This window comes from Phyllostomus hastatus, unplaced genomic scaffold (genome assembly GCF_019186645.2).
Source record: "Phyllostomus hastatus isolate PE091 unplaced genomic scaffold, TTU_PhHast_1.1 phas_scaffold_55, whole genome shotgun sequence".
Taxonomy (NCBI): domain Eukaryota; kingdom Metazoa; phylum Chordata; class Mammalia; order Chiroptera; family Phyllostomidae; genus Phyllostomus; species Phyllostomus hastatus.
Window position 1 is genome coordinate 1,223,384 of NW_025334035.1, and position 70,940 is coordinate 1,294,323.

At 45.0% G+C, this 70,940-nt stretch overlaps 3 protein-coding genes across 5 annotated transcripts in view; 1 reads left to right on the top strand and 2 right to left on the bottom strand.

The window, feature by feature from the left end:
* The window catches only part of TEKT1 (tektin 1), a 19,513-nt gene extending 4,335 nt beyond the window's left edge, over positions 1–15,178 (top strand). Inside the window, exons 3-8 of the mRNA XM_045824540.1 lie at positions 3,004–3,169; positions 5,257–5,385; positions 5,923–6,066; positions 8,020–8,242; positions 14,288–14,484; positions 14,946–15,178. Coding sequence (XP_045680496.1) covers positions 3,004–3,169; positions 5,257–5,385; positions 5,923–6,066; positions 8,020–8,242; positions 14,288–14,484; positions 14,946–15,153 — 1,067 coding nt within the window. The 3' untranslated portion in view covers positions 15,154–15,178. The remainder of the gene's footprint in view (positions 1–3,003; positions 3,170–5,256; positions 5,386–5,922; positions 6,067–8,019; positions 8,243–14,287; positions 14,485–14,945) is intronic.
* A 9,467-nt stretch (positions 15,179–24,645) lies between these two features.
* FBXO39 (F-box protein 39) lies at positions 24,646–27,214 on the bottom strand. Its single transcript, XM_045824000.1, has 3 exons — positions 26,189–27,214; positions 25,091–25,267; positions 24,646–24,774 (listed from the first exon to the last, which is right to left on the bottom strand). The coding sequence occupies exons 1-3, from the start codon at positions 27,212–27,214 to the stop codon at positions 24,646–24,648; spliced, it is 1,332 nt and encodes a 443-aa protein (XP_045679956.1).
* A 4,149-nt stretch (positions 27,215–31,363) lies between these two features.
* Positions 31,364–46,234, bottom strand: XAF1 (XIAP associated factor 1). 3 transcript variants are annotated; one of them, XR_006783987.1, is made up of 8 exons: positions 45,965–46,234; positions 44,257–44,392; positions 43,597–43,653; positions 42,868–43,063; positions 41,212–41,297; positions 36,161–36,466; positions 31,921–32,064; positions 31,364–31,845 (listed from the first exon to the last, which is right to left on the bottom strand). XR_006783987.1 is itself a non-coding variant. In XM_045824387.1 (8 exons), exons 1-7 carry the CDS (start codon positions 46,102–46,104, stop codon positions 32,008–32,010), a joined length of 978 nt encoding a protein of 325 aa, XP_045680343.1. In that variant the 5' UTR covers positions 46,105–46,232; the 3' UTR covers positions 31,364–31,845; positions 31,992–32,007. The 3 variants fall into 3 exon arrangements, 2 of the variants coding, with proteins under 2 accessions (XP_045680343.1, XP_045680345.1); XM_045824387.1 differs by having other exon boundaries at positions 31,992–32,064; positions 45,965–46,232; XM_045824389.1 differs by lacking the exon at positions 45,965–46,234 and adding an exon at positions 43,941–44,066 and having other exon boundaries at positions 31,992–32,064; positions 44,257–44,396.
* Between the last annotated feature and the right edge of the window lie 24,706 nt (positions 46,235–70,940).

Here is a 70,940-nt window from a genome sequence, read left to right on the forward strand (position 1 = left end):
GAAACTAACTGGTTGAAAAGAAAGATCTACAGATAATAAAATTTGGTGATTCTCTGACGGGATGCCTGGGCCCTGTCTGATTTCTGTAGACAATAAAGCATTCTGGCCGACAAGCCCTGTCCCTGTAGACGGAGCTCCCAGTTAGCGTTTTACCATTTTATTTTTAAAGGTAATCAGATAAAAACCACCAGACGTTTGAGGAAAGCCTGTAACATGACAGACACCAAAACAGGTAAACCATCAAACACACAGAAATTCAAGAAACAGTATGTGCAGAGCAAAAGAAAAATTATATATATACCACAAGGTCTTCAGAAAACTTAGAGTAGACATCACATCCATGGAGTAATAAAAGGGGTCTTAAAAAAGAGAAGACTCAGAAAACAAGCAAGTGTTCTTAGAAATTAAAAACACACGAGCGCAGGACATCTTTAAAAATCAAAGGAAAAGCTGAGAGGTAAAGGTGAAGAGTCTCCAGGACGTAGAGTGAAAAGGGACAGGGACAGGTCACAGGGAGGCTGAATACCTAATAGGACTCCTAGACAGGAGCACAGAGAAAATGGGGCAGCAGAAGTCGTCCATGACAGAATGCAGCAAACCTTTCTAGAACTGAGGGATCTAGGTGTTCAGATCAAAGGGGCCTGCCTTGTGTCTGGCGTAGTAACTGAATAAGGTTGATACCAGTGTGAACTTTTAGGATACTTAGAAAATAGGGAAGAAAGGCCTAAAAACTTTTCAGGTCACATAGAAGAAATCTAGAATCAGAATGACATTAGACTTCTCAACAGAAACTTTGGAAACCAGAAGGAAATGAAGCAATGCCATCAAAATTCTAAGTGAAAATTATTTACAACCTATAAATCTACACACAGCCAACTATAATCAAATGATGGATAAGATAAATAAAGGCATTCCAGACTTCCAAGTTTTCAAAAATCTTACCTCACATCCACCCATTGGCTAGGAAGCTGCTGAAGGTTGTGTTTCAGCACATTGAAGAAGGAAACCAAGAAACAGGAGTAAATGAAATCCAGGAGAGAGGACTCCAATGGATGGGAAAGTGAAGGGAATTCCTAGAATGGTGATGAAGCAAAGTCACAGGATGATAGCCACACATCCAGCTGGAGACTGGGCAGCAGGAGGAAGCGCTGCGGGAGAGAGGTGTCCAGCAAAGGAACAGAATCAGTTGGTTACTCGATGGGTTGGAATATACTGAGAGGACACTCATACAGTAGCCCACTCCCGCCCACGAGGGACATGTTCTCAGGTCCCCAGTGGAGGCCTAAAAGTGTGCATAGTACCCAATCCTCTACAAGGGAGACCCCAAAAATGGAATTTATTTATGAAAATTGTGTATTTATTCACATGTTTAAACTTCAGTCACCTTCAAAGTACTCTCCATTTGATGCAGTGCACCTATCGAAATGTTTTTTTCCACTGAGCAAAACAGTTTTGAACTCATTGATTTTGATGCCTTTTAGTGCTTCTGTCATTTCTTTGCTTCACCTCTTCCATAGCGGCAAAAAGTTTCCCTTTGAGGACGTTTTCCATCTGGGTAAACAAAAAAAGTCACTCTAGGTGAGACCGGGTGAATAGGGAGAGTGGGGCATGGGGGTCATGCCATTTTTGGTCAAAAATTACTGACCACTCAGCGCACTGCGGGCAGATGTGCTCATAAATCACCCATCTTGAAATGGGCAAACATATTGAGTCTTCAAACAAAATTCACTGAAGCTGAATACAGCCTCTCACAACAACGCCAGCTGGTACACTGACATGGATGGATTCCTGGAACACTCACCTGGCAGGGGAAGCCTGTACTACAAGGGGCCCGCCCTCCAGAAGATAATTCCATTGTTTTTTGGGTTCCCCCGTGTATATACTATGTTTTTTCCCCGTATGTACATACCTTTTCACTGAAAGGAAGCACTTTACAGCGTCTCTCTGGCACATCCCAATTGCCAGAGTCTCTACTACTCTTGTGTGTTGGGGCCATTTTAAGTAAAATAAGGGTGACCTGAACATAAGCACTGCGATCCTGCAACCGTCAATCTGATAATCGAGACACTGCTAAGCAAGTGACCGAGCGCAGTGTTGTGTTTGCAGAGTGGATGCGGTGGACGAAGGGATGGTTCATGTCCCCGGCAGGACAGGGTGAAGAAGTGCGAGAGTTCAGAATGGTGCACAATTTAAAACTTACAAATTATTTTTTTTCTGGAATTTCCTATATATTTTTAGACCTCAGTTGACTACAGGTAACTAAAACTGTAGATAGCAAAGCTGCAGATAAGGAAGCCTGCTGTGGTTCTATTAGAAAGTTTGAAGAAAAATTAGTAATAAATATATGGAAAATAAAGCAACAATACAATTATTAACCCTTCCAAAAAAACCAAAAAGCTGTGGTAAGGACAGACATTTATCCTAGTATACTACATAGTTTAGGTGTATGTAACATTTACATATTTATAATAATACCAATGATCATTGAGTCATTACTTAACAAAATGGTGAGACAACTACTGGGAAGATGGAAGGAGCAGAGTGTGTTGTGAAAGTTGTGTGAGAATGAATAAACCCGTTCTTCCCTTTGCTCATAGGAAGTCGATAGATAATGCTCAAGCTGAAAATGAACACACAGCAGTGTAAGCGCTTAGTGGCTGTTCCCAGGAAGTGGGAATGGGTGGGGTCCGTCAGAGAATTCTGACACTTGTAACACTATTTGACTTTTCAAGCAATGTACATTTATATCTTTGATAAAATTAAAACTTATTTAAAACAGTGGACATTGAAGAATTAGAATCAATGAGTGTAGAATGGTCCTTGGATTAATTTGTTGTTGAATATAAGGAGATATATTTTCCTTCCCTCCTTCCCTCCCTAAGAAACTCTAAGAAGAAAAGAACAGGTCTCAGGTCATTTTGCAATAGCCTTCAAGTCTCTAATCCCAAAGCTGGCCGCATTGGGAATAGACTGACCGTGCGGTAACTTCTCTGTGTGCTTCAGAACAGAGACTCGAGGAAGTCAGGTTCTGGAAGAAGGAGCTAGATGACAAACTTGAGCAGCTTGTGTATGTGACTGAAGATCTGCTTGCCTACAAGACCAGACTGGAGAAAGCCCTGGAGAGCCTGAAGGAGCCCATGCGCATCACTCAGATGTGCCTGGAATACAGGTAGGAGGGACAGTTCCCGCAGTGAGTCACCCGCTGTGAGAAATGAAGTGCTGGGCAGTGGAAGCTGACTGTGTGAGCTGGTGGGTTCGAATGAGGCAAATGAGCATGTGTTCTTCTAGAGCCTGAAATTATCTCGGCATGCCCGTGGTGCTGGGCAGTGGAAGGAGCACTAGACTGGGTTCATGTCTAAACTCTGCTCTTGACCAACTTAAATATAAGTTAGGCCTAGGTTTGGCTGTGGGTAATCAGAAAACCACAAAATAACACTGAACTTAAATAAGGTAGTTTCTTTTGCTCTCACATTCCCGGAGTCTGGAGACGGTTCAGGGTGGCATGGTGTGCCACAGTGTCAGGGCCCCGGGCTTTTTCCGTCTTGCCGCCCCACTGCACGTGGCTTTCACTCCCGCGGTTACCTGGAGATTCGGGGTGGCAGCTGGAGCTCCAGCCACTGTGTCTACATTCCAGCAAGTAGGAATAACTGGGGTTTGGCATTCGCCATCTCTACTTGTATCCTGTTGCCCAGAACTTAGTCGCATGGCCACACCACTAGAAACCAGGAAATGGCAGTCTTTATTTTGGGCAGGCAGAGCAGATGCTACAGTTACTAGTGGACAAAAAGTCTGCTCCTACACACAGAGGCACACAGAAGCACTTTGTCCAGAGACCACTGTGCAAACAAACCTCTTTGTTATAATTCCTTTCCTGTGAGTCCCGTGAGTAGGATAATTGCTCTGGGCTAACAGTGACTCCCTGTTGCAGTGCTAGATGGCGCTCCCTAACAGGCCTTCTTGCTAGCAGCTTGGCCCCCTCCGAGCCAGTGCGTCCTCCATGCTGGCTTTGGAGTGAACTTTTCTGAGTGTAGATTTTTGCATATTACCCCATGCTTTAAATTTTTTTTTTTAAATTGCAACCCTACACCCTAATACCTTCCAGATAAACTTCAAACTTCTTAGCCTAGCCAACAGGGTTCCTCATGACCCGGGCCCTCTGTGACCTCTCGAGGCCCAGACGTCACCTCCAACGGTGGGGTGTGCTTAATGCTGAGCTACTTGCAATTTCCCAAACACACCCTGGCTCTGTCCACACTGTTTGCCCTTGCTGGAAAGCCCTCAGTGAGCTTAGCCAGGACCCTCTGCAGAAACTGGGCTGCGGTCTCCCCAGCCACATGTAGAGTTTGTGAAGCAAAGGTAAAATCACCATTGAAGAGGCCAGCATTCCAATCAGCTGAAGTCTACATCTAAGTGTGATTAGAATGTAGACGTTGCTAAGCTGATTGTGTGCTACTGTATGTCTGGGACTGTGATTTCTGCTTTTATAGCTCATCAGTTCCTTGCCACCACCTTAATGAAGTTCTAATTATTATCCCCATTTCACAGAAGAGGAAACCAAGGCACAGATGAAATTATACAGTGTTCCCAAGGCCACACAGCTGGAGAGGGGGGGAGCCTTGATCCCAAGTGCTGTCAGGCAGTGACTGGTCACTTTTGGGAGTAACATAATAGAGTGGTTAAAAGCACGTATGATGCCCGCTTCTGTGACATTGGGCTTATTAACCTCACTGAAATTCAGGTTCCTCACCTGTACTTGAATGGGCTAATTAAGTGAGAACACCCATATCAAAAGCTTAGCACAACGCCTGTTGCATAGCGAGTGCTCAGTTGTGGGGTCATGTTAATGTTGGTATTATTATCCTTAAAGCATCTTTCTGGATTCCAGTCCTTGTCAGAAAATGGAACTAGGATCAAGGAAGGCAGCATATGGCTTTGAAATGTTAAGCCAAAAGAAGTGTTTCCACTAAATAGGTAAGAAGGAAAAGACTTCAGAGCTGACGTCCAGACTGAAGGGGAAATGTCCGTCTGGCATTTTCCAGACCAGGTGACCAGTCATCGATCAAACTTTCTTCATGGCACTTTGGACTTTTCTTTTCAAGGCTCAGAGAGACTAACTAGGGCACCTCCCTGACCACTGTCACCCAGGCAGGTGCAGTGCTACTCCGACCAGTTGTCCAGATGAAATGTCCAGGTGTTAGTGAATGCTGAGATGCCTTCCTCCACCTGTTGGATGACCTGCCGCCTTTCTCTGGTCAGGGAGAAGCGAGTTGGCATTGACCTGGTGCATGATGAAGTGGAGCAGGAGCTCATAAAGGAGGCCGAGATCCTCCAGGGGGTGATGGCCTTGCTGACCCGCACCCTGGAGGAGACAACTGAGCAGATCAGGTACGGCCATTCAGGGCCACCTGCACATCCCCACTGGGCATATCGAGAAAAGAGAGCACCCACACATGCTGGGCTCCAGGTCACAGAGAGGATGGGGTTTAATGCTCCTACGAGCACTTCCCATGACCTGAGGTGGCTTGGCAACACTCAGGATGAGGCCTGGACAACCCTCCGGTGGCGGGTGGGGATGGGACCAGGTCTCAGCCCTGACTATAAACTAGAGGACACTGGAAGTGGTTTTGTCCTAGGGCTGGTCTCTCTCATAGAGTATGCCACAGTGGTGGCATCAGAAAATGTCACGGTTGGAGGAAGGATGTTGAAGTCCAGGCTCGGTTACATTAGCTTGTCACCAAGCATCTAATGGTGTATATATGTGTGTGTGGCGGGGGGCAGGTTGGGTGATGGTGGGCGGGGGAGGAAGTGCCACCATCCCACACCAGAGCTACTTTGGCTGCATTTTCCAGGGCCTCCCAAGAAACAACAGGTGCTAGCTACCTGGGCACTCCAGAGGGAGAAACCTTGACCTTCTCTTTTCAGGCTGAACCGCGCTGCAAAGTACAATCTGGAAAAGGATTTGAAAGACAAGTTTGTGGCCTTGACCATTGACGATACCTGCTTCTCCCTCACCAATAACTCGCCAAACATCAGATATTCTGAGGACGTCGTGAGGGTGGAACCAAAGTGAGTGAGTCCTGGCTGCTGGCCTGGCCACGCTGTCTTCCTCCCCGCTCTGTGGTGTCCCCGCACCCCTCAGACAGGCCGGAGGCCCTGGCACATTGTCGTGACAGCCAGCTGGGAGCTAGGGAGAGGCAGTCCTGGGGCAGAGTCGGGCTGCGCGGTGACTTCCCAGAGGACAGGGCTGGAGGGTCCTTGCTCCTCCAGGTTGGGCCCCACTTCAAGAAAGTCTGATGTAAAACCTTTAAACATTTGAAGTATTCTTTTTCCTATTTAGTGTTTTTAACAAGTAAAAGAATCTAAAAATGTATAAAGAACAAGTTAATACTTTTCCTCTGTCCCTGTATGATGTTACCCCAGAGATGACTACTGCTATCTGTATGTTCATACCAATGTATGTATATACTCACACACACTTTTAAGAATCCGTCTTTTGCTATAAGAGAGAGAGGGGGAAGTATCGATTTGTCCTTCCACTTACTGATGCATTCACTGATTGACTGCATGTGCCCTGACCAGGGATCAAACCCACAACCTTGGTGTATCTGGATGATGCTCCAACCCACTGAGCTACCTGGCCAGGACAAATTTGATTTTGTTTACAAAAATGGGATAATACTATGTACCTTTTCTGTAGCATCTACCTTACATTTTTCAATTAATATTTCATCACAGGCCTAACTCATTATAGTTTTTAAACTATAGTTTCATGTTGAGGTCAAACATACATGCAGAAAAATACATAAATAATAATAAACACACAGTTTAATAAATTATCATTGTGTTACCCCAACACTTAGCCGCTGAAAACAACAAACATGTAAAATATCTCTGTTTCAGTGGCTCGGGGACCCAAGCATTGCTCAGTCGGTGCCTCTGGCTCCTGTCCCACGTGGCTGTAGTTACGCTGTCTTCTGGGCTGCGGTCTTACATGGGGTCTTGACTGGTTGGGGTGGGGACCCGCTTCCAGGTGGCTCCTGTGCTTGTGGCATGCCTTGCCACGTGAGCCTCCCTCCCCCACCACTAGCTCTCTCAGCCCTTGGTGGCTGGCTCCCCCCTCCCCCCCAGTGAATGATCCAAGAGGAAACAAGGGAGAGAGCGCACTCAAGACAAAAGCCTGGTCCGCTTTTAGCCCAGTCCCAGGACTGACCTCTTATCGCTGCTGTTTGTGAGGAATGGGTCCCTGAGTCCACCGCACAGCTCATGGGAGATGGCACACACAAGGGTGCAAATGCCAGGAGGAGGGTCACTGGCGTCTGCCGTCTCAGAGGCTGTTGCTAGTCACAGCCACGTGGACCCACCGGCCAGGTCAGGGTGTGGAACATGACCACCACCAGAGAAACCCACATGCTGTCCCCTCTCAGTCAGTAGCCCCTCCCTTCTCCCCAAAGGCAACCACGTTCCTGACTCCAATAGCTGTGTCTGCTTTTATGCTTATCAAAGGGCATCATATGCTATCTGTTTTATGTGTCAGTTTTCTTCCAATCAGCGTCATTTTGAGATTCATCAGTGTTGTTATGTAAAGCAGTTGCTTATCAAAGCAGCACTTTATTTATATCAGTATGGACTCATGGTTTCCTGTTTTATTCAGTATGTTGTAATCTGTCACTATTATTATTTATTTTGATGCTCAAATTGTCTCTACCTGTGTGATCCTGACCAAGTTACTTCCTCTCTCTGAGCCTCAGTTTTCCTCATCTGTAAAAAGGGGGTTATGAAAGTTAGCTCACTAGGCCTTCATGATAACTAAATGCGATCATGTCTTTAAAGAGCCGTCCTGGTGCCTGGCACAGAGTAGGTAGGTTTCCCCAAAGGGACAGCTATTGCCACCGACAGACCACTGTTCACTCTGCCCGGTGGTAAAGGCAGGGCTCGCTTCCAGGGCATTTCCAGGAGCTTGCCCCGCCACCCCTCCCCAGCCCCAGTGTTCTGTGAACAAATGTGTGGGTTCTGTTCCAGCTCTGTGAGTCTGGAGGACTGGTTGGACTTCTCCAACGCCAACCTGGAGAAGGCCGACAAGCAGAGGAACAACTCCCTGACGCTGAAGGCCCTGGTGGACCGAGTCCTGTCCCAGACGGCCAGAGACATGCGCAAGCAATGTGACGTGGTGGACACGGCCTTCAAGAATGGGCTGAAGGAGACCAAGGATGCCAGGGACAAGCTGGCCACTCATTTGGCCAAGGTGAGCTCCCTGCAGGGAACACGGGAGAGCACCCTGTGAAGGTTTCACTGTGGAAACTGGGATGTCCTCTGGGCCAGGCGCTGGCTGTCTGCGCTTGTGAATCTGGGCTCACTGAGGAGTAAGGGTTAGGCACTTTGCTCTGTCGTGGCAGCAGGCTTTGGGGTTGGGGGCCTGGAGTGATAATCGGGCCTCCTCTGGGCCTCCCCTGTCACTCGTTGCTGCAAAGAACAGGCTGTGTCCTCACTCCAGGCCTCAGTTTCCCCTTATGTGAAATATGGAGATGGATGATACGGTCTCAGACCTTGTTTATGACTCGGAAGTTCCACGAGTTGAAAGCAACCAATGTCTCCGAACTCAGCCGCAACTTGGGGTTCTGGCTGGTTGTCCCTCTCATTTATCTATCCAGTGGTGTGCTGGTCAGCTGGCTCTCAGGAAAATGAGTCAGTCCATAGAAGTCCCTGATGGGTAGAATGTGCAGGTTTCCATGGTGTAAGTACATTCATTATGGTTGATTTCAAGCTACCCATTTAACAATGGTCTGGCAAAGTCCCTGAGTATTTAACCATCAGAGCCCATGTGAGCCCGCCCCAGTATCCCTCCCTCACCCGCAAGGACCCCTGGGTCCTGAGCATATATGACCATTCCACAGGCTAACTCAGGGACATTGAGAGGTTGAGTCCAGGGGAACAAGTGCTCAGTTTGGACTGAAGACACGTGAGTCCAAACCTGGTCCCGCAACAGACCAGCTAAGTAACTCCTGCAGATCGATCCCTCGCGCTCTCTGAGCCTCGTGCCTCACCTGTGACATGTGACAGCGACCCAACTCTTGCATTTTACTGATGGCGAAAGCGGGGCATAGGGAGTGGAAGGGACCCTGGGTGGCAGGGTGCACTGCTGGCAGCTTGGGACTAGAGCCTGGGCCTGCTCCACTCCCAAGGCCTTGCCCCCTGATGCATCCATGCCTGCCCTGCTGCGACCCCGAGTCTAGCTGTCAGACGAGACTGGTTTCTGCAGTGCGCAGGGTGGGCTGGAGTTTAACGGAAGGTTGTACTGCGATAGCACTTCCTATCATAATCTGTTGCAAATGTTCATTTGTGCGTGCTGATCTGTAATGAGATTTTATGTATTTCATCTTGGATAATGTCTTTTCATTCAAATAGGTACTGCCAAGTACTATCTGTGAGCACATGATTTTAATTGGACATACTCATTGCTTGGAAGGCATTTATAGAAGTCTGTTTAGATTCTTCTCCTGATACTGGCCTTTTAGCATGTCATTACAACAGTTCATATTAATCACTTGCTGTTGAAGCGTAGGTAGAAGCTCTTCAATTGCACAATTAAGTGGATTTTGAAATACGGAAACTTCCTTTGTACTTGCTTTGAGGTTCTCTCCTCACCCCCCAAAAAACACTGCTGGCACTTGGAAAATGTATCTGCTGCACATCTGTGCAGGAGTGGAGGCCTTGCTGCTTGTTTTAACTTTCGACAGCACGGGCAGTATGCGCAGCAGCCTGACATTGCTTGTGATTCAACCCACATTAGTTGTTGAAATGACTTCACTGCCGTGTATGCTTTGCATGCTCGTGCTCTCTTGCCTTGTGATTTTAGGTTGAATTTATTAAGATATCTTACTGTTATGTCTGCAGCAAAAATTAATTTGCAAAGCTATTCAGTGTTTTATAGTAGTAGTTGTGGGGGATGGTTCTTGTTCAGGAGAATTTCATTCTTGGTCCTGAGCTAAAAATAAATCACAAGAACATTTTGCCACTGACAAGCCATTGAATTGCTGAATAATAGGGCAAGTCAAAATATTCAGCTTCTATTTCAGACAAAAACTCACAGGACCAATGATGGTCACATCCATGAGGACTGATGAAGTTCGCTGTCAACGATGCCGGTTCAGTGACACACGATGGACTCGAGCGTGTCCTGTGAAGTGCTTCCTGATGAACACTACTACACAGGGGACAACCAGAGGCTTTACGCAGCTTACATTTTCTCAGCTTTTGTAAATATGCTCGACTGAGCCATTTCCTGTTCCACACGTATATGCACCATCATCAGCCATAACATCTCGTAGAGGTTCTACTTTAGGTTGTATTGAATTAGTGTTTTCTCAACTTTTTGAAAATATTCTTGCCTGTAGTTATTTCATGAGACCATTCACAGAGGCCAATTCTTCAGTCACTTCAAAATCAGCCCCGTTCCTTGAATGAACAACTAAGCAGCATCAGAACACCTGCCAACTCATGAAGAGCAAAGGAAAACCATCCAAAATCATGTGCCTTGTTTCTAAACTGACCATCGATCTCGTTCCCAGTGTCCTCAACTCTTCCAGCAGCTATTCCTGCAGACCGGCTAATCCTTTTAAACAGTTTCCTGTTCTCTGGACGCCCTTCCTCAGCTGCTGCAGTCAAACGTGTTTTAATTAACTCACTCTCGGGAAATGGCTTTGCTTGCTGGGCTAACAAATAAGACACTTAGAACCTTACTTTGTGGCCTCATTTTCATTTTTGTTAAGAAATTCTGCAGTGATGAGATACAGTGTTTTTCCGATCTTCGCTCTTCTCTGAGTCAAGACCGTTACAATATGCCGTCTGATAATGACGAATGCCTCGTCCCTTCGGCATGGCTGAGGGTCGTTACTTAATAAACACAGCGCTTTGCTATTGAACGAACAAATCCACACTTCGCTCTGCCCTAAAAGCGCAACACACGAAACCAGCTTCTCTTGTTTTGACATGATGGACACATACTCGTGGTGAACAGTAAAATAGGACATCGCTGTGTGGGGATACACGTTCCACTTGGAAAGCTGGCAAGTTATCGCTGTGTCACCGGATGTGGGTCTAGCACACACAGTCTGTTGTAGCTTCTTAACCCTGACCTTGTAGTTTAAAAACAGCCATATGTAAATGAACGAGCATAGCTGTGTTTCCATAAAACTTTATTATGGACACTAAAGTCTGAATTTTATATAATTTTCAGATGGCATGAAATATTATTCTTTTGATTATTTCAGCTATTTAAAAATGTAAAAACCTTTCATTTCAAAGAGAAGAAAAAAACAAGCCACAGAGAAAGCACAGTTATCCAAAGTATACAAAGAACTCTTAAAACTCGACAGTAAGAAAACAAATAGCCCTGGCTGGTGTGGCTCAGTGGACTGAATGCCAGCGTGTGAACCAAAGTGTCATGGGTTCGATTCCCAGTCAGGGCACATGCCTGGGTTTCAGGCCAGGTCCCCAGTAGGGAGTGTGTGAGAGGCAACCACACATTAATGTTTCTCTTCCTCTCTTTCTCCGTCCCCCTTTCTCTAAAAATAAATACAATTAAATCTTTTAAAAGAGAAAAATAGCCCAATGGAAAAATAGGCAAAAGATCTAAAAAGATACCTCACCAAAGAAGCATACAGATGGTGATTAAGCATATGTAAAGATGCTCACCATCATGTGTCATTAAGGATTGCAAGTTAAAACGAGACACTGCTACACACCTATAGAAAACCTCAAACATGGACCACGCCAAACACTGACAAGGATATAGAGCAACAGGAATTCTCATGCATTGTTGGTTGGCATGCAAAATGCCACAGCTACTTTGGAAGACAGTTTGGCAGTTTCTTCCAAAACTAAACATATGTGTATGATTCAGCAAACTCACTCCTTGGTGTTTACCCAGAAGTGTTGAAAGCTTATGTCCAAACAAAAATCTGCATGTGAATGTTTAGCAGCTTTATTCATAATTGCCAAACTTGGGAGCAACCAAGATACCCTTCAATAGATGAGTGGATCAACAAGCTGTGCTTCATCGTACAGTGGACTATTATTCAGGGGTAAAAAGAAATGAGCTATCAGCCTGCAAAAAGACGTAGAGAAACCTTACATGCATATCACTGAGTGAAGGAAGCCAATCTGAAATTCATGCTGTATGAATCATACTGTGTGATTCCAGCTACGTGATGTGTGGAAACAGTAAAATGGTCAGTGGTTGTCAGGGCTTCAGATGCGGGCTGGGTGGAGAGGAGGGATGAAAAGGAGCTCAGGGGTTAAAGGGCAGTGAAACTATTTTGTATGATATGATAACAGTAGATACATGTTACATACCTGTCAAAATCTCTAGAATGTACAACACAAAGATTGAACCATGATGTAAACTGTCAACTTTAGTTAAACATAATGCATGCAATATTGGTCCATTGGTTATAACAAAGGCACCACATTAATAGAAGACGTTCATAACAGGGGAAGCTGCGTGTTGGGGAAGAGAAGGTATGTGGGAGCTCTAGACTTCTGCTCAATTTTGCTATAAATCTAAAACTGTCCTCAAAACTAAAGTCCATTAATTTACAAAGGATCGCTGGTTCGATTCCCAGTCAGGGCACATGCCTGAGTTGCAGGCCTAGTCCCCAGTAAGGGGTGCATGAGAGGCAACCACACACTGATGTTTCTCTCCTTCTCTTTCTCCCTTCCTCTCTCTAAAAATAAATAAAATACTTAAAAAAAACCCTAAAGTTCATTAATTTCAAAAACAATCTTATTTCAGCTTGTACAAAACCAGTCTGTATAAAAACAGACTGCATTTGGCCCATAGGTCATGGTTTGCCAATTCCTGATTTAACCCATAGTATTTGTGGTTTTAAGAAGTCTGTATGTTTAAGATATTTTAAATGTTTGTAAAACTTAAGGAAATCAGCCTGTTTTTTTAAAAATTATAACAAAATATGTAAGTAAATACTTTAGCCTTGTGATTTCAGTTGAAATTTTAAGTTTGAAGACAAAGTTAAAATATTTGAGAATTTGAGATTAATCATTTTTACTAGTTTACTAGATTGATGAGATCTTTTAAGAACTTCAGAAAGTCTTGTTTGATAAAACAACTCAAGTAGTTTTTAAAAGTTTTATATGAAATTAATAAATACTATATGTTATATATCAAATTTATAAATGCTGCTTTAAATAAACATTCAAAGAATTTTAACCAAGCTTGAAGTGTGAGCAACTATTAACCAAAATCAGTTTAAAGTGATTGTTAAATTTGCTGAATTTGAGAACAGTATAGTATCTGTGAACTGACATAAGGAAAGCTGATGAAATGTTATGAAAAGCCTTAAGAAAACCAAATGCAATGTGTGGACCTCATTTGTATTCTAATTTGAACACTTAGGGAAATTTGGAAGCCAGATATTAGATAATATTAAAGAATCATTCATGTATGTGTGTGTGTGTGAGAGAGACTAAGGTGCCATAGTTATGTTAAAAGACAATAAAAGAGTCCTTATGTCTTAGAAATACATACTCCAGTATTTGAGACTGAACTGAGGTCTGGGATTTGCTTTAAAATAAGCTAATGGGCAGGGGTGGAGAGAGGGGGTTGTAGATGAGACAAGATTGACCACGTATTGATCATTGCGTAAACTGACAATGAGTACCTATGGGTCATCATACTAACTACTTTTGTGTATATTTGGAAATTTCCATGATATAAAGGATTTAAAAAAAACTTAAGGAAGAAATAAAAATGTTAGTTAAATATTAATCTAAAAACCCAAGTAACTTCTAAGTAATCTTTTCTGTGCACGAAGCCACCTTCAAAGAAACCGACACACCTAGGGTTGAACTGCGCACACCCTTTCTTCAGCTTCTGGGGAGCAGAGTGAGTGCTGGTGGCTGGACTGCCAAGGAAGTGGGCACCTTTCTGCTCCTGATACGAAGGTGCTCAGTCCTGAGGCAGATGGGCAGCCTCCAGCCTTTGCTGAGGGCATTCTCCAGGGAGCTCCCAGTATTTGGGAAGGAGATGAGGAAATATTGGCCCGTCGAGTCCATTCCGTCTGTGAGGTTCTGAGGTTGAGGGAGTTGCCTTGCCTGCCAGTGGCCACTGTTGTAGGGAAGAGAGATCAGACTCATTCTGGGGCCCTGCTTGGGTAGAAATCTGAGGTCCCCCCTTCCTAGTTTATATGACCCCAAGAGACCCCCCAAGAGAGCCTGCAGTTGAGTTTTCAGGAACACAGTCTGGCCTCACCTACTCTAATCCTTTTTTAAGGTCATGGAAGAGATTGCTTCCCAAGAGAAAAATGTTACAGCCCTTGAAAAAGCCATCCTTGACCAAGAAGGGCCTGCCAAGTTGGCTCATACACGCCTGGAGACCAGGACACATCGGCCTAACGTGGAGCTGTGTCGCGATGTGGCCCAGTATCGGCTGATCCAGGAGGTTCACGAGATCAACCACAATGTTGCCAGGTAGGCTGGCAGCCGCGAGGTGGAGGGCCACTGGGGCTCCGTTCAAACCCTGATTGCGAACAGGTCCAGGCTGTGCCATCGTGGGTGAGGCCTGCCTGGCATGAGCACTCTGGTCTATGACGTTTGAGGGGCTCCTTTCTAGAGGACAGTCAAGGGGTTCCTTGTTAACTCCAGCCAGTTGCTGCCATACAGAAAGTGGATACCAGTGTTTAAATCTTTCTGTAGAAGCACAACTCCAGATGTTTAGGTAAAATGCACAGTTTTAAATGTTGGCAGTTCATGGAATCGTCTGTCTTGTGAATCTGGCCTGTGGCCACCCGTCTAAAATCTCTGTTTTAAGGAGGAGATGGGGAGAACGAGTCAATTTGGCTTCTTGCACCGAGCACACAAATGCACTCTTCCCGCTGAAAAAGGGATGTGGAGTGATAAACGATTCCCTTGTGTTCTTCCTCTTCTCCTAGGTTAAAGGAGACATTAGCCCAAGCACAGGTGGAGCTGAAAGGGCTGAATCACAGACAGCTCGCCCTGCAGGAGGAGATCCAGGTCAAAGAAAACACCATCTACATTGACGAAGTGCTGTGCATGCACATGAGGAAGTCCATCCCGCCGCGGGATGGGGACGACCACGGGGAGTGGGCCGGGGGCCTCCGCCCCGACGCTGTCTGCTAAAAGCTGGGGCAGTTCAGATGCTCATTAAATCAACGTCATGAAACAGTAGTACTGAACTCTCATTTCAACCAGGCGGCACTTGCAGTCAGCCCGGGTTCCAGCCTGCTCGGAGCTGAGATTGGGCTGCAAGGGCGTGTGGTGCTGGTGCTGCGGGTGTGGTGGTTGGTGAACCCTTAAAGTCCACGTGGTAGCTAGCGCAGGCCGTTCTGATACTATCACAGGACTTGGGGCCTAGGGAGAGGGGTCCAAGACGTTTTAGCTCAGGTTCACTTCAATTCAGTAGCTGGGCTGGACCCCTTATTCAGACCGTGCCCATCCTACTCAGGAGTGGGGATGTAAACCCGTCTCTTGGCTCTCAAGATTCCTTTTTCCCTGAAAACAATATGACTGCTGACTTAGACCCTGGCTGGTCCCCAGGAAGCCACCTCAAGTCTTACAGGAAGGACACAGATGAGAGAGGAGCAGTCTTGGGCGGGGAGTCTCCACTAGCCTTCCAAAACCTGTAGGGGGCTCTCCCCTCTTCCTTCTGGCTGAAATGAAGAGGACAGGACCGGCAACAACAGGCGGCTGCAGCTCTCAAAAAGTCAGTGTTTTTGTGGGGCTTGAGGAGCGGCGGGCCAGGTTGCTTGCTGTCGTCTGGGGTCCTGTGGGGTCCTAGTGGGAGGATGATTCTGGTCCACAGGTTCGAGAGGGCTAAAGGGCACCAGTGGGCCCGCATGTCGGCTTTGGGGTGGGTGGCTCTGGCAGGCAGCCCTCCAAGTGACACTCTGAGGAGGCTGGAGGCGTGGGGACTGACAGGGCTGGGGCGGCCTATGCAGGGTGTCCAGCATATGTTCAGATCCCAGTGACTGTGGTCACAGGAGAGGCAGCCTGGGGAGGAGGGAGGCCGGGTTCCTGGGCTCCACAGGCAGGTCTTCCCAGCGGCTGGGGAGAGGTGTCCTATAGCACCACCCTGCCGAAGGGCTTCTGGGTTTTGTTTCCTTTCCTGAGTGTAAACAGACTGAGTTTGGTGCTGGTTTCCAGAGCAGTTAATAATCATTTGGAGTACTTTTTTTAAAATACTCAAACAACAGTGAAGGAAAAGAAAAGACACCACTCCCTTTCTCGCCACAGACTCAAGTCGGTGGCCAAAAGTGTGTTCTAGAGTCAGACATTCTTGAGTGCGTGTCCTCCAGCGGTCCCTCCCTCACAGACGGAGCGAGACACCGTGTGTGAAGGGCTTCGTATGGAGGCTGACCCTCCAGTAAATATGAGCCATTTGTAATAGTCCTCTCCACACCCGCATAATCTGCTGTTGTACTTATGGCATAGGCTCAATGTCATATAATTGTTTTCTTCCTTAATTGTACACTACAAGTAGTTTTCCATGTTGCTATTTCACCTCTGTAATTATCTTAATGGTTATATAACCTCTTTAAAATTTTTCACCAAGACCATTTCCATATACCTATACCTACTATTTTTTTTCCCAAAGAGAATTCTGCTTGTTGCTGGCTGCCTTCTGCTGAGTCACAGCCGCTCAAGGATGCACCTGGGTGACTGTCCAAGGAAGACCTCTGCCGTGGGAAACTGCTCATTCTTTCGTTCATTCATTCATTCTAGCATTCAAAGAGCACCTCCTAAGCCTGGGGCTTGCCGTCTCAGCGCCTTCTACGTGTGGAGCTGCTGCCACGCTCTGCACTAACATCCAGTTCCCAATGCTTATTGGGCATCCATTTGGTGTTGGGCAGAGCTCTGGTGGCCTTGGGTCAGGAGACCTGACTTCTAGCTCTGACTCTGCCAGGAAAGTCCCTCCCCCTCTTAAGGCTACCTGTAAAGTGAGAGGATTGGCTTAAATGGCCCAGACCCCTTCCCATCTTTGATGTTCCCTGTCTTGGGACACAAAGTCAATATAGGACGTGGGCCTGACTCCCAGGAGGTTTGCAGTTCCAGTGTTCCATGGTCCAGAGATTCGACGCTGTCAGCAAGGGCTGTTTCTAACTAGGGATGTAGAAACCCTCTTGGAGGCCAAGGGCATCAGCTCCATGCTGATCTGTGCAGTGACCTGGCCGCCCAAGTCCCTCTCAAGAGCTGAGCAAATAGGCAGCCCTCCCCATGCTCTCTCTTGAGAAGCCTCTGGGTACTCTTCTGCTCTGACTTGGAAGGGTCCAAGCTTAGAGGACAGACCTCAGAGTATGTGCTAACCTCATAGGACTATGAGGCCTCTGCCAAAGGATGTGGTGAGCAGGAGTGAAGAGTGTGGGGGAACCCTTCCTTGTTACTACGGCTTTGAGAGGCGAGCAGGCTCAGTGGTGAATTAAGGCCACGGGCTCTGCCGTTAGACTTGGCTCAGACCAGCTCCCTCGTCCACCTGGGGTGACATCTAGGAAGAGTTACTCATCTTCCATGAACTTCAGTTGCCCCCATTTCAGGAGAAATCAGAACAACCTAGTCAGGCTTAAAGCATCTTCAGAATACATCTGAAAATACTACCATTTAAAAAGTTTCAGGCAACAAACATTCACTGAGAACTCACTAGACATTCAATATTGTGTTCAGCACTAAAGACGGAGATTAGGACCAGCGTCTGGGGGACCTGCAGTCTAATGAAGGCAACTAGAAATTATATGGATAATTACAGCAACATGAATTGGTGCAACTATCTTGGGAAACAACTTGATAATACTTCAGGATCACGTACCAGGTGTCCAGCCCTCGAGATACTTTGATGTGCTCGATTTTCACAAACACCCCGAAATGCAGGCAGTAACCCCATTTTAAGATTAGAACATTAAGATTAGTGGAGTTTAAGCCAAAGCCATCCAGCAGTAGTGGTGGAGTGTCCAGATTGGGGTCCGAATCTATTCGAGGATTAATATGGGTTTTCTTAACCTAATCAACTAAGTCTAGCAGATAAGATAAAGATATAAGATTTATCAACTGTTAGCATCTCATCCAAGGCGAGTTTATCGTGTCCTTCCAGAAGCACTGATCCACTGGGAGTTAGACAGTGAGAAATAAAGTTAGCAGGCTTCACTAAAGGGCCTCCTCACTAAGGGGCTGGTGGGGTGGGTGGGGGCAGGAGCATCTTGGTATTGATTCAGGATCGTCTGGCTGGAAGGAAGGGCCAAACAGTTGCCAAAAACCAGAGAGAAAAGACAATTTAAATGCCATTTCATTTAATCGTCTTTAAATAGAACCAGAGTTGAATTTGTTTGAAATCAACGTAATTAAAAGGAGCAGGGGACCAAAGCTCTCCATCCTCAGGGGCTTTGTTAGCAGCGCTCAGTGGGAATCCTCCCAAGGCACACAGCATTCAGCTCATCCGGACCGTCTCAGGAAGGCTGCCCCCCACCCAGGATTCTGTCGGGGTCCTTCTCTGTACCCTGGATTCTGTTGGCCGCACCTGCCCCTACCCAGAGTGCTCATGTCCCATCATCTTCCCCTGCTGCCACCGCTCGGGTCTCATCTGGAGGTGCCAGGGTTGGGCTCACTAAGGCCAGAGCCGTTCTCCCAAGGGACCAGGATCATATCTGGGTAACCATAGGACTGGAGTTCTTACATCCTACTGACGACATGTACAGGTACCCAAAGCTACAAAACCTACAAGAAATAGGAATTCTGAGATGGCAGCCTGAGCTCCCTGTCATACAAAACAAAGTACCTGGTCATGAGTCAAGCTCACAGAGAGTGAGGACCCTGTGGTGGGAAAAAAGGTCTGTCTGTATCCTGAAAGCTGGGAGAGCCCAGGGAGGCTGTGGTAGAGCCATGGGACGTATGAGATTTTAAAGTGCATGCAGGCTTGAGCCCTGGGAAAGGCCAGTCCTTCCAGGCTGAGCACAGGAGAGTCCCACCAGCAGAGTCAGAAGGAACGCCCGAGGGGCTGGAGGAGAGAGAATGATGTCACGGGTGCCAAAATAGAAAGTTTCAAGGCACTGGGGTCCATGGATCAAATGCTCCAGAGCATCGGCTAGGAAAGGAAAAGCATCCTCTAGACTTAACAATTAGGCAGTCACCAGGGACACTTTGCCAAAAGGAATTTTTCCCGTTTTATTTTTTTAATGTATTTTATTGATTATGCTATTACAGTTGTTCCATTTTCCCCCCTTCACTCCCCTCCACCCTGCACACCCCCTCCCACCCACATTCCCCACCTTTAGTTCATGTCCATGTGTCCAAAAGGAATTTTTAAAAAATTTATGTATGTATGTTTGTTTACAGTCTACCTTCAACATTATTTTGTATCGGTACAGTAGCCAGACAATCATATGCTTTACAAAGTGTTTCCTCCGACACCTGAATGCACCCCATCTCATCTGGTTTCAGAAGCTAAGCAAGGCCTGGCCTGGTGAGTCCTTGGAGGGGAGGCCAAAGCAATTTCAGCCGAGTATTGGAGGAAGACGACAAGCACCTGGACTAGGAGATTTCAGCTCCACCCAGCGGCTCCCTTGAAGAGAACAGACGTGGGCTCTGGAGTGCGCAGCAGCTGCTGTCTGTTGCGTGTGTGGGAAGCAGGAGGCCAGTTTGCCTCGGGAGAGAAAGTAGAAGCTGGAGCAGCAGGAGAAAAAAGAAAGAACTCCCTACAGTTCTCCCTTCCTCGGCCCCGGGTGGTTTGTGGGGCCCCAGGTGGTTTGTGGGGCCCCAGGTTCTGTGGGGCACTCAGCATCCTCATACACATTCCCCTTTCTGCTCACTGACTCCCAGTGGGTTTTCTGTGGCTGCCACCCAAGGGAGTTGTAACTCATCGGCCATGTCACTGGACGGGACAAGTTGGCTACATGAGAGGGGGCTGGGGTGGTGGTTATCCCTGAGAGGGAACTTGATGGAGACATGGATGTTTGCTGGGTAGAAAGGGGGATGTTCCAGAGAGTGGCATGGCGTACACAAAGGCAGGGGGCTCAAAGAGCAGAATCTGTTTCTAGGGGAACTGGGTGTGGGTCCCGATAAAGAGTGTTAGAACCTTAAGTCGAAACCAAGCAGGACCTGTTATATAGCCATTGGTAATCCCAACACTTAGCGGCAAACCGTGAACATGCTGAGTACTATTATCTCCAATTTCCGGGGGTGGGAATTGAGGATGGGGGTGGTCACATGGGTAGGATTCAGGACTGACTTACAGAGGTCTCTTGGCTAATGAGTTTCTGATGCTTAATTGGATCTCAGATCCTGAAACTAGGATCTGTTGCTTCAAAGAATTTTTACCTGAAAATTCATGCATGGATTTTGGCAAACCTTTTTAAAAGTGTAAAAGTTGGGAAGACTCTATTCTCTAGAAGCAGGCAGGATTTGCTTGTTCTGTAACTGGATTACGTTCTTTGTAGGGAAGCTGATACAGACGCCAGTGCCTCCAGCAATGCCCCTGCACAGAGAAGCCCTTTGCTTCTCCAGCCAGTCAGCAATGGCACACTCCCATCTGTTGCACATCAGGCCTGCGGCATTGCAGGGTATGTGTATATGGGGGTGGGGGTGGGCCCATTCATTTACTAACTCGTATGCCAAGTACTTGCTGGGCCACAACGTGCAGCGCTTCAGGGACTGTGCTGGGCACTAGAGTAGCGGTGAATCAGACAGAGCTCTTGGTCCCTGTGGAGCTCAGTCCTGGGGCGGGTGGCACACACGCATAGCATAGCTGTTTCAGACAGAGGGAAGTGCCATGATAGCAATAGACCGGCTGGTCTGAGATGCCTGGTCTGATAGGCTGCCACTTCAGACTGGGTGGAGGGAGACCTTTCTGATGAGATGACATTTGAGCTGAGATGAAGGTGGACAAGAAGGCGGCTGTCATGTGAGTATCTGGGGAAAACACTCCTACTTGTCCTTTGTAGTGAACAGAGAAAAGGCCAGGTGACCAGAGGAAAGAAGGTGGTACAAGCTGAGTGCAGTGAGGTGGACAGGGGTCAAATCTTGTAAGACCTTGTAGACCATGGTCACGTTCAAACAGGTTTCTGGAGGGCAGGGGCAACACAAGGGGTTTCCAGGAGGCGGTGGGAGAGCTGGCCCTAGAGCCCATTTGCTGAAATACACTAGGGATGAGGGGCGGGGCCCCAGGCTTTTGCTTCAGAGACTGGGGGTGGGGCGAGGGGGACAGGCGATGGTCAGCAACCTCTCCAATCCACCTGTTCCCTCATCAATCACATATGTGAGTGACAAGGTTAGGCTGTGACTTAGAAGGCTTCCCTGGGGACAGATTGGAGGGAAAGAGATTGGATAGATTCTCGAGGAATGACTTGGACACAAAGCATGAAGTCTTTGGGGTTAGACATGCCTTTGGTCCCAGTTTTGCTAGTAAGTCATCTAGGAATGGTACAGGAGTCCCCTCCCCTCCCCGGGCCCCTCCTCCCTGAGGAGATGTGGAAGGTTTCTTCCTGCTGAAAAGACCTTACATTGCCAGCTGTGGTCTACAAGTACATGATAGAGTTGCCTACGTTAATTCAGTTTTATTAATGTCATAGATGTGCCAATAGATCGGACTGCCTAAAAAGAAGACATTTGTCTACAGCAGTAAGATGGGTCAAAACAAATAAAACATTACTTTGACACAACTGTTCACTGTAAATGGGTGGAATTACGCCTCAGCAAGGTCTCATTTTAGATTATTTGACGAAGATGGAGCGCCGCCTCTGTGCCAGGCCCAGTCCTAGGCACGGAGACACAGTAAACAGTAGAAGCAGGTGCTCTCAAGGGTCTTACATTCTACTTGAGGATTTAAGATTTTCTGTGTGAGTGTGTATGTGTCTAGATGGTGCTTTCTTAAATATGCAATTTTGCAAATGTAGACGAGTAAGAATTAGGTTAATTTTCTAAGTGCCACCCAAGGAAGCCATGCAAATTTCTCACCATGTGTGATATTTAACCAATGGACCCATAAGATCCTGTGGCTTCAAATTGCAAAGAAGAATTTCCATCGGTCACTCTCTGAAATAGCCGGCTGGGCAACGTGCACAAAGGGGTAAACATGCACCTGTGGGCAATGGTTTATGCTTCAATTCGACCACAGCCCTGCTTTCCTTATGCACTTGGAAGTGCACGTCGCCGTGGCTTCATCAGTTCCGTCACTAGCTGAGAGGAGGCGCCGGGGAGTCAGACTGCACTTCCAGCTCATAAATACGGATAGGGACACGCTGCAGTTCTCCCATGCCATGTTCCTCCCAGCAACCAGGAGGAACCTCAGCAGGCATGTGGGAGACAGCCGTCCCATCCTCCCGCTCTGTGCTGGAGGAGGGGGGCAGGCAAGGATAAGAAGCTGCCACACAGGTCACAGGCTGGAGCTGTCTCCCTCTACCACAGGGCCTCTGAATGGCATAATTTAAAAAATGGTCACTTGTTGAAAAATCTGTGGGTTCGGAAAACTCATGTGCCCTGTGTTTTCCCAAGGTCTTGGTCCTGTTTCGTTTCCCCTGGGGATCCATGGGGGTCAAAGCTATTTTAACACTAATACCAAGACACTATGCCTTTCCCTCGCATTCCCTATGAAGTCTTCCAGGGGCCACCTGGTCTGTGATACTGAACAGATTGCCGAAGCCACGGTGAGAACATAGCTGTCTACTGTTAAGCCAGACATGAAAGAGATCTGCAAAACTGAAACAAATCAACTCTCTTATGGAAATGTGTTAACATAAATAACATTTTAATGAACATGTTTTCCATAAAAGATCTTCCATCCTTGATTCTGGGCTTGAGGGTGAAAGGAAGCTAACCAGAACAGGTCCACGCTACGAATCATTACACCCATCGATCAATCCATCTCCCAGGGCCTCTGGATTCCAGCGGAGGCTCCCCCTCACTCACATCAAGCCAGCTCCCTCCTCCAAGGTCCACAAGGAGCCAGATGGCTCCCAGGGCCCCTGCGGGTTTTGGCTGTGGTGCTGCAGAGTGTCTTCCCCCATCAGACCTGGGAGCTCATCACCCTATTTCCCTCTCCAGTGTCCACCCTTCCTGAACGTTTGTGGGACAGGAGCCACGTCTGCCCAGAAGCACTGCAGGGACATTCAGACGAGACAGCGAACATGGAAGCGATGGGAAAGTTGAAATCTGTGTAAACTTTAACAGAGGCCTAAAACGTTGAGCATAAATATGGATACAGCATACTAAAGAGGCCACAAAATCTGAAACGAGACACTTGCCAAAGTATTCTGAGGTTTATTAATTTATATCTATTGGAAAAAACCCTATATGCAACTATCTGCACAAAAATCTTAAAAGACCAGAAGCAATACACCCCTATGGCCCGGGCTCAGGAATTTATAATTACTCCCTACTTGAAACACACTGGATTGTTTCCTGATTATAAAAAAATAACAGCTGGTTATAGTAGAAAATTTGAAAACTGTGGGAAAGCATATAAAGGAAAATTAAAACTACCCACAATTCCAACACTCAGATATAGCTATAAACATTTTTGGTGTATTTCTTCTATGCTTTCAAAGGGGAAAAAACCCCTTATGTGTTTTCTATGATTTATATTACACTAAATATAGTTTTGAGTCCTGCCTTTTTTCACTTAGCTTCACTTTGGGGACATTTCCCCATGACATTACAAATTCTTTGTAAATGTGAACGTAATGACCACCTCCAGTTCTGCCCCACACCTGAGGACTGGGCACCGTGCTGCCTGAGTAAGGGAGACAGAAGATGAGGAAGCACTACCCCCGGCAGGGTGTCTCAGTTGGCTGGAGTGTCATCTGCACACCAAAAGGTTGTGAGTTTGGCTCCCAGGCAGGGCACACGCCTAGGTTGCGGGTTTGATCTCCAATGGGGGCACGTGTGTGGGGCAACCAATCAATGTTTCTCTCTCACATCAATGTTTCTCTTTTTCTCTTTTTCCCTTCCTCTCTCTCTAAAAAAATCAATAAACATATCATTGAGTAAAGATTAAAAGAGAAAGAAAAGGAGGTGCTGGAGATATCAGCCCACAACACTGATAAATTTGGGGCTGAGTTCCCTCTGTAGGAGGGAGTTCCAGCTCTCAGTGGGCCTCTTCTGAAAGTGGGGATTTCCCTGCTTTGTTGGAGGACGTGCTGGTGGGTTTCCATTCTTCTGAGACCAGACTCGGCCAAGGTCAGTTTCAGGAGGCTCTGACCTGAGGGCTGGCCAGGACAGAAAGCATTTCTGAACTGATAATGGCAGTGACTGGAAAACATGATCCTGCTTGCTCCCTGGCTCGTCACACTTTCTCAGGTGCATGGGTTAGTGGGAGTCAGGGGAGGAAACCACTTTGAGAGGCTTTGAGCTTTTAGCTCTGTGGCTGAGTGAGGGTGTCAAAAATCAAAATCAAATGACAAAATGAGAAATTACCCCTGGATAGTTGATAAATATAGCACTTTAAAGTCACCCGGGGCCTTCCCATCCCTAGCAGTCCCAGCCTTTGCTGGGGTGTTCATGTTGGTGTGGACCTGGCCGAATGGAGAGAGTGAGGGAAGGGGGTGGGGGAGGGGATGCCCCAAGTGTCCTTCTATATGAGCCAGGCTTTCAGCTTCAAAGTGCTCCTTACTTTCTTTCTCTGGAGAGCGCTCACTACATCATGGGGTAGGCGATGACAAAATAATTAAGCTCTGAATCGATCAGCTTTCTGTACTTTCGGTAAATTTCCCGCAGTGTCCTGTCCTCTTCATTTGTCTCATATCTGTTCGTGTAAATTCTCACCTGTGTCAACAGAGAAACACAGCCGTGCACACACACCGTGACTGTGTCATTCAGGCTCTGGAAACAACATGAGTGAGGCCCATGCACCACGGTTGGCAAAGTCGGGAAAAGCCCAGATCCAACCACTGAGGCAGAATCCAGGCTCCCTTTGGTGAAACTGTCAATTTCCAACAGACAGACTCAGGCAATAAGATTGCCCCCAGTCCTGCCTCATCTCCGACTTCCATCCCAGCACCGCCAACAGCATGGCTGGATGCCTGCGCCGTGGGGTCTGGTGCCCCTTGTATTGCGAGCAACCGCCCCAGGGGGCTCTTACCTTGAGAGTGCGCAGGGCACACTGCCCTTCTTCCTGACTCTTCAGGATCCGCTCCACAAACTTAACATCAAGGAAAGCCCAGATTTTGAAGTAAAACAACTTTCTGCAGGATAAGATGAGGAGGTGCAGCTCCTTGTCAAGCGACTCATGGTTGTTGTTGAACTCAAAAGTTAATTTCTGGAAAAGCGCCAAAGGGGAAGACTTATGTGGGCAAAGATGGAGGGACTGGCTGGATGGTTCATAACATTTCCATGACCTGCCTTTGGGCCTGAGAGCCATCATGGTTCGAGGCCTTTAGCTAATCCCCTGGACACGAAGGTCACAGAAGGGATTGGAGATGAAGGTGGGCTCATCCAAATTTGCAAAACTTGGAGTTTGGAGGCAATGCATTTAGAGTCCAGACCAACCAAGGTCCTGGTCCCAGGTGACTGTGGGCAGGCCATCAAACCCCAAGTTCTTCTGTAGCACAAAGAACAATAATGCTGCCTGCCTGCCCACTAGAGGGCTGTGCGAGTACCAGGTGAGCCATCAGCACTCTGTAGTAGTCCCTGTTAGTAGTATTTATTGATCCCTATCAATGTCAATCATCACAACCTTCTGTGAGTGAGGTCCTTAGGAGGGACAAAATCATCCTGTTTTTATAAGGGGTGCTGCCAGATCACGGAACAGCCACACTACTAAGCCCCTCAGTGACTTGGCTCAAATCTGGCTTTTGGTTTGAAGTCACACTGTTTCCCGCCTGCTGTGGCCCTGTGGGAAGGTAGGAAGGGGCCTGCAGACCTGCCACTGGCCTGTAGATGCACCTTCGTGATCAGGCCTTGTATCTCTGAGCTGGGGATATAGGAGCTTTCCTTGGCTGCGTCAACCAGAAAATTCCGTGTTGCACGTGTAGGAAGTGAGTGGCCCGCTCTGTTGTCTGCTGTGGTTTTATGGGGCCAGGGAGGCCTAGTTTGGTCAGAATCTCTATTTAAGGTTGAGTGAGTGTGTGTGAGCCCAGCAAAGGGTGGTGTGGGCTCAGCAGTGGCCTTTCCTTTGGGGAAACCAGGAAGCTGGCACGGTCCGTCCTTGAAAGCCTCCCCACCCTCAGCTTATACCTACCTGCAGAGTGTGCCGGAAGGTGGGCAGGAGATCCAGCAGGGTGGGCCTCATGGACCAGTCGGGGTCACTGAAATAACAGCTTCTCAGACTGATGCTCCTGACCGGGATCTCCTGCAAGAGGATCCGGGCCAAGCGCTCATACTTCATGACCCGCTCGAAGAAGAAGTTCACTTTCAGATTGGTGGCGTACCTGGCCAATTTGGCCCAGGACATGCCCCAGATGACCTGCCCGTGGGGGTCATGAATGTGGCACTTGATGTTTATGGTCCAGAGGGTGCTGGCATTGTTCTCACACAAGTTCTCCAGCAGCTCGTCGGAGATGCAGTTGTAGTTCAGGGTCAGGGACACCAGGTTGCGGAACGTGGCCATGGTCTTGTTGAATTGGGGGCTGCTGTAGATAGCGAGGTGGTGGCTGAAGAAGTCCTCGATGTTGAGCTCCGACGCCATACTCTCATTCCTTAAGTAGCTCAGGGAGTTGAGAACGTGGCAGCCTTGCTCCACAGTCAGCCGGGTGCCTTTCAGGTTGAGATAGTCCAGGTGTTTGCCCATCTTCTTTAAGAAGAAGCTTAGACTTTTAATGAACGAGCTCCTGATGCTGTTCCTCCAGACCAGGCGGTCCAGCTCCAGGTGCTGAATGGAAAGGGATTTCAGGCGGTTGTTACTCTTGCCCAGACTCGAGAGAAGGCCTCGCATGGTGACCTGGAACTTCTTGGTCAAGACAGCATTGTAAGGATTCAGGAATTTGATCTCTAGGTGCTCCAGGTAACGACCAAATTTCTTAACATACCAAAGAGCTGACTCAAATTCAGATGCATGTACCCTGGAAGGTCTCCCACTGAACGTGATGGTCCTGTATCGCCAGAGGTCAGCCGAATACATCATCTGGTTCCACTTTCTGCAGACAAGGGCTGCCCTGGACCTGTCCCTATCTCCCAGCCACCAGAAAACACGTTGTAGGCACACATCGGGCAGAGTGGCCCAGCAGCTCTGGTCTTGGGGCTGCATCAGTTGGCTTTCTTCGTCCATCAAAGAACTGGGATGTCCAGTACAACTGTGTGAGAGGCAGGGCTTCCAAAAGTGAGGAAAGAAAAGCAATCACTTGTTTTCTGTGGGGAGTAAAAAGGAAGAGCCATTACCTGCCAAACAGAAATTAAACCCAATTGAATGAATTTGCACCATGGACCGACATGCACTAGGCGCTGTGCTGATGCAGGTGGTGAAATAATAAATTCACCATGTAGGCCATACCTGCAAAGAACCACAGTCCTTTAGGGGTCTATCAGGGATGCAGACCACCACTTGATGACAGCAGGGTGAGAGAAGTGAGAAGTTCAGGCATATTCGTGGTGCAGGGTAGCACAAACAGGGGGGCGATTAATTCTGTCCAGGTGCGGAGGAAGTAGAGAGGGCTGCTCAGAGGAGGTGATGCCTGAGCTGGGTTTTGCAGGGTGAGTAGGATTCGCAAGGCAGACTGGGTTGGCCCAGTGGTAGTGGTGGAAGAACTGGGGTTTTCCAGGCAGAGGGAACAGTATGTGTAAAGCCACAGAACTGTGAATGTGCACGGTGTGTTCACATGCAGAAAACTACAAATTGTACAGGGCTTCACTTGTTAAGGGGAGGGGAGCGATGGAACTGGAGCCGGAGCAGTGGGAGGTGCTGGACAAAGGGGCCCTGAATGATGTGATACAGGCTGTGTCCCAGTGGCCAGGGGGTCCCATTGTCTTCTTTCCCCAGCGCTTTGGAACCCTGACATGGCCCCCTTTTCAGGATGAGAATCACTGTGTTGAGCTACATTGCTGATGTCTGTGTTGACATTCAACAGGTGTAGCAGCAGAACAAGGGTGGAGAGCCTCCACTGAGGTCACATGGGGCCAGGGTAGGTCAAAGGGTCACATGTCCAGAAGTGATGTGGTCAGTGTTGAGGTTTAGGAAGGACCCTCGGGGAATGGGGCAAGGATGGTTTAGAGGAGGGTTCAGGCTCTAACCTGGGACTAGGGTGGCACCATAGCGGGAATGAGGTGGGTTGTGAGTTCTTTGGCGGACATTATGTGGTAACTGGGAAACACAGAAGTGGGTAGGACAGGAAGTCCCTGACGGAGCTGTAGGATGGCAGGCGGTGCCCCAGCTAGGCTGGGGAGCCCCAGGGGAGAGCTGGGCTACGGCCTGCCTGACACATCCACCGAGCCCTCAGACTTTTTAGTCATGTGCTGAGATCCTCACGGCTTTTTGCTTTCAATGTTTCTCCTGCCTGAAAACAGCCCTTGTTTTCCTTAACTCTCCAAAATCCCGTATTCTTCAAGCTTTAAACCCTACTACTCCATAAAGCTTTTATTGGTTAAACTACCAAGTGGCCCAAGAAAACTGATAGTGGCTCATAAAAACTCAGAGCTGAAAGAGATCTGATCGTTGATTTCTTTACAGAGGGAAACGGAGACTCAGAGAGGTGAGGGGCTTGCCTGAGGTCAGTGAGTTAGTAACCGGCACAGTTTGGAGGCTGGCCTTTCTGACCCTATGTCCTGTACTTCTTCCCTACTGCCACAAGTGGTAAGCCTCAGGTGCTGAAGGACAAACTAATTATATTTCTCAATTCAGTACAGACATTTGTCTGCCCAAGACCCCTCTTTGGGTTTATTTATTCACACTTTCCCTTTTAGCTATATCCCACTCCACTGCCCCCCCCCCGAGGCAACTTCACCAATGTGTTTGACATGTGGCGTCTTTTCATTTGCACGTGCAGTTGCCAAATGTATATTTAACGTTTGTAAGCGTCATCCATATCACTTGGCATGCCCCTCGTCCACTGCATCGTCATCTGAACAGAAACCATCTGTGGTGGTGTCTGTCCATCTTCTGCCCACGCCCCCACCAGCACCACAGCGGCAATGAGCAGCATCAGTGAGCGCCTGAGGAGGGCCTGATTTGGGGTCTTCACCTGCGCCTTTGTCCTCAGCACCCACCATCACCTACGGAACAAGTGGGGTCCTGCCCCCGGGGGTCCTCCCCAGTCCGGATCCAGACAGACTTCCACATGGGAGCCGGCAGCAGTTTGCCCCCACCTGGGACACAGGGCCCCAGCAGGTTCCGAGAGTGGTTGCCTCTGTGCTCAGCCTGCCCGCTCTCTTTCCCCTCGCGCCACTGTCCATCCCTGGTGCTATCTGCACCCAAGCCTTCCTCTCCCACGGGGCCCACTCAGTCCTTGCGACCAGGGGCAGACTCATTCTTTTTTTGAGTAGGTGCTTCAACATGGAACGAGTGAAGGAACAGGGCTGCCCCTTCCATCACATACAGACTGCCCGAGGCTGGGAGCCTCCACAGCCCTTAGCCCAAGTCAGGCACCTGGAAGGGGCTCCAGGGAAGCTACACCCAGTTCGAAGGCTGAATGAAACCCTTTGCCCCAGCAAGTCGCTTGTCGGAAGAATTACCAGGCGCTGTGGAGGAACATGAGTGGTGGGCGGGGGAAGTTGTTGCCAGGGGTTCAAAAGCCATGTGTAATTTCTGGGTCCACCTTCTCCTCCCCTAAGTCTCTGCACCAGTGGGGGGCAGTGTAGCTTGCTGGGTTGGGCCCTGGTTCTGTCAGTTGCTATGTGTGACCTTAGGCGCATTGGTTTCTTTGTGCCCCAGTCTCCACATACGTGAACAGCAGTAATAACAATCCTTTTCTCCTAGTGTGGAAAAGATTAAATAAGCTGGTATACAGAAAACACCAGAACAGCGCCTGGCACAACGTAAATGCTGTACAAGTGTAACTCGGCGCCAAGGTACTTGGACGACATCCCTGAATGGAAGGTGTGAACATGTCCATTTTACAAATGGGGAAACAGGTGCCAGAAGGCTAAGAAAGGCTCCCAGTGCGATGGAACAGTAAGTGGGGAGGTGGGATTAGAACCCGCCCTAAGGACTCTCAAACCTAGGCTGGCTCCACCTTAGCACAGAGCTGCACACCCGGAAAGGAAACCTAAGGATGTCCAATCACCCCTGGAGAGGGGCGGGGACGGGGCAGCTTCCAGGCCGAGGAGGGTAGCCCACCCCTCCCCGCGCGAGCCGGGGTGTCCCCTGTAATCCCCACCTTCACCGGCCCGGCACCAGGGCCCACCTTTCACAGGCTCACCGAGCGGGCTGCGCCCCGCTGGGGCTGCAGGAACCGCGCACACGCCTGCCTGGTCGCCAGATGCCAACTCGGCGACCTCCCGGGCCGCGCCCTGACCTCGCGGACGCCAGATGCCTAGTTGCCGGCCGCCTTTGTGACGCTCAGCCAGCGCCTGCGGGGCTCCGCTCGCCGGTACCAGTCGCAGCCGCCCAGACCTGAGGTTGCCGGGTCACCGGCGCGTGCGCGCAGAAAGCTAGACGGGTCCTGGCGCAGAAGGCCCAGGAAGGGACCAGGCTGGGGGCGCTGGTGATGATGGGCATGGCCCCTGCCCTCCCCTCTCCTGGCATGAAATAGGTTCTGCCCCGAATGTGGAGCTCAGTCTGCCGCCTTCCCTGTCCCGACCCAGCCCCTGGGTACTGGCGGTCCCGAGTGATCCAGCTTAGACATTTTTTTTTCCCCAGAATCCATGGCCATGTTCTCTTGGTTCTTGACCTCATTGTATACACTTTCCTCAGATAGGGCCCCCAAAGGAAAGTCTGAAGCAAACCTGACCCACCTAACGTGACAAAGCTTGAGAACTGCCCCACCTTTGCTGGGGGTGGGGGGTGGGGTGGGGGGAGGATAGGGAGCATCCACCCCGCCCACTTTCCTTGGCTCTTCCGCTCCAGACAGGGGCTGGTGCTGTAGCAGGTCACCCCACAGACCAGGCAGAAATGCAGGGGTATAATGTTTGCTGGTTGCATCTCTAGGCTTCCCCCAACCACTCTCTCCACCAACAGCCTCCAAAGGCACTCCACTGCTTTGGGCTTCACCGGTAAGCCAGGAAGGGACAAGGGGAGCCTGGGATAATGTTTAATAGACACAGGTCATCATCAGAGGTGCAGACGGACTGGTTAGAGAACACCCACATGAGGCAGGGACTCTCAGGCAGCCTTGGCCTACCACCCAGCCTCCTTTCCCTCCTTCCTTCCCTTTCTTCCTTTCTGGCCTGCCGCTCCCCTGGGCACTGCCTGGCCCTGCTGCCCTGGAGGCCACCACCCCGTGCCCTGCAAAACCAGTGCAGAACAAAAGAAAGGTGACCAGGAAGCTTTCAGGGAGTGTTTTTATTCTTAGGAAATTATATCTACATCTCTATCTGTATCTCTATATATCTACCTCTACCTCTCTCTCTATATATAATCTAAAAACTCAACAGTAAACAGTCCACTTAGAAAATGGGCAGGAGACCTGAATAGTCATCTCAGATGACAAATAAGCAAATGAAAAGATGGTCAACATCATTAGACATTAGGGAACTGCAGTTGGAAACGACAGTAAGATATGCCCGCATACCCGTTAGAATAGCTAAAGCTAGAGAAAATGTTAATGACAACGACAACTGCTGGCCGGGGAGTGTGGGGAAGTTTCAGCTCTCGTACACTGCTGTATGAGATGGCAATGTGAGATGGACATGGGTCCTCCAGGGCGTCCAGGCTGTGGGGTCCTGATGTGTGATCATAGTTCTCAGGCAGAAGATCTGGAGGCTTTTTTTCTCCTGGTTTATCTGTAGCTCTTGAGTAGACCAACATCTCTGTTCAAAAGGAAGAAAGTAGTTAAAATCCAAACATTTTCTTCCACAGGAAAAAACCCAAGAAATAAAACCCACCTCCTTTTGCAAGTAAAGGCCACCACACAAAGTAAGCAGGGAGATCAGTAAACCTTCCAAATCTGTAGTACCTTTTCTTCTCCAAATCTAGCTGAAGTTTCTCACTTGTTTTCCATTCAATGACGCTAACCACCAGCATTTCTCCTAAAGAAATGGACATAAAGAAGTTTGATGTGTTTAAAGTGGGAAATGTTACTTCCTGGGGTATCTGGATATGGCCAGCCCTGGTTTGTGGAGCCAAACCCTGAGCTACAGTGGCGGAGAAAAGACATGGGACCCAGGGACCCAGGAGGGGCCTGTGGGTGGCTTGGGACAAAGTTTACTTGAGGCCTGTCATCAGTGGGGTGGAGAGACAGATTAGAAAACAACCACACCACGGACTGTTAGTCATTTTTTTTAAAAGAGCCACATTATTGACTTGGAGGGAGGGATGTCCTTGGGTGTTGCTACATCATAACATTAAGATGCAAGGAAACATATATAAGGGGATTCTAAATGTGTATGTTTGTAAGTGGTTATATAATAGGGTTGCCAGATAAAATACAGGATGTCCATTTAAATGTTAATTTCAGAGGAACAACTTTTCTATGACCCATGTTGTTACTTTGTAATTATTTTTGTCCCAAGTAATATATTTTTATTTGCTAAATTCGGCAGTCTTATTATATAAGGATGAAGGAACGTATGGAAAGAAACAACAAAGTGTGGGAGGTAGGAGAATATGGCATGATCTCAGCATAATGAAGGCCATATATGACAAACATATAGCTAACATACTCAACCAGGAAAAACTAAAAGTATTTCCCTTAAGATCAGGGATAAGACAGGGATGTCCACTTTTACCACTCTTATTCAACATAGTTCTGGAAGTCCTAGCCATAGAAATCAGACAAGAAGAAATAAAAGGCATCCAAATTAAAAAGGAAGAAGTAAAATTGTCATTATTTGCAGATGACAGGAACTGGTTATAGACAACCTTAAGGATTCTTGCAAGAAACTACTATAGCTGATAAATGAATTCAGTAAAGCAGCAAGATACAAAATAAATATATAAAATAAATAAATGGATAAATACCCATTATACACCAATAATGAACTATCAGAAAGGGAAACTAAGAAAATAATCCCACTTACAATTGCATCAAAAAAAATACCTAGGAATAAACTTAACCAAGGAGATAAAAGACTTACACTCAGAAAATTATAAGACACTGAAGGAAGAAATTAAAGAAGATACAAATATGTGAAAACATATACTAAGCTCATAGATAAGAGGAATTAATACCATTAAAATATCCACACTACCCAAAGCAATCTATAGTTTCAGCACAATTCTGTCAAAATACCAATGGTTGTTTTCACAGAACTAGGATAAATAATCCAAAATTTACATGGAACCACAAAAGACCCTGAATAGCCATAGCAATGGTATGGCTATGGGAAAGAGGGGCAAAGTTGAAGGAATCATGCTACCTGATGTCAAAGTATACTATAAGCCTATGGTAATCAAAACAACATAGTACTAGCATAAAAACAGACACATAAATCAATGGAACAAAATAGAGAGCCCAGAAATGAACCCACTCCTGTATGGTCAACTAATCTATGACGAGACAAGAACATACAAGGGGGTAAAGACAGTCTATTCAATAACTATTACTGGGAAAATTAGATAAATGCAGAGAGAGAGAGAGAGAGAGAGAGAGAGAGAGAGAGGAGAGGGAGAGGGAGAGATAGGAAATAAACCACCTTCTTATGCCACATAAAAAAACCCTCAAACTCAAAATGAATTAAATACTTAAATGTAAATGTAAGACTCGAAACCATGAAACTCCTAGAAGAAAACACAAGCAGTAAAATCTCTGACATTTCTCTTAGCAATATTTTTTTTGTGTTACATCTCCTTGGGCAAGGGAAACAAAAGAAAGAAATAAACAAATGGGACTACAAAAAACTAAAAAGTTTTTGTGCAGCAAAGGAAACCAGCAACAAAACAAAAAGACAGTTTACTGAATGGGAGAAGATATTGGCCTATGATACATCTGATAAGGGTTAATATCCAAAATTTATAAAGAACTCAGACAACTCAACACCAACCCCCTCACCCCCCAAAAAACAAAATCCAAAACAAAACAAACAAATAAACAAACAAACAAGCAAAAAGAAACAGGCAGAGGACCTGAATAAAGCCTTCTCCAAAAAGGACATATAAATGGCCAATAGACATATGAAAAGATGCTCAATCTCGCTAATCATCAGGAAAATGAAAATTAAAACCACAATGAGATACCACCTTACTCCTGTCAGAATGGCTGTCATCAATAAATCAACAAATAACGTGTTGGCGAGGGTGCAGTGAAAATGGAGCGCTTGTGCTCTGTTGGTGGGGATGCAGACTGGTGCATCCATTATGAAAAACAGTGTGGAGGTTCCTGGAAAAATTAAAAATGGAACTGCCTTATGACCCAGCCATTCTACTTTAGGGTATGTTATTCAAAGCAACCAAAAACACTAATTCAAAAGAATATATGCTCTGCTGTGTTCATTGCAGTGTTATTTGCAAGAGCCAAGATATGGTAGCAACCCAAGTGTCCATGAATAGATGAGTGGATAAAAACTTGGCGGTGCATTTATACAATGGCTATGAAAAAGGGAGGAAATCTTACCATTTGCAACAGCATGGATGGATCTAAAGGGTATTACACTAAGTGAAATAAGTCAGACAAATAAAGACAAATACCATGTGATTTTACTTACACATGGAATCTAAAGAGCAAAATATTGAAGAGACAAAATAGAAACAGACTCATAGATACAGAGACCAGACCATATCCAGCAGGGGGGATTTGGGGGACAGGGTAAAGAGGTGAAGGGATTAAGAAGCACAAACTAGTAGTTACAGGAATGTAATTACAGCATAGAGAGTATAGAATATAGTCAATAGTACTGTAATAACTATTTATAGTGCCAGAAGGACACTTGAAATATTGGGGAGACCTCTTTGTAAATTGTATGTCTAACCGCTATGCTATATACCTAAGAGGAACCAATAATGTTGAATGTAAACTGTAATTGAAAAATCAGAAAAAGAGAGAGAATATGGCACTAAAAACATTCTCATCAAGTATGAAATTCACCCATTTTTGTAAAATTATATGCTTATGTGCACGTATAGATGCTTAAAGAAGTTAGAAGATAAAGATTTAGGTCTACTTTTTCATAAGGAGTGTTCATGATATTGAGTGAAAAAGGCAAATGGTGGTGTAATAAGTATAGGAAGATAACACATGGGGAAAAGAAGTAATTCACACCCTGTGTAGGTTTGTTCAGGTGTGAGTGAGCAAAAGTACAACTGGGAAAGGACACCCAGCAGGCTGCTGATGTTGGTAACTCAGGTCAAGGGACTCGGGAATGGGCGGGGGTTGGAGTGGGGAGGATTGGCTTTGCCTCTATATTTCTTTGTATGGTATTGTCTCATATATTTTGGAAAACAGCAAATAATGAAAGGTTTTTTTTTTAAGTGAAGCATCCAATCTGGAGCTTAAGAGCACCAGCTTTGGAACTATTAACATGTGGGTCCCAGTCTGAATTCTGCCATTGTCTAATCGTATCATCCTGGGGAAGCTGCTCCACCTTTCTGTCTAGTTTCTTTATTTGTAAGACTGGGATAAAAATATCTGCCTGTTATATATAATGAAGATCAGCTGTTTGTAAAGAACTTTGCATTGTAACTGGTGCATAATGGAAACCAATAGAAAATAATCTAGGATGTGAAACTCAGGATATTGAGGCTGCAAATCCTCATCTGTTGGAGGAGAACCTCAATCTGCTGGAAGCAAGACACCAATAGACTTAAGATCTTGAGCAAGGCTTCCGCCTCCAGGCCTCCATTGCCTTATTTATACCAGGAGAGAGCTAGAGTGGGTGCTCTCTGCTTCAGTCATCTACTCAATTGTTTAAAGCATTTGCTGCAGCATCAGCCCCTGGTCCAGGAACTGTAGACACAGAGATGAAAGAGCTGGCTCTGCCTTCGAAGGTGGCCCAGTCTCTGGGAGAGCATGCAAATAAACCAGGTGGGAAGTGCAGGGAAGGGTGGATCTGGGCGGTCACACACAGAAGGAGGAGGTAGGGAAGGGCTTTTCCAGTGGTAGTGCCTGCAAACAACCTGCAGGTTCTGGATTTCTCTAAGCCCTGTCCAGATGGTTTACAGCCAGGTAAGGAAGGGACTGAGGCTGGGTACCTGATGTTGGTTTAGGGTCGGCAGGGGAAGTAGGATGTCACACTGAGCACATCTTCTCAGAATGTCATAGGCTGCCTCATCTTCTACAGGAGATGTGATCTGGGGCTTTGTGTCACTTGGTGCTTGCTTTGTTGAAGTTTCAGAAAAAAGAGGAAATCTGTTTATATTTTTTGTCTTTGGACGAACATCTCTTTTTGCTGTGGAAGTCTGATCTTCAGCAGCCTGACTTGGGAGCGATGGAGGAGAAATCGTTGGCTCTCCAATCGGCAAATACTTTGTAGACTCTGAGACTGTGCGGCATTTATCCTGCAATGATGAGTAATATATTAAATTTAAAAATGAGCCCTGGCTGGTGTGGCTCAGTGGATTGAGCACGGGCCTGCAGACCAAAGGGTTGCCAGTTCGATTCCCAGTCAGGGCACAAGCCTGGACTGCAGGCCAGGTCCCCAGTAGGGGGTGCGTGAGAGATAACCACACACTGATGTTTCTCTCTCTATCTCCTTCTCCTTCCCTTCCCCTCTAATAATAAATACAATCTTTAAAAAAATAAATAAATACCCTGGCTGGTGTAGCTCAGTGGATTGAGCGCGGGCTGGGAACCAAAGTGTCCCAGGTTCGATTCCCAGCTAGGGTACATGCCTGGGTTGCAGGCCATGACCCCCAGCAACCGCACATTGATGTTTCACTCTCTCTCTCTCTCTCTCTATCTCCCTCCCTTCCCTCTCTAAAAGTAAATAAATAAAATCTTTAAAAAAAATAAATAAATAAAAATGACTTTGGCTTTAATGGTTGGACAATACAACAGACTAGATAACCAGAGAACCTCCCACCGTGAACACTTAGAAATGCTGGTAGAATAGGACAAACACTCATTTAAGCTGATAGCTGACTTTGTGAGAAAGCAAGCAAGCTCCATGGTCCAGGAATGAAGACCTCACCTGTCAGGTGCACCAGCTGGCACTTTGGGAGATGTGGGGTCAGTCTCCTAACTATGAGCTTGGGTAGAATGGAAACAGGGTGGGGCAAAGCTGTTCTGGCAGTGTTTGCATAGGACTTGAGGGTGGAGCACGAGAGTGACCATGCTCTCAAAGCCATGTATTGTTTGTTAGAAGGCTAGAGAATATGAGTAATTTTAGACTTTAAGTCCAGTATTCACAACTACAGAAATGATAGAAGTAGAATGCAATGTTGCCAAATTAGTAGAAAAGAAGAAAGAAAAGGAAAACATTTGCTCCATCCAGTAGAAGGCAAGAGAAGAAGAAAACTTGAGCAGCGGCAGTAATGAGCAAGCCGTGGAAGGCCCAGAGAAGGTGGTCGAAAAGAACTGTTTCAATATTGCTGAGGATGTTAAAGGCATTGTAGTTAAGTAAGAAAATGGCTATTTTTAAGATGTATATTAAAGGATGATGGGTGACATGACAGGCTATCTTGGATTTGCTTTTAAAATACTTTGAAAAAAGAACAGATACAAAAGATAGATGAAACAGTCTTTAAAAGTTTTGATTATTGGTATATCTGGGTGGTGAATACATAGGGATCAATTATATTCTCTCCCTGCTTTTGCATTGGAAAAATTTTGTCATACCATTAAAACATTAAAATGACAGATTCTATAGCCATCTAAGTGATCATTTTCAGTTATATAAAGTCTAGATAATTAGCCTCCCATGCTTTATTTCTCAAGAAACTTTTTTAAGGATACGCTCTACCAAAGAAGAAGCAAACCTAGAAGGGGAGAAAGATCAGAACCTAAAGTCTGGGGAATAGACTCTGACACTGGAGAGGGTGGAAGGAATTCTCAGAATGACAGCCACTCATCAGACCCGGGAGCCACAGGCCCCATAAGTAAAGGAACAGAGTGCTTGACGTGTTTAACTGTATTGATGGGGCAATTTCAGATCTAGTAGAAAGTTTTAGGGATGATTGAGTGATAAGTAACTAGAAAGTGGAGCAACTGAAAAATCGAAGCAATGATTAACTCCACAGAAAACAAAAAATTGTAGAAGAAAGCAAATGCAATTATAGTCTGTGTGGCATTGTCATCTGTAACACATATATGGTCACGATGTCATTGATTATTGCTTTAACCAGAATGGCTGGTATCAATAAATTGGGAGGAGGGAGAGATAGCAGCATGAGAAGGTGCTTTAGAAATACAGAGCTAAATACCAGAAGAAACAGCAGAAGACGCAGAAAGCAGAGTATCTGTGCCTCGGCATCGGTTAGCATGAAGGGGAGCAGCGGGGCTCGTATTTTAACTGGGGTGGTAGGAGACAACTAACAAGGGCTATTATAATCAAGTAAATTAGAAAATATGTAAGAAATTGATAAATGCTATGCAAGAGAAAACAGAGAAAGGTAAGGGGCGTGGTAAACACGGGATGGGGTGGAGGGTTACCATTTTAAATAGGTTGTTTATAAAACCTCTGAGTGAAGATGCAGAGTAGGCAGTAATATATCAGTCTGGAGTTTGGGAGAAAAGTCTGGAAGGAGGTATAGATTTGGGAGTGCCTTCCTACATAAGGCATTTTTTAAAATCATAAGATTGGATGAAATTGTTGAGGCAGTGACTGCAGATAGAGAAGAATGCAGAGGCTGAACTCTCGGGGCCCCCGTGGAAGAGGTCGGGGTGCAGGAGAAGGAGAGTGTGCTGTGCTGGAAGCCAAGAAAGAGGGGCACTGAAGTGAGCTGAAGAGGAGGAAGTGAGGAGCTGTGGTCTCCTCGTGAACTGAGGACTGGGGATTGGCTGTTGGATTTAGCCACGGGAAAGACAGTCACTGATTTTGACAAGAGCAGGTTTTAGGGGGGTTGTGGGGGTACAAAAGCCAGGTTAGAGTGGGTGTAAGTAAGGATGGGCCAAGGGAAAAGGGGGCAGTGACTACAGACAACTCGTTCAAAGGTTTTGCTGCAAAGGGGAACTGAGAAAGGGGATGGCAGCTGACAGGAAAGAGATCAAGAGAAGGATATTTTTGTTTTCCAGTTTTTGGGTTGTGGTAATGTAAACCAAGAACCCATAAAACCACCTGGTATAAATGATTTCAGTCTCTGATATGCAAATTAAAAGCAAAAGAGAGAGAGAATGCTTTCCATGCAAGGCCACAGACTGCACCATCGATACAAATATTTAGGACCCCTTTAAAAACCTCTCAGAGCAAACATTGGAACACCCTGGAGGGAAGGTCTGAGGCTCTGTCGAGGCCTGCATGTGCATCTCGTGTCCCCTCTCCCCCTTACAGGAGAGAGGGGACAGTTGCTGGAGCTGCAGAACAACGGCCTTGTGTAGGCAAGAGAATGGCACGGAGTGCCCCAGCAGCATTGGATGGGAATGGAGAAGGTCCCTCTGTGGTCAATGGGTGGGAAGGCAGAGGGTGTGCATGAGGATGCTGGCGCGGAGGTATGTGCGGTGGTAAGTGGTCACGGACGTTTTCTCCTCGTGAAGAAGTGGACAAATCATTATCCCCATCTTCCTCTCAGGGAAACTACACAACCAGTAAGTGGCAGAGCAGCACTAACATTCAGGGTTTCTGACCACAAGTCCAGCTCCAGCTTTAGTGAGTAAGTGTGTGGGTGTCCTAGGCTGCCAGTCTGGACCCTTTGAAGGGGAGTGATCAGCTTCACTCTTGTTTTTGCACTCACCGAGCATCTCCTGAGTCACACAAATGACATGGGATACTTCTGTCATTGACTAAGCATCAGTATGAAGGAAAAGCAATGCACAGGAGATTTTGATGCTGAGCATTTGAGGCTGAGGATCACTTGGCTGAGACAGTGCTTCTCAAACTTGAAACACCAGTGATCTTGTGAAACAGCAGGTACTGATCTATCATTTCTAGGGGGAGGGCCTGAGACTCTGCATTTGCAACATGCTCCCGGGCAATGCCGATGCTGCTGGTCCATGGACCCCACTTCAACAATCAAGGAGCTGAGGGGTGGAAATGACCCAAATGTCTATAAATAGACAAATGGATAAACAAAGCGTAGTTTGGCCACAAAGGCCATAGAAGGATGAAGTATTATGACACATGCTGCAACATGGAGGCACCTTGACAACACGTGCTAAGAGAAATCACATAACACTACATGTGATATGACTCCCTTTATGTGAGCTGTCCAGAATAGGCAGACCCACAGAGACAGAAAGCAGATCAGCGGTCCCCAGGGACTGTGGGTAGGAAGGAGCAGGAAGTCAATGCTTCATGGGCACAGGGCTTCTTTCTGGGGTGGTGAAAGTGTTCTGGAACCAGACAGAGGTGATGGCTGCACGACACTGTGGATGTGCTCAGTGGCGCCAATGACACATTTGATGTTATGTGTATCTTACCACAATAAGCAAAAAGAACAAGAGCATCCTAGGGTTTCTTTAATCCTGACATTCATAGTTCTCCGAGTTGAAGGGTTAAGAAAGGATATGCTCTCTGCTTAAGGAGAAAGAGATGAGGTTCTTGGGGTGGAGCCTCGCTAAGTTTCCCCAGAGCAAATATGCTCCAACCTGCAAAAAAGAGAAGTAGCTTGGCACAGCTAATGCACCAAGAGGTGCTTAGAGCTGTGGAGGAAAGAGTCTGTGAGTGTTCCCAGGCAAAATCAGTCAATCAATCAATCAATCAATCACATCATTACACCTCTACAGAGTCCCCCTTTGGTACCCAGCCCTGGGATCAGCTTCCTTGTGGGGAGAGGGAGAAAGTCGTTCACTTTTGTGGAGGCGCTCACAGTCTCATGGACAAGACTCCCACGAGGGACAGAAAGTTATAAGTCAGGTCCCAGTGAGGCGGTGCCCAGGCCCCGGAGGTGGAAGATGTTCAAGGTGAGCAGGGAGAGCTGGACTGGTCAGGGAGGCTCCTTGAGAGCTGGCACAAGAGGGGATCAATGATCTGTGATAAAGCTTAAAGCAATTCACAGCATCCCTTTTCCTTTTTGAGCAAAGCAAAAGTAGCAATGAGACCCTTTAATATCATATGTAAGTTTGGACCCAGAATCTCCCTTTCAGACTACACTTTTTGGAATACAGACAAGGTATGAGCACCATTAGAAGATGACTAATTGCTACTCACCAGATGGTGTAAATACTTGTTTCCTGGGGTCATTCGATTACAGTCACGATGGGAGATTTTGTTTTTAGGAGCTGAAATTCTCTTCCCTGCATAAACACAGACACAATACCACAAATGATGGCCCTTGACAATGGCTAGCCCAGTTGTCCCACAACTGCCTACACAGCCTGTAGTCACAAGTATGAACTGTCCCAGGCCTGCCTGCCTGTCCTGCACTGCCAGTGTCCTGGTCCACACAGGCAACCTTGGCCGGATTAGCCACATTGCTCCTTTATGACCACAGAGGCTTGGCCAGCACACATGATCCTGACGTCCTCCTGGAGCAGACCACTTTCTAAGGAGACGGAGGGAGCGGTTACCACAGGTGCCAGTTCTGAGCTCTGGGATCAGACTGTTATTGTACATGTCTCTGCTGATTGTGTTGTGTGTTGATGAAGTTATGTCGAAGTTGTGTTCAAGTCCAGCCAAGTGGTGTGAAGGAAATATACATGAATCTCAAGACTTTAGATTTTCCTTTGCCAATTTTCTTTTTAAATATTATTATAGAGAGAGAAAGGGAGAGAGAGAGAGAGAGAGAGAGAGAGAGAGAGAGATCGATCAAATTGTTGTTCCACTTATTAATGCGTTAGTTGCTTGACTCTCGTATATACCCTTTGATTCTTGTATGTACCCTGACTGGGGATCAAACCCACAACCTTGGCATATCAGCTCGACATTCTAACCAGCTGAGCTACTTGGCCACAGCTGTCCTTTGTCAGTTTTCACCTTGAGGAGACTGTTTACCAGGAGAGATTTACTATACAAGGGATTTTAGGCTCACACCACATGTTACCATATTATGAAAACAACCAGTGAAATCCACATTAGATCCGTCACACTGATGGCTTGTGTCCACCTCATAAAGAGGTGACTGGGCCCAGAGAACATGAAGTGGCACAGCGGGCCACCACACAGGCGCAGAGATCAGGAGCTATAGTTGATTTCCTCTGTCCACTGCCGCTGGTGGATGAAGCCCCAGCTTTGGTGTCGGGAAACTTGGGTGTCCAGCCTTACTTCTGCCCCTGGCAAGCTGCTGCCTCATTCTGGGCATGGGTTTGTCATCTGTGAGCGGAGGCAGGTGCATCTCTGCAGGCCAGGATCGTGCCAGAGGAGTCCCGAGGAAGCCTCCCATTTTGCAGGGCCCCATTGCCTCCACATCCATGTGCATGGCTCCCAGGCCCCCACCACCTGCCTCTGGGGCTCCCTAGCCCAGTCCTTTAAAGAGCATAGTAGACACACTAGGAGGCCACTCTAGTGCATGGTCTAGACCAGGGCGTCAAACTCATTTTCACCGTGGGCCACATCAGCCTCAAGGGGGACTTCAAAGGGCCAAAATAATTTTAGGACTGTATAAATGTAACTACTCCTTAACTGTTAAGAAGCTGAAATTACATTCAGCCCTTTGAAGGCAACTGCAAGGCTGATGTGGCCCCCAGTGAAAATGAGTTTGATGTCCCTGGTCTAGAACTAGAGTAGCTAGATGAATTCGAGACCTACACACCTGTCATACACACAGGTGGTCTCTCCTGTTGAATGCCTGCATTTCTTGCATCCCATCCAAGGAGAGGTTCCCTTTCCTCCCAGGCTCTCCTTTCCACCCCAGCCCTCACTGCTCACCTCTCTGGGGCTGGGCCTGCTCCCTCCCGCATGCGTCTTTGTGCTGGGCCAGCCCTCGGACCACGACGAACTGGCCACAGTCCAGGCAGAGTTCAGTCCGGCTGCCGCAGTGGTGCTCGTGGATCTTCAGCTTGCCGAGGCGCACGACTACCCCGCAGAACTTACAGTCAGTGGGGCGCTCCTGGCATTCTGTGGTCTGTGGGGGGACAGGCAGGACTGGCATGGTCACTGGCCTGCAGTGACTGGACTGCAGCCCATTTGGGGACATGAACTTGTTTCCCTAGGGGATGAGAGCCAATAAGAAAGCAGGTGGGAAGAGCCAGAGTGGGACTCTCTTCAGGGAATCTGAGCTCTCGTAGGCTCATGGACATGGCAAGCCCTTTTTTTCCCTTTTATTGATTTCAGACGTGGGGAAGGGAAGGAGAAAGAGAGAGAAAGAAACACTGATGTGAGAGAGAAACATTGGTCAGCTGCCTCTCACACACGCCCCAACCAGAGATCAAACCCACAACCCTGGCACTGCGCCCTGAACATGAACTGAACCCACAACCGTTCTGTTTGTGGCATGATGCCCAATCAGCTGAACTAGTCGCCCATTGTTGCCCAGGCCCACTTGGGTGAGGAGAGAGGTCAGGTGGAAGTGTTTATTATGGGCCCCTCCCTCCCTCCCTCCCTCTCCTCTCAGGTTGGCCACTCGGTGGTAAAGGATGAATCACACTTGCTTCTCACCTCGTGAAACTCCAGCAAGTGCTTCTGCATGGTCTGCTGGCACATCGCACACCCCACCTGAACGGAGACAGAGAAACGCTGGCCCCACCAGTGCCCACTACCTTCCCCCACGTCTGCCCTGGCTTCACTGCCCTGGCCGCAGGTTTGGGTCTGTGAGTGCTTAGGGGCCAGGATCAGGTGACCTCAGCCCCCCTGTGGCACCAGCCCTGGGCTCAAGAAGCATTTGGGGGATCTGTGGAGTTGAAGGGGACGCCTGAGCTTGAGCATCTCCAGAAAGACAGTTGAGGGGCCCCAGAGGAGATTGACATGAAAGAGCAGGAAAGAAAAGTCAGCCTTGGACTGACCTTGGCTATGACTGCCTTCTAGAGCTTTCCTTTCCTGCTTCCCCTCTTCATAGAAAAGAACATTCCGTCTTTCCTGAAACAGGGAGCCCTCGCCTCGGCCACACCCATGAGCCTGTGGGGAAAGGGCTGGGGGTGGGAAAATCAGGGGTAGACTCAATTTAGCATGAGAATGACAATCACTCTGTCCTCTTTGCAGAGGGGCTGGCACACGCAGGGCTGGGTGACTAGCCCAGCTGCTGCAGCCCGGACCCAGGACGGACTCCTCCCCAGCACCCAGCACTCCCCACTCTGCCTGCCCCTCCTTCGGCCGCCTCACCTGCTGGTGCCCCGTCTCACAGTGCTCCTCCATCTTTGCCTGTGGGACGGGCTCCTTGCACTCCGGGCAGAGGACCAGGAACAGCATGCAGTGCGCCTCGTGGAGAGTCAGGTGGGCAGAGGCCACGCTTCTCTTGCTGTGAGGTCAAGGGGGAAGAAACTCAGGCTCATTTCATGGTCTAGAGCACGGAGCCCTATTTTACACCCAGGGCTGTTGGGTTAAGAAATGTCGAGGCCTCAAGCCCTTAAAATACGATGATGAGGCCACTTGTCCCTGTTGGTCCCCAAGCAGAACAAAGCTAACTCATAGAATAAGTGTAGGAATGCTCTACCAAGCTCTTAATGTTGCCCAGGGCTAGTGAGGGTGAATGGAAAGGAGCAGGAGGGATAGACCACAAAGGGGACCCAGGAAAGTTTTGGGGGCGATGGTTAGGCTCATTATCTAGACTGGGGTGATGGTTTCATGTGTATATGAACATGTCAGGTGCATCAAACAGAACACTTTAAAAATGCACCATAAATGCAGCATATGTCAATTATACCTCAGTAAAGCTGTTTCCAAAAAAAGTGAAATGACAAATACTAAATTCTTTCAAAGATTTTTGTCTTGTTTTCAGATGTTCCCCTGCCTGGCCCACAGCCAGCTGAGAGTCCAGGCAGGCACTCCCATGCTTGCTGCAAGGGCCACGCCGACATTCAGAAGCCCCACGACTCGGCGGGTGAGAGGCCACCCACTGGCCCCCTGCCCCCAGGCTCCCTAGTGCAAAACAAACCCATAGAGAGACCCCAAGTCCTTTCTTGGAGACCCCAAAGAACACTAGCTTCTGAGTCTCCCAGTTCCTGGGCATGGTGTTTCTTAAGACTCCTTATTACCAAGAAATGCCTCCTTCCACTTCACTCAGCTCTTGCTGTGGTAGCTCGGGAGCAGGAGACCCAGTGCCTGTGTCTCTAAAGGCCTGAACAATGACAATGACGGGAGTTGTACGCCCAAGTCCCTGGCAAGGGGGAGGTGACCAGGGAGAAGCCAGAGCCCTGTTCCTTTGGTCTGAACAAGCTCTCAGCTCTGCGCTGCCCAGGCAGATGCCTCAGAGGCTGCCTTGCTCTCCCTTCCTCTGTTTTTGCCCCACTGCTGGACCTGGCCCTTTCCCCCTCTGCTCTCCCTGCTCTGTTCCCTCAGCTCTTTCTCCTGCATTGGTTCAGACACCCAAGAGCCAGGGGGATCTGGCTGGAGCAAAGCTGCCTACTTGTAGGCAGTGAGGCCCTTCAGTGGGCCAGAGGCCCCTGAGCTAGAGGTGCAGTCCTGACCCCCGGTCCGTTTCCTTTCCCCGGCTCTGCAGCTCCTTCTCAAGGAGGGTGGGGTGGGGAGGTTGGTCCTGGACTGGTGTGCAGACTGTATGATCAGAACCCCAAATTAGGACTGTGAGTAGGGGTGGGGACAATTAGTCTGGCTCTTTGGCTTGAGGACTGTCCTGGAGAGTCTAGACTATCTCAAGGGGTGGAGGGGGAGCGCGGTTCAGTGATGTAAGGTTGTCCTGACCACTTTTCATCATCCCATTGTCCCAGAGATCCCCAGGGTCTAAGCCTTCCTTCCATAGTGGCTACAGCGCCCAGCCAGCCCCTCCCTGGAATTGTTTATGCCTGGACCGTCTTCTCCTGTCTGCCCTCTAACCGGGCAGCTTCAGGTCGCCCCTAGAGAAGAAGCTCCTTACCAGTTCCTGCACACCTGAACGGCTCCCTCCATGGCCTTGTCTCCAGAGTCTTGGACAGCTCCCTCCATGGCCTTGTCTCCGGAATCTTGGACAGCTCCCTCCATGGCCTTGTCTCCGGAGTCTTGGACGGCTCCCTCCATGGCCTTGTCTCTGGAGTCTTGGATGGTTCCCTCCACGGCCTCGTCTCTGAAGTCTTCCTGTTGAGTTTCGTTTCTTGCAGAAACAAAACTGAAAGTGTTCCAGCAGCCCTGCCCACAGCTCCAGGCAGGGACAGGTTTTCAGAATTCTCAGCCAAGGGCTGCCCCACGGTTCCTGTGACTGACCTCCCTGCTCAGGGAGCCCCTTTGTGGCGAGGCCAGCCCAGCCAGCCCCTGCTGCCTCCCTTGGCCCGCAGCTGCTGTCACAGGCTGTCACTACAGCCCCACAGCCCCAAGGGTGGGAACCCGAGACAGGGCCTCCCCTGGGGCCACAACCCCTCCTCTCCCCTAGGCTGGCTTCACTGTGTGGGGTCTCTCCAGGCCTTTCCATAGTGACTGTCCCCTCTGCTGCTCCTGCCACTGGTCCTCCCTCTGCAGGAGTGAGCGAGCGAGCAGTGCTGAACTCAAAGGCTGCCTCCTGAGAACAGCTCCTGGACTTCCTGCACCCTGCTCCGGGCCGGTGGTGACGACTGTGCAAACGGGGTCTGGGAGGGGTTGGGGATGCAGGGTGTTGTGCACCAAGATGCAGCGTGGTGACTTAGGACAACATCTATCTCCCCGAGTCCCTTTCTTTACTTGTAAATAATTGCAGCAAACACGGCTATCACTCTGACAAGGTGAGAGAGCAAGTGAGGAAGGTTCTATCATGGTCATCCCCGTCTTCAGACTTAAGAGACCAAAGCACTGGGGGGGTGATGTCACTTGGGTGTCACACAGTTAGTAGGCAGCAGAGTGAGGCCTGGGCCCGGGCGGAGCGGCCCTAGGCTTCTCTCTCCTGGGAGGTCGCAGTTTGGATCCTGATAGCGCCATTAACTGGCAGCTTGTGTCTCCTGAGCCTTTTTGGGCTTTTGTTTCCTCATCTGTGGGATTCAGGTGGGGACCTGGAGGATTTTAGGTGACCAGGTACTCCCAAAAACTGTGTGCAAAATTGTTTCCATGTGAGTATGTACCTATTCCCAAGGAAGAGCCAATGTTTTTAGCAGACACTCCAAAGGAGTCCTCAACCCAAGCAGTTACAAATGACTGGACTCATTGACTCACAGGTCTGAGAGTGAAAGAAATCAAGGTCTGTTAAAAGCAACACATGTCCCAACTTAGACACGCATCACTGAACCTGGTGAATACGGAACGTTTGTTCTGTGTCCCTGTGTTCTGTTCACAGGGAGAAGAAAAGTGCAACTAGCTCGATAACTGAAAATGATAAAACTGTGTATCTAATTGTTCAGGGAGTTGAAAAATTTACAAGCAATTGCATCTTCATTAGAAACATTTGGACATTATAAACTTCAGGCTGGAATTTTTAGAAAGGGTTTAATGTATATTTCTGTTTCCCAGAATTTTATTCATAAAAAGTCAAGCTCACCTTTAGTTATCTTCAACATTCATTTTTATTGTTTATAAGTACAATTAAGAGGTCAATATGCAACCCTGGCTGGTGTGGTTTAGTGGATTGAGTGCCAACCTGTGAACCAAAAGGTCACCAGTTTGATCCCCCATCAGGGCACATGCCTAGGCATGGCCCAGGTCAAGATTTTATTTGTTTTTAGAGAGAAGGGAAGGTAAGGAGAAAGAGAGGGAGAGAAACATCAATGTGTGGTTGATTCTCACGTGCAGCCCAGGCATGTGCCCTGACTCAGAGATGAACCAGCAATGCTTTGGTTCTCAGGCCAGCACTCAATCCACTGAGCCACACCAGCCAGGGCTAAATAAATAAAATCTTAAAAAAAGATAAAAAAAGAAATCAGTTTCTTGAAACTTATCCACATAATTAAAAAAAAGATGTTAATGTGCAGTTGGAGAATTTTGATTGTGGTTTTGCCCATTTGTCTAAGCATTTTCATTTATTTTAACTTCAGCAAGCACACCGTGTACATAACTTTACAACAGCTGATAAATCCATAGCAGCTTTTCACCAATACATGAAGTCGCCCCTCCTGGTGTTTGGAAATCAAGAAGAGATCACTAAGGCAAGGGTGGGTGATGCTTAAAGTGCTTAGCATGGGACCTGGCCGTTATCAGGGCTCTGGGTACTTGGGGTGGGAAGACAGCAGCTTCCAAACTTGTCCACAAATTGGAATTTCTTGGGGAACTTCCAGAAAAACCACTGATTCCTACCCAACCCCAGAGAGTGTGATTTCACTGGTCTGGCTTGTGGCTGGGATTTTGGAGCTTTTGAAATGTCCCAGACGATTCTAACATGCAGAGAAGGTGGGAGCCACTGGGTAGGAGGAGAAGGCTGGTTCTGGGTTCCAGGCTGGCACTGAGACTCGAGCCTCGGCCCTTGGCCCTTGGCTTTTCCCCCTGAAGAATAAGAGAACTGGGAAGATGAGCTTCACTGAAGGCTCCAGAAGTAGAGATGTGCAGTGTGGGGACAGACCCTTGGAGCTCATGGAAGAAAGGCTGGGACTGGGCTGCTGCACAGGGGGATCGGCAGGCAGAAGTCCCAGGATAGCCTGTGCTTCCTCCTCATCACTGCCCTGTCCCTGGATGAACTGGTAGAGGATGAGGGACCTGGCCCCAGGAGTGGGGCGGGGAGGGTCTAGGATTCACTGAGCACCCAGCTCTCCTATCCTCCTGTGGGTGAGCTCACAAGAAAGCCTACCCAAATCAAGGTCCATCGGGGCCAGCCCAGAGTAGCACCCAGGATGTGGGAACAGGATGTGGAGGCTGCTTGTGTACCCTCCCCGACTCCGCCCGCTCAGTAGACCCACTCTGATGTGCATGGGCCCCCTCCCCGCCCTGGGGTCCTCAGAAGTCGCCCAGACCCCACACACAGCTGTGCTAACAGCAGGATTCCAAACCATGTGTCGTACAGTGGTACAAGCAAGCGGAGGGTATTCTTGTAAGTCTACACAGCGGGTGGGAACAGCTTTCCTGAGGAGGATACCAGGATTAAGGAAAAGGCCCAGACAAGGCCTCCAGCCACCTGCCAGACCCTAAACTTCATTCAGGTGCTGAATGAAAGACAGTGTGCAGTAATAATAATAATAAACTGATAGGAGGTGAGGGTGAATGAATGTGGAAATGTTTTCTGTGTTCCAGGCATCATACTAATCATTTTACAGCCATTGTTTTTCAAAATCTGCCCAACAGCTTTGGTATAACAACTGTTAACCCCATGTGCACCTATAGAAATGAAGGCACAGAGAGGTTCAGTACTTTGCTCAAGGTCACACAGCGAATGTCAGAGCTGGGATTCAAACCAGGGTGCTGTGACTCAGGGGTCTATGTACCTAAGCAAGACACCACCCGCTGCTTTGGGTGCGGGGTGGGGGAGACTGGGTTAGCCTCTGATTCCTTCAGTGGGGCAAATCCCTAATCCCCTGACCTTTGCTTCCCACTCCTATCTGTGAATATTGGCAATAATGAAAAAAACTGAGCTTTCAAACAGGTTGTCCCCACCTGAGACACCCCGAATGGAGGGGTGGGCAGAGATGTAGAAGGGCGCCAGGGCGAGACAGCGGGAGGACAGGAATCAGTGACAGGGCCACGGGGGCGGGACTGGAAAGGACCACGAGGTTTTTCATCTACTTCTTAATGTTCTTCCACGATGTTTCCTCTTTCCAAACTGTCTCACCCTGCACCACCCCTACCCTTACATAACTGTCACCGGTTCTTCAGGATCCACTCCCACGGTACTGCTGACAAAGGACCTACATCCTCCGTCCCTAGTTATGGGTAGTTGCTTGTCCGTCTGTTGCCTCAACTCACCCCCACCAGCCACGGGTGTCGGTGATCTGAGATCCATCACCTTCTGCAGCAGGGTCCCACAGGCTCTGTGCCTAGCGGGCAGGGAGGCACTGTGCTGGGCGGTGCACTGGAGGTCGGTCAGACGCCAGCTCGCAGGGAGGGAGGAGAAGGGTGCGTGTCTGAGGTGGTAAGTAGAGCAGAAGTCAGCAATCTCCACACCCCGCCCCACCCCACCCAGAGCCCGAGGGTGCCCAGAGCAGCAGTGATAGCCCTTTTCTTCTGAATTTTAAACATATGTAATTTTATAACTAATACAGGATTGTGCTGCCTTTAAAAAGATGAGACCATTACAGATAAAGTGAAATTTCTGAGTCATGGCTGTTGTTAACTGGAGTGTACAACCAGGCACACTCTGGCTGGCGCAGAAGCCTGTCCCCATTCCCACCACTGTACGAATCTCTCCCCCTCCTCCCCACCCTGCACTGTGGGCTCACATGATTTCATCATTCTGCTCCCCATTTCTGGCCAGTTGCCAACCCTTCGCCAAACCCAACCCCATAAAAAATCAGATGAGAAATGCTCTGTTGTGAGCTTAGAATTCCTCTCTGGGACACTGTGGCTACCGGCTTGGCAGCTGTCAGGGGTTTCTGACAGTTCCTTTGTGCCAGGCCCTTGGGTCAGGGGCCGGGGGAGCAGAGCCAGTCCCTCCAACTGATTTGGCGGGCCTGCCCAACACTATCTTTCACCGGGAGGAGCAAAAGGGGAAGCTGAAGCTCTGCACTGGGCCAGGGGAAAGAATAATAATGCACACCTCAATGCATTGTTTTGAGGATAAAACAAGAAATTGTATGTCAAAACTGCACAAGGTCACGGGAGGTGGGAGAGAATAGTAAAAGGTTATTTCAATAGCTGACTTTGCAAAGCGATGTTAGCGAGGCTTTCTTCTTTCAAGGGATCACCGAGCTAAGGAAAATGATGTAATGACAGAGGTATTTCACTTCCCAGACAAAAATTACACGGTGGAATTGTGCCCACTTCTGTCGGTCGGCCGTGCCTGCAGAGGGATCCTGTGGTCGGAGTGGGCCTGAGTCCTGGGAGACGTGATCACAGAGGCTGCAGTCTCCCCAAGCACATGTTTGGGTGGGAGTTTGTTTTTCAGACCACATGCAATGCACCAAATGACTGGTCTGTGGATGCAGTTCCAGTCCAGGGGGATCTGCGATTGTGTTTGGAGCCTGGCTGGGTGGCAAAGTCAGGGGATGCCCTGCTGGCTCTTGCTTAGTTGGCATGCAAAGGGAGGAACCTTGTCATTAAACGTGGGCAAGCAGCAGCAGCTCCGTGGCTTCTGTCTGCATTTGTGGTCCCGAGTACTTTTCCCTTCCCTTCTCTGCCAGAGCTCTGTTCCCACACATTCTCAGTTCTTTTTCCTGGTTGAAGCCCCACCTTACCCGCTCCCCCATCCCATTCCCACCCAACCAGCGATCACAGCTCTCCTCTTTGTCCCCCAAAGGGACATTTCAGGGACAGTGGTCAGGGGCCTTATCTTTCTGTCAGGTGATTTGTTTAGACCTCAGTTGTGATACAGCCACCTTAGTTGCTGCTAAATCTCATGGGACACAGGACACATGACTATGTACATCAAATCTTTTGTCACTTTTTTGAGGGGTAAAAGAGGAAAACTCCAGACCTGAGCATCCTTTTATTATTGGAAGTGGGAGTGAACTTACCATGCATAAGTCGCGGTAATGAGCAGCCACTCAGACCTCATTTTAGAGAATAATTAGTCTTTTAATTTTTGGCAACGGAAACTTATATTTGTGCCTTGAATTAAAGCATCCTTTCTGTGTCTCTGAGAGTTTCTGTCTACCTTGTTCTTGACATCATGTGGCCTTTCTTTCACTGGTACGCTGGAGCTTTCTAAAAATGGCTTGCCCAGCTCTGAGATACTATTGCAGCCATCTCTTCCAGAACTGCCATCCATGAGGTCATGTGGGCTGCTTCAAAGTGGCCTTGGTGGGAGTATTTACACCATAGACATTGGCAAACACTATCAATCAGAGTGTTCCTCCCCAGACTCCTGAGAGCTGGTGGTTAAACCTTTAGCCGCTCATCACTGCTGTTCCAGCTCAGTGATGGGGCAGGAGCTCCACGCAGGTGGTCAGGGGTTGGTAGGTCAGGGGAAATCACTGAGAAGCAAACAGATGAAGTTAAATAAAACTTTATTATTCCTTAATGTATATCACAGAAATGTAAATATTCATTCGAAGGAAAGTTTATAGTCACCAGCTTTTTCATTGCCATGTTAACTTATTTCTTCCCCCAAAATCAAAGAAGGAATATTAATATATTTGAGCCAAATATCAGTATTGGTTAGGAAAAAAAATAAGGTACCATGTCAAGTCAACAGGGTGTTATTTTACAAAGTAGAGGGCATGATCTGGGTTGAATTATTCCCTTATCCATGTTTGCTATTATAAGATATTGTAGGTATGGTATAGCCCACCTTATTTTCCACTTTATTTTATATGTTAATTAATTTATTTAACAACCAAATGGCTTGTTATACACCTAGCTCAGGGACCACGATCACAAATAAAATAAAGTCTTTGCTCTTAGAGAGCTCATAGAGCCTTAGGGAAGTGAAGCTGGCCTGGAAAGAAATGAATGTAGTTGAACTTGATAAATACCAAGATATATTCTCACCATATGAGTGTGTGCTTGTGTGTGTATGTACACTGGGATGAGGGGGTGAGGGGGGTGGGATGCAGACTGGGGGGGTATGTGGAAGTGGAAGAGCACCTAGCACTTGTGTGTGTGCACACCTATTGTCTCACAGGTGTGGCAAGCAAAGGGAAGGTGGCACTCTGCTTCCATCCTTTAAGAGGAGTGCTTAGCACATTAACATTTAATATAATTACTCATGTGGTTGAATTTAGGGCTGCCACATTGTTGTCATTTGTTTTGTATGTCTCCTGTTTTTTGTCCCTTTCACCTTCTTTCTTGCCTTCTTTAGATTGTTTGAACATATTTTAGAATTCTGTTTTAATTTATCTCTGGCTTTTTAGCTATATCTCTTTGTATTCCTTTTAAATTGCTCTAGAGATGACTATGGTGGGCTGAAAACGGACCCTTACGATGTCTCAGTTCTAATCCCTGGAACCTGTGAGCATGGTTTTATATGTCAAAGGGGACTTCATATGTGATTAAATTAGGGATCTTGCAATGGGGAGATTATCCTGGGGCCTGGTGGGCTCTACATGGAATCACAAGTTTCCCTAGAATAAGGAGGCACAAGGGATTTGACTAGAAGACAGAAGAGGAAAGGTACTGTGATGACGAGCAGGGAGATTTGAAGATGCTCTGCTGCTGGCTTTGAAGATGGACAAAGGGGCCATGATCCAAGGGATGCAGCTCTAGAAGCTGGACAGCCAAGGAAACAGACTGTCCCCCAGAGCCTCCCCAGGGATCTCAGCCCAGCCCGCACCTTGGCTCCTGGCTGCTGAAACTGACTTGGGACCCCTGACCTCCAGAGCTGCAAAAGGGTAAGTATGTCATTTAACACACCCACTCTGTAGTAATTTGTTACTGCAGCTATAGAATACTAATCCAATTACAATTTATAGCTTTAATTTTTCTTGGACTAATGCAAGCATCTTTGTTTCTGAAAATGTTGGCTGCTCTCTGAAGTATCTGGCAAGAAGTCTATATTTCCCTATATGTAATTTGACATTTTTCTTGGGCTGCTGTGTAGATTTTCTCTTTCTTTTTGGTTTTCAGCAATTTGATAATGGCTTGCCTAAGTACAGTTTTCTTCACATTTATCCTGCTTGGGCTTTCCTGAGTTTCTTATATCTTTAAATTTATGCCTTTTGAAAAATTTTGGAAAAATTTCAGTCACTTTTTTACAAATATTTTTCTGCTCTATTTTTTCTATCTCTTTCTACAACCCTGATTAAATGTATGTTAGACATTTTGATATTTCCTCACAGGTCCCTGAGAGTCTGTTCTTTTTAAAAAATTTTTTTCTCTGTTCTTCAGATTGGATTATTTATTTTTTAAATTTTAATCTTTATTTATTTATTTATTTTTATCCACAATCAAGGGCATGCTTATTGACTTCAGAGGGAGAGGAAAGGAGGGAGAAAGTGAGGGAGAGAAACATCAATTGGCCACCTCTTGTAGGCACCCTGACCAGGGACTGAAGCTAAAACCCAGGCACATGACCTGACTGGGAATTGAACCTATGACTCTTCAGTTTACGGGACAATGTTCCAATCAGCTGAGCCACGCCAGCCAGGGCCAGACTGGATCATTTCTATTGATCTAGTTTTAAGTTCACTGACTCTTTCCTCTATCATCATCTATCTGCTGTTAATATTTAATTTCAGATATTGTATTTTTCAGTTTTAGAATTTCTACTTGATTTGTTTTTATAGTTTTATCTGTTGAGATTTCCTATCTGTTCCTTAGGAGCATTTTTCTTCATGTCAATGAGTGTGGTTACTATAACTGTTTTAAAATTTTTTTTCCACTAATTACAATATATGGGTCATTTTGGCATAGGGCTCTGTGGATTGTATTTTCTTTTTTAGAATTGGTCCCAAGTATCCGTTTCTTGACAAACAATATGGGACTGAATCTAATACACTGTGAATATTATGCTGTAGAGCCTCTGGGCTCTGTGATGGCCCACTGAAAAGCATCGAGCTGGTGTTTTTTAAGCAGGTGATTAACTGACTGGAAACATTTCATTGCCCATGCCCGAGCTGGACATTTTAAAGCAGCAACCTAACTTTCCAGGTTTCATTATTTCATATTTCTATTTTAAATAAAATTTGATCTTTCTATAGACTCTAAGTATATTTTAAACCAAACTGTATTGAGAAGATATAGGGAAGGAAAGGAGAAATGGGTGGGTCCAGCGTAGTAGGATTTGTGTAAGAGGGATGATATTTCTTTTATTGAAGGAAGTCAGTAAAAGAGCTTCTAAAATTGAGAAGTTAGAAAATGGTTTATTTTATTTCGAAATATGGTGAGAAAGTGATAGAAGTAGTGTCACAAGTGTGTGCCACTGGGGAGTGGGAAGAGGCAGGGTGGACAGAGTAATTCATCTGTTGTTGTTAAAACAATCTGTTTGGTGCTGTTAACACCTTGCTTTAGTTTGTTATTGGGGCTATCTCAGCCTCTAGTGCTGCCGGGGACTGCGAGAGCAGAGGAGACACCAGGCCGACACAATGGCAACCACTAATGGCCAGATTGGAAATGTCATTAAGAGAGTGGACTCTGTCATCTTTCATTCTGGGGAGACTTCCATGTAAGGATCCTGATGGGGAAAGCAAGCAGGTAACGCTGATCAGACCACACAGGCTTATTTTACCTCGACAGCAGCCTGTTGGTGGGAAGAAACACCAAGTGTTCAGAGTAATCAAGAAATCCTAGGGCAAGTGGCTGGGAGAACACTCACATTTATACACAAGCCAAAGCTCCACCTCTCTGTCTCCTTCCTCGACCCATCCTTCCAGGGTCACCTGGATCATCCCGACGAAGATGAAAAGGGCTGCATGTATCAATTTCAAATTAGGTTTGTATATTCACCCTTTTGGAATCGCTATACGGAAAGCCATTTGAGTGAGCTAAGAAACTTTCCCTCTCTTCTGCTTGCACAATTCCATCCTGTTGCAATTATTTCCTGATTGATTTTTTTTACAATCATGTTCAGGGCACTGTCCCTTTTTGGTTGAAATTAAACAAAAACTAGATTACTTACTTACTCACATCTTGTAAATGACAGCTGGGGCTTTTCGGATAGCTTCTCTGCTGCCCTCGTTTTTGTTTTTCGTTGTTTTATTTGTTTTTTGGCTGACATTTTAAAGCAGAGACCTAACTTTCCAGGTTTCATTATTTCATATTTCTATTTTAAATAAAATTTGATCTTCCTATAGACTTTAAGTATATTTTAAATCAATCTCCTCACTTATATTATACAAATAAAACATTGTTATGAATATTTTAAATGATCAAGAAGAATACCTGTTTACTCACTATTCAGCTTAAGAAAGAAAACATTAGAAATAACAGTTGAAGAGTCACCCCAATTCTGTTTCTTGGCCTCCCCATATATTGAATATAACTGCTCTACTAAATTTGGGGTTTATTATTCCTTTGCATAGCTTTTAAACATTTACTGTATACTTGTGGGCCCATAAACAATATATAACATTGTGTTTGCACATTGTTAAACCTCTTACAAATGTAGTTAAATGTACTGTGTGTGTGACGTGTGCATTTCTACAGCTGACTTACCCCCACACAGCCTTATGTTCTTGAGATTTACCCACATTCAAACATGTACCTCTAGAGTACTCAGCTGAGTTGCTGAAAGGGGTCTAATGATGGACTGTGCTTTAGGTTGTCAGTCCATTCACCTGTAAATTAGGATTTATGATTTTCCATTTTATTGTCTTTAGAAACAATATCATAATGCAAAGTCTTCAAAAGGACTGACATTAATATTCTCAGAAAGATTTTTAGAAGATATTTTCTGAAACAAGAAGAAAATGCTATAAAAAGACTAAGAACAAAAAAGAAGGCACTCTTAGAGGAAATTAAAAAACTCAACAGAAATTTGCAAGGTAGAGGTGAGAAAACTCCTCCCAAATAAAGCAACAACAACAACAACAACAAAAAGACAGAAAGGGAATATAGATGAGAAATTATAAGAAAACTGGACTGTCAGTTTAGGAGATCCAGCATCCAAATAATTGGAGTTCCAGAAAGAGAATAGAGAAAATGGAGAGGAAGAAATAGTCAAAGAAATAATTTAATAAAAAATATCAGAACTAAAGAATATCAGTTTGCTGAGATTTCCACATGCTCAGTCTAAGAAAAAGCAAGATCCTAATACAATGGCAGTTAATATGAAATTTCAGTAGCCCCTGGGAAGGGGAAGAGAAGCTCCTGTAAATTCTCAGAGAGGACAAAAAATACAGCAGATGTCCTTGAAAAATCAAGAGCAAGACTGGATTCAGACATTCGGAATAGTGACCCAGCCCTGGCTGGTGTGGCTCAGTTGGCTGGGAATCACCCTGCAGGGCTGAGGGTTGCCAGTCCGACTCCTGGTTGGGGCGCATGCCTCGATTGTTAAACAGTGGCACTGAAAGTTAAAAAGCAAGAGAAAAATGGCTTCAGATTTATAAGGGAATTTTGTATTCAGCCAAACTGTTAAGGTTGGGTGTAGTATAAAGACATTTTGGATACCTTTGCTGGGTTGAATCTTGTAGTAATTTCTTTAGCACAGTGGTGGATGTTTATATGTGAGCTGAGCTCGTACCTTTCCTTTGTGAGCTGCCCTTGTTTGGCTATGGTGTTAAGGTTGTGTCAACCTCATAAAATAAGAGTGTATTTTCCTATTTTCAGGAGCAATGTATATACAATTGGGCTTATCTGCTCATTGAATTTTTCCATCTGTTTGAAAATATTCACAAGGTGGTGGGAGAATAATTAGAGCAAAGGGGAAAATCTGAATCGTCACTCAGCTCAAACGAATCTGTGGTTTCAGGTTTGCAGCCACTCAAGGCCATTGTTATTATTTCATGACACAAAACTTTGGACCCAGCGTCCGTGTGGAAAAGGGGTCAAAGTTCACATTTTAATTCAGACATCATTTATATACACAGTGATCAAAAGAAACTTGCCTAACTTAAAAACACACAGTACAGCTTCTTTAGTCCTTTGCTGCTCTAATCCCTGCCCCTCCCAATGGCTTTTGGCAGGTCTAAATTTTCAGTAAGGGGGGGATATCAACTATTCTCATGTTGTCTGAAATCTTTTTCCTTTATCTTACACTGTGAGCCTCACCTAAGCTCTTCTAGCATTAAATGTATGCAACCCCTTTAAAAATGTTATCAACATTTATATTGCAATATTTAAAATATTTTTAAAAGTATAAAGAATAATATGAGAAACATTGCTGTGTCCATTCCCAGGTAAATAATAAAACGTTGGTGCAGTTGAAACCCCTCCTCTCATCACAGGCCTCCCCACCAGCTTGAACAGAGACGACAGCTTGGTGTTCACTTACACTGGTATCCTTTATGATTTCACTACTTCTGTCTGCATCCCCAAGCAAAATGTGGTGTTATAGTGCACATTTTAAATTTTATATACATTATCATACTCTAAGTATTCTTCTGTAACTTGTTTTTTCAACAAATATTATAATCTTTCATGATGTATTTATAAGTTTTATTCATATTGATGTGTATACCTCTAATTCCTTCATTTTTTCACCTTCATTTGAGGTGATATATAAATATTGGGCTTGAAAATACCCCGATTTATTTATTCATTCTCCTGTTATTAGGTGTTTCCATTTCTTTTTGGTCTTGCAAACACTATTACCATAACTTTCTTTTATATGTCTCCTGTACATATGTGCAAAGGAAGTTTTTCTAGTCTTTGAACTTTTTGGCTTATATATTTCCTAGATAATTTTGGAAAAATTATGTTTCCCTTTCTACATTTTTAAGTCGACATCTAAAATTTTTATTGTAATTTTAAATATTAATTTGAACTATGCGAATCTGTCTTATTTGTCAGCTGAAAATGGCTGCATATCAATGATTCATACAGTTCAAACAAATAGCTGCAAAGAATACCACCGTTAAAATTTAAAAATAAAACTCTTACTTCACTTTTTAAAATGTATCCAATAGAATCTAAATAGCATGGTAACTAAATACTTGCTATTACCCACTTTAAAAATATTCAAATAAACTCTTCCTTGATAGACCAAAATTTTATATAGTTATTTTTTCTGTGTATCTTATATTTCCATTCCCTTTGCCTCATAAAACTTCTTTTAACATGTTTTTCATTTGAAGTCTTCTATTGTTCTTTCAATCATATTTTTCTTTAGTAAAAATATTGTATATGTGTACATTGAAATAGTCATGTTTTAAAGTTTCTTATGATAGTAAGACTCTAAGTGTTAAAATTTCCTTCTGCTCTGAGTCATGACAACAATTACTAGTATACATTTGACCAAAACAACACAAATGTAACTTACATTTTGATAATTAGCATATGTAAAAAGTGAGATTTGGTTGGAAAGGCAGCACAATAAGTTGATGGTTTTGTTTTGTTATCAATTAGCCAAGGATGAATGGTACTTATGTAGTTGGATAAAGCAGGATTCAGCATGGACTCTGTTCCTATTTTCTGCTACAGGTGTGAGCCCTGAGCAACCTTGCTCATGTGAATGAACACACAGGAATAGAAGCTTTTTAAAGAATACAATTTCTATTCTATGAACTTTTCCTGAGTCACATCAAATTCATCAAAAATCATGCAATGATCTGTCATAGAACGTTGTGATGTCACACCAGTTGACAACTTAATTCGGCTCTCACTCCATTTTGTTGATAGCAAAAATTTGCAAATCACCTGACTCAGAAAAGCATTTGTTGCTGAAACATTTTGGGTTATTTTCTTGCTCATCTTTCATGAAGTACATAAAAAAGTCTGTTAGGATTTTCAAATGATAATTACATATCTTTTTCATGTAGAGATATCATTTAAAACCCAATATATTCAGAAAGATTTGGGGAAATGAAGATATTTTTAATTTCAATGCATCTTACAAATGTAATACATCCTATAGAATAAAAAATATTTTTTATTATTATGTGCCTTATTTATGTTTGTGTTAAAATGTTGGATGTACTAATTTAGCTCAGTTGGCTTATGGGAAACATCCTCTATATAACCTAATTGGCAAATTAGTCTTTAAAATTATTTTAAATTAAATTTATTGAGGTAATATTGGTATAAGTACCCCATGTTCATTGCACTGTAACAGAAAGCAGGTGCGGCTGCCTGCCACTACAAAAGCCAATATTTGAGAGGCAGGTGCTGATATATAGGAAAGTGGTTTATTTTCAGATGCCAGTCACCTGGAGGATGGGGGACTCGTGTCTCAAAGCCCATCTTCTGGGAAGGTGGGGGATTCACGTCTCAAAGCCCATCTCCTCCTCTCAGTGGAGGCAGAGGCTTTTATAAGGAGGAAGAGGAGAACAGCACAAAGAGATCAAGGGAGGGGGTTGAAAAGTTCTCTATGTGCTCACTAGCTCAGTCCATTCCGATAAGGCAGGTGACGGCCCAATGTGGGTCATCCTGGTTTGTCATCCTGGCTTCACGTTACCCTGGCTCCGTGGTTGAAGGTCAGCAAATATCCTGGAGCTGGGATGCTGGAAGATTGGAGTTTGTATCCTTTGAAGTTAGTTCCTAGAATTCTTATACAAACATGCTGTTCATCTACCAGCTACACATTAGGCAGAGTCAGTGCTTACAGAAACAATGTCAAAAGAATCGTGGGGGGAGGTTACAATTTTCCACTGTTAAAAATCCTCACTCCATTATTGTTTCACTTCTGTGGAAGTTAGATGGTTTTAGCCAACACTTTCGGAAAACTAGAAAAATTCAGGATACAGTCTAATTCATAGGTGTAAAATAAAACTGTACAGACAATTGAATTAGAGCTTAATTTCCATCATTGTGTATAATAGATCCTATTGCAACACAACTTTTCTCCCCTTAACATTACCCTCATGTTATCAATGAGCCAAATCAAGACCCATTCATTTACTGCATTAAATCCAATTTTAACTGGGCTGATTATTTTCATAAATTCTACAGTAATAACTGATCATTTGGTTTTCTTAAATCTGCTTTGCTGGATGTTACAGGTAATTTTCAGATTGAACTTTAATTAGCCCTGCAGGGCCAGGAAGTGAAGCCGCACAGCTGCCATCAAGGATTTGCCTGCAATACCTATAGGTTTGGGTAAACAACTCAAGTTCTCAAGTTTCCAAAGATATCTTGAGGTTCTTCCTTGCTATCTCCCAGGAAAACAACCTTCTCTTCTCACCTGGAAAGGCTGCCATGAACCATGTGAAAAAGCAAGGTACCAAGCCACTTATCTAAGGGGCTCTTATTGACTCCAAAGTCAATCTTTATTTCTTAAAGATTTTTGCTGACATCCAGGTCTAAGCATCTCTCTTTCAGACATGACATTCCATGCAAAATCTTGGTTAATAAAAGCACGATTGGAAATTGGAAGAAATCAGATTTTTATTGGATTCATGCAAACAAACATATTGCCATGAAAATAATAATACTTACTCATTAAGATTTTTTAAATTCTGGAGAGATCAAGCAAGGAGAAAAATATAAATGCTCCAATATTGTCACAACTTACCAAACTGTTCTGAGAAAACAAACAAGTTTTTAAAAATCAGCAGTATTTTGAACAAAGTCACAAGAATAATAATTATCTTCAGTTCATTCAGTCCCATAACCAATTCTCATTTATCCTAATTATTTGCCAGTATTTCTAGGAGCCCAGTCATTCCCCAGAGCTCCACAGATCCCAATCTATGTCAAAGGTACGATCTGAAAATTTATTCTCCGAAACTCATGTTTTAGACTAAGTCAGAATATGTAACATTTTTTGCATATGATCAGAGTATAACAATGACTGTCTCTAAATGACAAAAAATACTTCAAATGACATGGTTATAGGTCATATTACAATGCACTTGACAAAGGAATTTGCTTTTTTCTAACAACATTTTAAAAATAACAATCAGACTTAAAAATAAAAGTATATTGGACCAAGAAATCAATTAATTTGTTCCTCACTGTCAATTGTACCTGGGATTTCTGTTGGAAAATAACAATTGTTTTTGGAAAAATCAAAGAGAGCTTTTAGCTTTTTCATTTGTCATTCACTCTGTTTTACTATCGATATGCTTTTAATTTCTTATTTCTTTTTATCCCGTTTCTATTTTTCCTTTTTAAGAATTTCTCCTTCAAAGTCCTTTCCTCACAGTAATATGTATATTTCCTTCCTTTATCCTTTCTCACCTTTTTTCACTTCCTCAGGTCCTTCTCTTTTTGTTTCTTCCCTCTACACAGTCCTTCTGGAACTTGCACAGACCCCATTTGACTTACACAGACCCTCTTAGTTTGCCCTTGTAACTCACCCAGAAATAAGCAGCTTTAGAACAAACTGCTTTCAATTAAATTTTCTTCAAAATGTATTGCCATACCCCTAGCTGATGTGGCTCAGTGGGTTGAGTGCTAGCCTGCAAACTGAGAGATCACTGGTTCAATTCCTAGTCAGGGCACATGCCTGGCTTGCGAGCCAGGTCTCAATTAGGGTGTGCACAAGAGGCAGCTGATCTACCACACATCGATGTTTCCCTCCCTCTCTTTTTCTCTCCCTTCCTTTCTCTCTAAAAATAAATAAATTAATTAAATCTTTATATGTATATATATATATATATACATGGCCATAATTTGACATATTTTTAGGCCAAAACCATATATTATTCCCAACTTAATTAGACTTTTCAAATTTTAGTGACAACTAAAAGTAATTGACATTCTTTTACGTTGACAAATTTATGAATCCATATTATACCTTTCAGAAACAGTCTCCCCCACTCCCATTGGTAAATACATTCACACTTTTAAGAGACATAATAGAGATAATACGAACTTTTTCTTAAACCCAGGCAAAAATGAACATATTTTATGTTAATAACTTGAAAAGACATAATTTTAACTTAAATCATCTATTTGGATTCTTGGTGATTACTGAATTCTTTTTTTTAAATTTTATTTATTGGTTTTTAGAGAGAGAAGAAAGAAGGGAGAGAGAGAGGAAGAGAAACCTGATGTGTGAGGGAGTGATCGATAGCCTGTCTCTGACACAGCACTTACAGAAACAATGTCAAAAGAATGATGGGGTGGGCTACAATTTCCCACCATTACAATTTTCCACTGTTACAGCATCATTGTTCACAATAGCCAAGACATGGAAACCACCTATGTGTCCTTCGATGGATGACAGGATAAAGATGTGGTATAGATTGTTATAATGGAATACTACTCAGCCATAAAAAGATAAAGTACCACCATTTGCGACAACATGGATGAATTTCGAGAATATCATGCAAACTGAAATGAGTCAGCTGTATAATTTCATTCCTATGTGGGATATAAAACAAAAAGCAACAAACAAGCGAAGTCAGTCTTTATCATCAAATTAACTATCCAAATCAGATTTAATTTTGTTTAAAAATCAGTCTGCTTTCAATTTTCCAGTTTGAATAGCTATGTTAACTTGCAATTCCTATAACAACCATCTCACTTCTAAATTTGTGTAACTCAAGTGCCAGAGCTCATATCACTCACATAGGTTGGTTCTGTGTCTGCATACATGACTTTTAAAAGATATTAGTTATAATTCCCTGGACTTATGTTTATCATTTGTGGTAATGTTAGATAGGACAAGTGTTTCAAGGCCTGGGAAGTTCTAAATGTTATTTCTTGCTAAATGTTAAAATGTAGCATAATATTTTGTACATGCAGCTGTAAACAGGATGAGCCCACAGGAACTCAGCCCCAAGAAAGCAGAACTACAAAGAAGAAACCAACATGAAATTGACCAAATAGTGTATATAAGCAATAGCTAAGCCTCCATTTGGGGAGACAGAACTTGGATGTGAGTCCCCTGTGTCCCTTACTTGCTGCGAGTACATAAAACTACCTTGTGACAACCATGTTCCTTTCTTTGAGTAGAGCACCACAAGTGGCAAACCCCTCGGGTTTGGTAACAGTAGGTCATATTGTTTATGTACAATTATTAATTCCTTCCCCACCTTTGCAATACTTCCTGTAGACAGAGAACATTTCCCCACCCCATTGACTTGGGGCTTGGCCATGGGACTTGGCTTTGGCAGTAGAAAGTGAGAGATGTGAAGTAGGCTGTGTCTGAGCAGAAGCTTTAGAGGTGCTGGGGGGTCTTACCAGCCCTCTTGTTCCGGCCCAATGCAAGAGAACGGCCGTGACTGAGGGTGTTGACTTCCCCAGTCTGGGTCTTGGAATGAGAGAGCACGTAAAGCAGACCCACAATCCTGAACAAGGAGAGTCCGGAGCTGCCACAGCATACCCACAGCCAGGAGCAGAGTTGCAAAACCACAGACTCCCTGTGGACTTGCAGCTGGGAGTAAATATTTGTTGTAGCAAGCCTAACCTGGTGAAAGGCTGACCAGTACTCTCTTTGAATAGCAACACCCAATACTCTGAGCAAATCAGGCCTTGACTCTTTAGCAGCCAAAGCTTGTTTACAAATAAAATAGTGTTCCCAAGTTAAAGTGTGGAAACAAGTGATGCCAGCCTTGTGACCAGTTGTTGGAGCAGACCATTCCATGGAAATATTTATGTATCCTGCCCAAATACACACAAAGTCTAGGAAATCCATTCTCAGCTGCATTCCTATGCATGCCAAAATTTCATCAGTCATACCATTTTCTTTGCTATAATATCAGCCATAAAATATGAACTGGGAGGGACTGGACTCATCAGTCCAAAGCATATTTTAATTTATGTCCATTTTAAAATGATTTTTAAACTCTAGCCTAGTCTGACTTATAAGGAGTTGCAAAAATAGTGCAGGGAATTCCCATATACCAGCTCCCCAGATAGCTCCAAAACAGTATTCCACACAACCACAGAGCATTATTAAAAGCTGGAAGTTTTGACATAGGTTCAATACTACCAAATCATCTACAGACTTTATTTGGATTTCATGATTTTTACACACACAATTTGTGTGTGTGTGTGTGTGTGTGTGTGTGTGTGTATAACTCTATGAAATGTTATCACATGTATATATTAGTGTATCCAGCACCACGATCAGGGTATAAGGCTGCTCAACCACCTTTTATAGTCACATCCTCTCCCAACTCCAAACCCTGGCAACCACTTGTCTGGTCGGCCCCTCTCTGATTTTTTCATTTGCAAAATGTTATGGAAATGGAATAATATCAGAAGTACTGGTGACCTTGTGAGATTGGGTCTTTTTCCCACTCAACACAATGCCCTTGAGATCTAACCATGTTCTTTTCACTGCTGAATAGTATTCCACTGTTTGTTTACCTACTCACCTGTTGAAGGACATGTGGATTTTCTCTAGCATGGGGCTATTATAAATAAAATTGCTGTGAACATTCACATAGGGTTTTAGTGAACATAAGTTTTCATTTGTCTAGGATGAATGCCCAGGAGTATGGTGATGGGTTTATATGGTAAATGTTAAGTTTGACTTTACAGGAAACTGTCAAACTGATTGTCAGAGGGCCTGTACTATTTTCAATTCCCACCAGCCACGTAGGAGAGATCCAATAGCAACTCATCCGAACTTGGTCAGTATTTTTTATTTTGACTGTTCTAGTAGGTGAGTATGCATACTGCCATTTATGATCAAAGTTGCTGAACAATGTTTCCCCCCCTTCATTCCCTCTATGGAGTGCCATGGCATTTGTTGTGAAATAGATTTCATTGAAAAAATGTACTTGGCATTCTATATCTATTCAGCATCAACAATGTATCAGATATGAATATTTTCAAGAGTAATCTATGAGTTCTTAGTCTTTGCACTATGTTGGATAAGTTTTCCAAAGCTGACTTTGATGGCCTTGTGAGAATGTTAAGCTTACTTAACATTTTATTAATATTCTCAGCTTTTTCCATAAAAAATATTAATGTGTGCAAGCCATCCTGAAAAAGAAGAACAAAACTGGAGTCATCATGTTCCCTGCTTTCAAATGTGTTACAAATCTATAGTAACCCAAAACAATTTGGTACTGGCATAGAAACAGACACACAGATCAATGGAACGGACCAGAGCCCAGAAATAAACCCATGCATACATGGTCAGTTAATAATACATGACAAGAGAGGCGACAATATACAGTGTGGGAAGGGCAGCCTCTATAGTGAGTTGGGCTGGGGAAACTGGACCGCCACATGCGAAGAATGAAACCAGGCCACTTCTCATGCCACGCACAAAATGAACGCAAAACGGGTTCAAGCAGCCATTTTCAACCAGTGTGCTGCAAGATTCTTAAAACGTGCAGTTTCTGACTTCTTAATCAGGGACACTGACCTCTCTTCCCTCAGACTGTCAAATTTAAAAATGACAACAGTCAACACAACAATAGCTGTTTGGTGTGGATGAATCAAAATTACTCTATTTTTTTTCCTGTCAGATCAGCAAAAATGTAATATATTTTTTTGGTGTGCCACAGAATTTTAGTAATTATTTTATGTGTGCCATGAGGTGAAAAGGGTTGAAAATCCTGGATTAAAGACTTGAAATCAAGCCCTGGCTGGCGTAGCTCAGTGGATTGAGTGCGGGCTGGGAACCAAAGTGTCCCAGGTTCAATTCCCAGCCAGGGTACATCCCTGGGTTGCAGGCCATAACCCCCAGCAACCGCACATTGATGTTTCTCTCTCTCTCTCTCTCTCTCTCTCTCTCTCTCTATCTCCCTCCCTTCCCTCTCTAAAAATAAATATAAATAAATAAAATCTTTAAAAAAAGAGTTAATTTAAAAAAAAAGACTTGAAATCATAAAGCCTGAAATCATAAAGCTCCAGAAGAAAATAAAGATGATAAGCTCCATGACATTGATCTTGGCGATGGTTTTTTGGACCTGACTCCAAGGGCAAAAGCAACAAAAGCAAAAATAAACAAATGGGACTACATCAAACTCAAAAGCTTCTGCACAGCAAAGGAAAACATCAACTGAAAGAGAACCAAACTGAAGGGGGGAAGATATTTGCAAATCATATATCTGATAAAGGGTTACTATCCAAATATATAAAGAACTCTTACAACTCAACAACAACAACCCCCTCCCCAAACAATCCAGTTTAAAAATGGGCAGAGGATCTGAACAGACATTTTTCTAAAAAAGACATATAGATGGCCAACCAGCACATGAAAAGATGTTCAATGTCATTAATCATCAGGCAAATGCAAATCAAAACCACAATGAGACATCACTGCACACCTGTCAGAGTGGCTATTATCACAAAGACAAGAAGAAAACAAGAATTACAGAGGGTATAGTGGAAAGGGTACCCTTATGAACTGTTGGTAGGAATACAGGGTGGGCCAAAAGTAGGTTAACAGGTGTTCGTATGGAAAGTAATACAATGATTAATAAATAATAATATGAGAATAAATTCTGTTTCACATATTCACAACTGTAAGCCTACTTTTTTTAAAATCTTCACCTGAGAATATGTTTAGAGAGGAAGGGGGAGAGAGAGAGATGGTGTTTGTTAGAGGTGGGGGTGGGAAGGTGGGCGGGCGACATGTGTGAAGGGGGTCAAAAGTTACATACTTCCAATTATCCCATAAATAAATCAAGGGGATGTAATATGCAGCATGGTGATTATTGTAAATAATGCTGAACTGTATATTTGAAAGTTGCGAAGATCTTGTAAGTTCTCAGCACAAGAAAAAAAATTTTGTAACTATATATAGTGACTAGACTTATTGTGCTGATTATTTCTTGATATACACAAATATAGAATCCTTGTACTATTCATCTGAAGCTAATAATGTTATATGCAATTTTACCTCAATAACAAATAATGGGTGTGTTTTTTAGAAGCTGTTTTATAAATTGGTGCTTTTGCATAATATATGGCTTTGTAGATCAATGACTTTGCTAGAGAGATGGCATATCACACTCAGCACAGCACCAACATTTAAAGTTTTGCTTTAAATTCCAATTCAGTTGTACTTGAATTTTGTGGGGTTGAACAACTTTTCTACATTTGTATCATGTCTGGAGTCTTGGTGAAAAATGACACCTGCCACCTTACTGTATTCAAGGGAATTTTCGTCTCTATTTTCTTCAACACTCTCATTTTCTATTTATCAGAAATGCATCAGTAGACTGGCAAATTTTCAAAAATACAAATTGTACACAATGCCAATTAATTTGGACCAGAAAACAACAACTGCATATTGAAACAGGTCAAATTGATAAAACATACTTAATATGAATACCTTATGCCAAAAGCAGATTTTTACTACCTCAGTTTCAAGGTGAAAATTCCATTAAATTATTCACAGGGGGATGAGAACTGCATCGCACAATTACATACTACATACTCAACTACATATTATCATTATAACTAAGTATTCTAAAATAATTATGATTTTATGCATGTCCCTATTTTTAGTTATTTTTATTTTTAAGTTCAAGAACTACATGTTAGTGTTTGGATTCATATTGTGAGAAATATTATTTTTAAAACCTGAGAAATAAAATATAGAACACATCCTGATGATAGGTTACTACAAGCAGCCATATTAAGATAATATGATTGGCACATAATTAATCCACATTATGATAAGTCAATCAATACAAGATGTAAATTGACATGCTCTTTTTCATTACATCATTTGTTATATAATATGTGGCTAAAATTATAAGTTATTTGTGATGTGGGAGTATGATAAAAGCAGAGCATTCTTTGGTAAACAAATTTACATGCATAAATTGAACTCTTATTTCACCTTTTGGGAATAATTAAATGATTCATGATTTTAAAAACCAAAAGTAGCTTTATTAATTCTTTACATATTATGATCAAACTTTTCTTATGTGTTTAACATATTTAGTGAAAGAAAAACATTTCTACTGTTAAACACCAATTGGTCCAGCAGCTGCCAGTAGGCATCAACTAGTCCACTCAATCTCTTTTGTGTATCCAGTTTCCACGGAAGCATGGGTCTATTTTTAGGATATTTACTGTAACTGTGAAGCTTGAATTCTGGTAGGTAATTTCCCCCCACTTTTCCAGGAATGTCTTAACTATTCCTGGCTCCTTGCAAAAGTTTGAATTTTAGGTTTAGCTTGTCAAATAAAAATTCTCTGGGAACTCTAATTGGAATTGAAAAGAATTTGTAAATTTGGGAGGAATGAAAATTATTATGATGTTTAGTCTCCCTGCCCACAAACTTGGTGTAATCTCTCCATGTATTCAGCTTTTGTTGTTTTGCTGTGCTTTAGTGTCTGGTGTTCCTGAATTATCTTGGGATTATTTTCCTCAACAAATTTAATACTTTCTTATTCATTGGTGATTTTAACTAGCTTCCACTGCCTGACGAACTTTTACTCAGCCTTGAAGTCTCAGTTCAAATGCTGCCTCCTGGGTGAAGGCTTCCCCCATGGCTCCTGACACTCAGAGTATTTTGCATATAATTGCAAAAGAAAATGTTTGCTAATGGCTGACTATATGCCAGAGCATTGTGTCAAGCACTCTCTGAGCATTAACTCATATAATCTACAAATAAACCTCTTGAAATCAAATTTGGAGTTATTATCTCCACTTATGAAAAAATAAGCCCAGAGAAGGCAAATTGGCTAAGGTGCACAGCCAGGATGGGTTAGGGCCAGGGTGTGGGTCCAGGCAGTCTGGCCCCAGAGCCAGTGCTCTGACTGTGTTATTGTACTGAAGTGTTACTGTACTGAAGTGGTTCACCTGCATGCATTCACACAGCCCAGAGAAAACGTTTTGAGTGCACACAGTGGATCAGCACTGCAAAAGGTGCTGGTCGTACACATGGTGTTAAATAAAACACACATTAAATAAAAATCGCACTCTAAATATATAGGTACAAACAGTGCTAAGTGCCGTCGGATGGGGATGGGGGAGGGAAATCTAGGGTTAGATGAGAGAACTACAAAGGGGGAAGGGCATACATAAGGCAGGCAGATGCAGGGAGGGTCTGGGGGGAATATGTGTTCTTAGGTGGAGGTTCCAGGAAGAGAGAGTCATGAACTTGATTTAGGTAGGATATGTTGAGTTTTAAGGCCTGAGGCCTAGCCCGGTTAAAAAAAAAAGGATGAAGAGGAAAAAAATCACATGATCATATCAATAGATGCTGGAAAAGCAGTTGATAAAAATTCCACACCCATATTGATAAAAACACTCAGCGAAGTGGGATGTATGATAATAATAAAGGCCATATATGAGAGACCTACAGCCACCATTATACTCAAGGAGCAAAAACTAAAAGTTTTCCCCTTAAGATCAGGAACAAGGCAAGGGTGTCTGCTTTCACCAATCTTATTCAACATAGCACTGGAAGTTCTAGCCACAGCAATCAGACAAGATAAAGAAATAAAAGGCATCCAAATTGGAAAGATGAAAGTAAAACTGCCTATTTGCAGACAACATAATAGTGTGTATAGAAAGCCCTATAGTCTCTACAAAAAAAAAAAAAAAACTACTTGCCCTGATAAGTGAATTTGGCAAAACAGTAGGATACAAAGTCAATATTCAAAAATTGATGGCATTTCTGTACACCAACAATGAACTATCAGAAAGAGAAACTAGGGAAAAAATATCATTTACTATAGCAACAAGAATAATGAAGTACCTAGGAATAAACTTAACCAAGGAGGTAAAAGACCTATATTCAGAAAACTGTAGGACTCTGAAGAAAGAAATTAAGGAAGATACAAATAAATGGAACCATATATTGTGTTCATGGATTGGAAGAATTAAAATTATTAAAATGTCCCAAAGCAATCTACAGATTCAACACAATTTCTATTAAAATACCAATGGCACATTTCACAGATCTAGAACAAATATTTCAAAAAATTATATGGGACCAAAAAAGACCCTAAATAGCCATAACAATCTTGAGAAAGAAGAACAAAACAGGAGGGATCACAATACCTGATATCAAACTATACTACAAGGCCACTGTAATCAAAACAATCTGGTACTGGCATAAGAACAGACACATAGATCAATGGAACTGAATAGAGAGCCCAGAAATAAACCCGTGTCTCTACGGTCAATTAATATTTGACAAAGGGGGCAGAAGCATACAATGGAGTAAAAATAGCCTCTTCAATAAATGATGTTGGAAGAACTGGTCTGGCGCAAGCAAAAGAATGAAACCAGACCACCAACTTACACCATACACAAAAATAAACTGAAGATGGATAAAAGACTTAAAATTTAAGTCATAACACCATAAAAATCCTAGAGGAAAACATAGGTAGTAAAATTTCAGATATCCCACATAGCAGTATTTTTGCCAATATATCTCCTAGGGCAAGGGAAATAAAGGAAAAAATAAACAAATGGGACTACATCATATTAAACAGCTTCTGCATGGCTAAGGAAACCATCATCAAAAT

Excerpts from the sequence above, each read along its gene's own strand:
- XAF1 (XM_045824387.1), bottom strand. The coding sequence starts at position 46,104 with ATGGAGGGAGCCGTCCAAGACTCCGGAGACAAGGCCATGGAGGGAGCT. Across the intron at positions 43,654-44,256 it reads GTGAGACGGGGCACCAGCAG|GTGGGGTGTGCGATGTGCCA; the intron begins GTGAGGCGGCCG and ends GTCTCCGTTCAG. Across the intron at positions 41,298-42,867 it reads GCAGGCCCAGCCCCAGAGAG|GGAAGAGAATTTCAGCTCCT; the intron begins GTGAGCAGTGAG and ends GTGTTTATGCAG.
- FBXO39 (XM_045824000.1), bottom strand. The coding sequence starts at position 27,214 with ATGGACGAAGAAAGCCAACTGATGCAGCCCCAAGACCAGAGCTGCTGG. Across the intron at positions 25,268-26,188 it reads CCTTCCGGCACACTCTGCAG|AAATTAACTTTTGAGTTCAA; the intron begins GTAGGTATAAGC and ends GCGCTTTTCCAG. Across the intron at positions 24,775-25,090 it reads GTGCCCTGCGCACTCTCAAG|GTGAGAATTTACACGAACAG; the intron begins GTAAGAGCCCCC and ends CTGTTGACACAG.